Source organism: Herpailurus yagouaroundi, unplaced genomic scaffold (genome assembly GCF_014898765.1).
Source record: "Herpailurus yagouaroundi ecotype Mexico unplaced genomic scaffold, PumYag 29, whole genome shotgun sequence".
Lineage (NCBI taxonomy): Eukaryota > Metazoa > Chordata > Mammalia > Carnivora > Felidae > Herpailurus > Herpailurus yagouaroundi.
In genome coordinates, this window is record NW_024412377.1 from 114,514,680 (window position 1) to 114,578,188 (window position 63,509).

A 63,509-nucleotide genomic window follows, 5' to 3' on the forward strand; every position below is an offset into this window, starting at 1 on the left:
AAAAATATATGGAAACAAACGAAAATGAAAATACAACAATCCAAACGCTTTGGGACGCAGCGAAGGCAGTCCTGAGAGGAAAATACATTGCAATCCAGGCCTATCTCAAGAAACAAGAAAAATCCCAAATACAAAATCTAACAGCACACCTAAAGGAAATAGAAGCAGAACAGCAAAGGCAGCCTAAACCCAGCAGAAGAAGAGAAATAATAAAGATCAGAGCAGAAATAAACAATATAGAATCTAAAAAAACTGTAGAGCAGATCAACGAAACCAAGAGTTGGTTTTTTGAAAAAATAAACAAAATTGACAAACCTCTAGCCAGGCTTCTCAAAAAGAAACGGGAGATGACCCAAATAGATAAAATCATGAATGAAAATGGAATTATTACAACCAATCCCTCAGAGATACAAACAATTATCAGGGAATACTATGAAAAATTATATGCCAACAAATTGGACAACCTGGAAGAAATGGACAAATTCCTGAACACCCACACTCTTCCAAAACTCAATCAGGAGGAAATAGAAAGCTTGAACAGACCCATCAGCAGCGAAGAAATTGAATCGGTTATCAAAAATCTCCCAACAAATAAGAGTCCAGGACCAGATGGCTTCCCAGGGGAGTTCTACCAGACGTTTAAAGCAGAGATAATACCTATCCTTCTCAAGCTATTCCAAGAAATAGAAAGGGAAGGAAAACTTCCAGACTCATTCTATGAAGCCAGTATTACTTTGATTCCTAAACCAGACAGAGACCCAGTCAAAAAAGAGAACTACAGGCCAATATATCTGATGAATATGGATGCCAAAATTCTCAATAAGATACTAGCAAATCGAATTCAACGGCATATAAAAAGAATTGTTCACCATGATCAAGTGGGATTCATTCCTGGGATGCAGGGCTGGTTCAACATTCGCAAATCAATCAACGTGATACATCACATTAACAAAAAAAAAGAGAAAAACCATATGATCCTGTCAATCGATGCAGAAAAGGCCTTTGACAAAATCCAGCACCCTTTCTTAATAAAAACCCTTGAGAAAGTCGGGATAGAAGGAACATACTTAAAGATCATAAAAGCCATTTATGAAAAGCCCACAGCTAACATCATCCTCAATGGGGAAAAACTGAGAGCTTTTTCCCTGAGATCAGGAACACGACAGGGATGCCCACTCTCACCGCTGTTGTTTAACATAGTGCTGGAAGTTCTAGCATCAGCAATCAGACAACAAAAGGAAATTAAGGGCATCCAAATTGGCAAAGATGAAGTCAAGCTTTCGCTTTTTGCAGATGACATGATAGTATACATGGAAAATCCGACAGACTCCACCAAAAGTCTGCTAGAACTGATACATGAATTCAGCAAAGTTGCAGGATACAAAATCAATGTACAGAAATCAGTTGCATTCTTATACACTAACAATGAAGTAACAGAAAGACAAATAAGGAAACTGATCCCATTCACAATTGCACCAAGAAGCATAAAATACCTAGGAATAAATCTAACCAAAGATGTAAAGGATCTGTATGCTGAAAACTATAGAAAGCTTATGAAGGTAATTGAAGAAGATTTAAAGAAATGGAAAGACATTCCCTGCTCATGGATTGGAAGAATAAATATTGTCAAAATGTCAATACTACCCAAAGCTATCTACACATTCAATGCAATCCCAATCAAAATTGCACCAGCATTCTTCTCAAAACTAGAACAAGCAATCCTAAAATTCATATGGAACCACAAAAGGCCCCGAATAGCCAAAGGAATTTTGAAGAAGAAGACCAAAGCAGGAGGCATCACAATCCCAGACTTTAGCCTCTACTACAAAGCTGTCATCATCAAGACAGCATGGTATTGGCACAAAAACAGACACATAGACCAATGGAATAGAATAGAAACCCCAGAACTAGACCCACAAGAGTATGTCCAACTCATCTTTGACAAAGCAGGAAAGAACATCCAATGGAAAAAAAGACAGTCTCTTTAACAAATGGTGCTGGGAGAACTGGACAGCAACATGCAGAAGGTTGAAACTAGACCACTTTCTCACACCATTCACAAAAATAAACTCAAAATGGATCAAGGACCTGAATGTGAGACAGGAAACCATCAAAACCCTAGAGGAGAAAGCAGGAAAAGACCTCTCTGACCTCAGCCGTAGCAATCTCTTACTCGACACATCCCCAAAGGCAAGGGAATTAAAAGCAAAAGTGAATTACTGGGACCTTATGAAGATAAAAAGCTTCTGCACAGCAAAGGAAACAACCAACAAAACTAAAAGGCAACCAACGGAATGGGAAAAGATATTTGCAAATGACATATCGGACAAAGGGCTAGTATCCAAAATCTATAAAGAGCTCACCAAACTCCACACCCGAAAAGCAAATAACCCAGTGAAGAAATGGGCAGAAAACATGAATAGACACTTCTCTAAAGAAGACATCCGGATGGCCAACAGGCACATGAAAAGATGTTCAGCGTCGCTCCTTATCAGGGAAATACAAATCAAAACCACACTCAGGTATCACCTCACGCCAGTCAGAGTGGCCAAAATGAACAAATCAGGAGACTATAGATGCTGGAGAGGATGTGGAGAAACGGGAACCCTCTTGCACTGTTGGTGGGAATGCAAATTGGTGCAGCCGCTCTGGAAAGCAGTGTGGAGGTTCCTCAGAAAATTAAAAATAGACCTACCCTATGACCCAGCAATAGCACTGCTAGGAATTTATCCAAGGGACACAGGAGTACTGATGCATAGGGGCACTTGTACCCCAATGTTCATAGCAGCACTCTCAACAATAGCCAAATTATGGAAAGAGCCTAAATGTCCATCAACTGATGAATGGATAAAGAAATTGTGGTTTATATACACTATGGAATACTACGTGGCAATGAGAAAAAATGAAATATGGCCTTTTGTAGCAACGTGGATGGAACTGGAGAGTGTGATGCTAAGTGAAATAAGCCATACAGAGAAAGACAGATACCATATGGTTTCACTCTTATGTGGATCCTGAGAAACTTAACAGGAACCCATGGGGGAGGGGAAGGAAAAAAAAAAAAAAAAGAGGTTAGAGTGGGAGAGAGCCAAAGCATAAGAGACTGTTGAGAACTGAGAGCAAACTGAGGGTTGATGGGGGGTGGGAGGGAGGAGAGGGTGGGTGATGGGTATTGAGGAGGGCACCTTTTGGGATGAGCACTGGGTGTTGTATGGAAACCAATTTGACAATAAATTTCATATATAAATTAAAAAAAATAATAATAATGGTCAATGCCCAAGGAGTAACTGAGCACTTCATGTGCCCTCTCTTCATTGTCTCAACAATCCTGACGTAAGTACTATTATTTTGCCCCATTTTGCTGACGTTGAAGCACAGATTGGTTAATTTGCCCCAGATCACAGAGCTGTTATTGGTAGACCCAGGAATAACAAAATCCATGTGCTTAATCACCAGGTTCAAGTGTCCTCAAGAGACTTGAAGCATTATCAGCGTGAAGGCAAAAAGAGGGAAAGGCCAGTGTATAAGGTCAGGAAGGAAAGACAGCCCTTTATCCCCTTCCCAATTCTGCCTTTAATGTAAGGCTATCTTCTAATTCCAACTCTGCCTAATTTTCTATTCTGTTGGCTCCATTATCCCTGAATCTTTGATCCCTAATTTAAATTAGGGTCTTGTTTTTAGATGTTTGACCTTGGTCTCCTTTCCCAGATTTTCTATCTGTTTCTGACTCTCAACCCTTGCCTTTCCCAACTCACTGTTCTCAACTCATCTTCCCAGCTCCTGACTCTGATTCTGCTCTAGTTTAAGAGTCTGTGCACTGTCCCCCAGTTCACCTCCCCATTCTCGACCTTCATAACTTTCTGCAGTCCCTCTGCCTGGAACAGCCTTCCTCCTCCTCTCCACCTCCTGAAGTCTACATGCCCTTCAAGGTACAGATGAATCCCGCTCTTGAATGGAGACTCGCCTCCTGATCATTCCAGTGAGGAGAACCATTGTCTGAATCCTTTGTGATACACTTTGCAAATACTCAGTGTCCTGTATATTTTGAAATATACCATCTCACCTAACAGGATGCTTTGTATACCACAGAAGCCTGATAAGTGGTGGCTAATACTGATGCAGCTACACCAGATATTCTGCTCTGTCTCCTTTACATCAGCTAAAAGCCCATATAAAACTCACATTCATAACATTCATATCTACACATGATCGTTCTTGTTGCCAGCAAAAAGCAATACAACCACATTGTTCATGCAACTGGGGAAGAGAACAATTTCTCACACAGAGACAGAAAAGAAGGAAATACTCACTATAAGGGCAAGGAGGAGGAGGAGGAGGAGGAAGAAGAGGGAGAGGGAGAAGAGCAATGCAGTAACATTAAGGGGAAAAGTTGGAAGACTGAATTTGGGTCAGTCTTAAAGCAAACAATCCCCACCCCAAAGCCTATTCAAAAAGAGAAGAGGGTTTAAAAACAAATTCTTAGGATGCACCAAAAAAGCATGTCAATAAGTTTAATATTATTTAGATTCTGGCTGCATGCTGTAAGACAGTTATAAAATCACACCCGTTTTTCATCTGTTTTTATTTACTTCTGATTCCCAAATATGTATTTGTGCAGCTCTGATAAAAAAAAAAGAAGGGCTTCGTTTTCCTAAATTATTTTGTTTGTTTTTTTTAATCATATTTAATGAAGAGGCGTTTTCATTTTTGATTAAAAATAAGTCAAGACAATTGAATGTGAGGCCAACTGCTGCTTTCCAAATTCACCAGACCATTGCTAACTCACCAAAGTCAGGAAGCAATAATAATTCCTTCTCTTTATAGAATGCCTTTTCTCCCCAGGAAACTTCAAAGCTCTCTGCTGAAGCTTAGGCTTTGCAGCTGCCAGGAAAAAAATGTGGCTCCACTTACCTCAGAGGGAGTATCAGAAGCACATGGGAACTGACTGACCCACGGTGGTGACGCCACACCCAACACTGCCTCCACTTTATCAGAGACCACACCCAAAGCTCTGGTTTGGGGGCAAGAAAATAGAAAAGATGGCAATAGTAGCAGGGTGCTCACATCCTTCATCCACCCAGACAAGCCTTCTAAGGACAGCAGTGACCAGATGCAACATGGTGACTCAGTAAACCAAGTCATTTGTCAGAATGGATAGTAATGAAACAGCCAACATTACACAGTTCTTCAATGATAGGAAAATTGTGTTAGGCTAATCCTATCAATGTTCCTATAAGAACACAGTTCCTACATAAACAGGAAACACACACACACTCACAACCATGAACTCTGGTATCTCCCAGCATCCATTTCCTCTCATACTCAACCTTATCCCTTTAGATGAAACTATTATTTACTGAATACCTAATATGTGTGAGGCATTTAAGCTTTATTGTTGTGAATCCTCATAGCCATCCTGAGAGAGAGGCATTATTATCTATATTTTACAAATGATAACACTAGGTTCAGAAAGATTTCATTTTTAAGAAATTAGTGCTAGATATCTAAGGGAGAAATGTTTTTAATAGTTTTGCAACCATCAGCTTGCCCTGAGAGAAAAAACTTCATAGCCACTCAACATGGTGTTGCCACAGTGACCATCTCCACCTTGCAGACCTGCGTGGGCTTGATTTCAACTCAGCTATCAGCAATGCTTCCTCATCCAGCTTCCTAGGTCCTGTGAGTGTCCATTTGGGTACAGTGAGTGGAAACAGGCAGAGTATCATACAGACTCTGTTTCTCGTTTGAGTCCCTACATTTCTGGTTTTCCCTCAGCTAAAATTTCAAAAAGAATGAGGCACATTTGAAAATAGAAACCAGCCCTCAACTGATGAACCAGCTAAATGTAGTGATGTGAGTGTGCCCAGGCAAAGCCATGCAGAGAATAAATCTGCCACCATTTAACAGAGGCTCAGGTCACAGAGATCGATTCTCTTGCCCAAGAACACAGAGCTAGTTATTGAGTCAAGAGTCAAGTTTTGAATTTGAATCTATCTGCTCCCATTGCACATGCTCTTTGCACAGCAACCTACCACATCAGCTTTCACTATGGCTCCTCTGGGCTTCATCAACCTGGGGGTACAGGCACTGAGCAAAACTCCACACTCGCCAATATGGATTCATAATTCAGCTTTCATTTTAGGATTGCCTTCTAGGTTTACTAAATATCAGATTCATTGATTTACAGGAGAGCAGGAGATGTTTCTGAAATGACATATTCTTTCCAGTGAGACAAGCATAAAACCTTTCATCTAGGGGGACCCTAGACCTCACAGATTCCTCACTTCCATGGGACTAATTACAGCACTGCCATGAGCCATCCCCAAGCCATCACCCAACTCATGGAGCAGAGTGGCTCAGAGATATCCTTTGTCTATGCTGTTTTGTATCCATGATGCTGGATATATTTTGTGAACAAAAATAATACAGGCCCCTGTGTTTTATTTCTACCATTACGAAACCTAAGATGACCCATAAAGAGGCCTGCATGTTATAACTATAAATTTTAGAAGAATGGTCAGCCACAGGGGAATTTGTGGGCAGTGATTGTCTTTCTGTCAACTTGCATAGTTGTATCCTGTAAAATGAACAGTTACCCATTGTTCTGAGGAGGGAGAGCTCTCTTTTGTGTTGGGATTTCCAGAAAAATGTTGGAACACAGCTAACTTCTGAGGATGGATACATTACAGAGTGTCAAAGGGAGTGCAAAATGATTTCCAGCGGGTGGAGAGAGGAAGAGAGGGAAATTAAGGAAGTTACAGGCAAAAATATAGAGACGAGAATGCACAAAGTACATGATTTAAAAATATGTATAAGTAGTCTACACTGGCTGGAAGACAAGGGAATGATGACAGACTTCATGACCTTGACCAGATCATGTATCTGTTAAGAAAACATCCACTGATTCCTAAGTGCTGTGGAAAACCAGTAATTTTGGAACACAGTGACTGTTACACACTGATTCTTATTTGAATGTCCCAACACAAGCGAGCACTGATGCCCGTATTTCATGAGAACTTCTTGAAGAATAGGGAAGCCTCTTTCTGACTATCTTTAGAGTGCTCTCATGTCACAAACAGGCCCTGTGTGACAGTCCCAGTGACTGCAATTGCAGAGCCAAGACATAGGCAGCAAGATGCCTCTTTTCCTTCAGCTGCACACATGGCCATGATGTTCACTAGAGAAATTCAGTTTCTAAGGTGTGAGCAAAGTCAAAAACTATTGGAAAAAGAGGAAGTTTACAAATCAACTCAGAAGACCAGGACTCTGATCCTAGCCTTGCTCCTCTATCTTTAAGGCTTACAAAAAGGAGAATAAGGAACATGATGCAAATTCCTATTCGGTCTTAGGCATGCACTATGTGCTTTATATATGTTACCTTATTCAATCCTCTCCACCATATGAAATAAGTGCTATTTCTCTCCATTTGATAGAGTGGAAAACTGAGGCTCCACAAACTCATAGAAGAACAAAGAATAAATCATGGAGCTACATTCAGCAATGCCCTTTTTATTACATTAAATAGCTCTTCTGTTTCAAATAGTAAGACCCTTTTGTGCCTTTCACCCATTAGCTCTAAAATTTTAATATCATTCTGATTCTGAATAGAGTCATGATACGTGAGTTCCTTCATTTTGTGATTTTTTTGAAATAAAACATTACATTGGTTTCAGGTGTACAACATATAATTTGATATATGTATATATTGTGAAAATAGTTGAGTTCTACTAGAGAGAACAATTGTATCCACATTCCCTATGAACTTATCAAAGGAGATCAAAATAAATGAAAGAATATTCATTTCATCAGGTATTACAATAAAATTCTAATAAAAATGAGTACTTTCCCCAGTATGTCTTTGATGACTCACAAAATATGAGGTACCACATATCTCATGAATATGTGAATTTCTGAATTTTTCTGAAAGAGCTAATACATTGTCAATCCACAATTCAATAGGTTTTGTTTTAGTCTGCAAAAATACATTAAGGAGGTACTGTGATAATGTTACTCAATTTATGTGTGTGTGGATGTATGGGCATATGTATATGTGTATACATATATAGAGACAGAGAGACAGAAAGAGATCTCCATCCATCTGGCCAAATCTACTGATGCATCTCTACCACCACTTGCTCTTCCTCTCCACAGCATCTGACTGAGTTGATAGCTCCCTCATTCTTAAAACACTGTCTCCACCCATTTGCTGGGGCTCTGCACTTTGGATACTGGCAAGTGCTTCTCAGTCTCTTTTGCTCCTCCTGTTTCTGACTCCTAAATCTTGGAAGGCTCTAGGACCTTGTCCTCCGTCTCCATTATCCCCAAGTTTATCTCATAGAGACTTATGACTTTACATGACATTTATACACTTATGCCCCCAAAATGTACATCTCTAGTTCAGCCTCTCTCCTAAGTTCCTGGTTTGTGTATCTGTCCCTTTTTTGACATCACCAGTTGGCATCTATCAGGCATTTCAAACTTAACATATCTGAAACATCAGTCCCATACACATAATTGTTCAGTCCAGAAACCCAGGAATCATTCTGATTCCTCTAACATCTTATACAATCCATCAGCAAATCCTGTTGACAGTATCTTCAAAATATGCTTCAAGTACAAACCTTCTTAACTACCCCCATCAATCCTACTGTGATCCCAGCCCCCACCATTGCCCACTCACACAGCTGCAGCTGCCAAAGCTTAATGGGTCTCCTGACTTTGGCTCCTTTCTTCCTTCAGTCTAGTCTTGATGTAGCAGCCAGTCAGAACATCTAAAAGTGAATCAAATTACACCAACCCCCACCCCCGCACCCCACCCCATTCAGATCCTTCACTGGATTTACATACCACTCAGAATACAATCCAGGGAGGGGCCTACAGTGCCCTAACACAACCCAGACCTGCCTACTCCTTGGGCCTCATCAACTACTCCTCTTCCCACACTCACTCTGATCCATGCACCCAGGTCTTCTTGCTGCTTCCAGGTATGTCTCAAGCTTGTTCCTGCCTCAACTGTATAATAGCTGTTTTTCCTCCTGGGATGTTATTCCCCATAATGTTCACCAGGGCCTACCCCTTCATATAACTGAGGTCTTTCTGCTCAAATGGAGCTTCCTTAAAGCACATGTCCTCGAGTGTCTTAGCTGAATGTCTACAGCTAACCTCAATCACCCCAGGCTCCATTCCCTTATCTTACTTTAAATTCTTCAGAGCCCTTTTTATCATCTGGAGTTATATTATTTGAATTATTGTAACAATAATTCTTATCTGTCTGCATACATTTATCCATGAATGGATTTATTTACCCATTTACTTATTTATCCTCTGCCTCCCCATTAGCATGTAGTCTCCAAGGGACCTTGTCTGTCTTGTTGTTCACTGCTGTATTCCAGTGCTTGCCACAGTGCTTGAGTCACAGCAACCACTCAGTAAGTACATGTTAATTGAATAATTGAGTCTGCCGGCTGTTCTGTGCCATTCTGTGATGTTCTGTTGCTCTTGAACATGGCCTTTATCTTTGCTACTGCCTACAAATTTGCCTAATGTTCATTTTGTTTATAGTTCTTATCTGCTAAATGTTTATCCCTTCAATATCATCTATCTATTTCACTTATTATGGCTAAAATCAGTTCACTTTCTATTTTTTAAATGTTGCACCTCTGCCTTTTTTACCTAAACATTCTGTTTTCTGAGCAGGCCAAATACAGCCTCTGGAGATGGGTACAATCTTCTGACTAGGCTCTAGAGAGAAAACATTTTCTCTTCTTATCTCTCTCTCCAGCCTCCACCTCAGTCCTGGACACACACAAGCATTAAACAACAGTACTGGTATGACATCACTTCCCATGTCGTGCCACAGATCAGCCCATGTCGACTACTGTATATGCTGTATGACCACAGAATTCAGGAAGATGAGAAAGCCTCACGTGACTCCTCCTCTTGCCTGGGGCCAGGACAAAAGGTTATCACAGAGAGCATAAGAGTGTGTGTCTGTGTTTTGCTGGCACCAGTATGCAGAAACAGAACTGCAGTCAGATTGGTCCTACTCTGGAAATAGCCAATTAGCTGTGCTCACCACAAACTAAAAAAATTAAAGGCCATTCCAGAGCATCTTAAAAAATAAACAAACCTTTGAAAGGGGTATATTAGAAACTACTTTTAAAGATGTCTACAAATTTTACATAAAATACATTAAACAATTGAGAAAAACAATACAGTTTTCCTAGGCTAGAGACTCTATCACTAGAAGCCTTTCAAAAATGATTGACAGCAACATTACTTTCCTGTACTTTATAGGAACCATATTTGCATAATTGCATAAAGTGATTCAGAATTGACCTCGCACATGAAAACAGGCAATAGATGGCATTAAAACGTGATGGTAAAGGAAAACACATTATGGAAATTGTTTGAAAAATCTAAGAGATCAGCCTATTTTTCAGGGTTCATGGAATTTATAATCATTGGTTTGCTGCTACACTCATTATTTTTGAAAGATGTGACCCAGACTATTGTGAAGGCTCCTAGACATGGTCTCCAGTTTGATTTGTTGGTTTATTTATGATTGGCTAAGGAGAAAAAAGGAGTTTCCATAATCTTTGTGGTCTACACAATCAAATATTATTCTTTTTTTATATCCTACTTCCATTCTCATCGTTTCTGAATGTGAAGCCTCAGTTGTCCTCAGACATCCAACCCAAGTGGGACCAAAAGATTTTTCCTGTTGACCTGGAATTCATGTGGAGAAATACAAATATCAAACTGCTTTATTGAATGAATGCTGGATACAAATAAGAGGTTAATCCATGTAAAGTCAAGATAGGAACTTGGATTACTGGAGATAGAATAAGTATCAATGAAAGTGGTGTCTTCTTTATAAGAGACACAATTAACATTGAAATAAAGAAAACAGCTGTTTTCTAAATGGACATAGAGCTTTCTCGTAATGGGTTTTGTAGGTAATACAAATGTATGAAAATTTTTCTGGGGACTGCTACATTTCCCTCCAGAAGAATCACTTTCATGATCTTTGAGCTCTTCATGGAAAAATAATCAACAATGCTTGGTTCCCAATCAATTCTTACCAAGAATCTACTGTCAGGCATGTATCATGAGCTCTAAAAACAGAATGGACTTTCCTGCATTAGTAAGGAAAAGGACACATTGCAAGTTTGTGACTCATAAAGCAACCTATTGTCTAAAATGCACAGCTTCTATTGTAAGACAAAGCACACAGATCAGAGGCTCATATGGTTTCACTCATGCACAGAACACACTGATCACCCATCAAAGCAAATAACTTTCACTGGCCTCACCTACATGCTCTCAGATGACATGTGACTCATGAGTGTGAAACTGATGCTACTCTTCAGCCCATGCCTATAGTCTGCCCTGCTCCTGAATAAAACCCAGCTATGGCTCACCCCACCCCCAGGAGATGGCTCTAAGAAAGGCTGAGTTTTCCACACAGTACCTTAATGTCTGCTCTCCTGGTGCTTGCTGACAAAGGACCCCTGTCTTCCCCTTCTCAGTTAGACTCCCTTGCCCCAACCCAATTCATCATCAGGGTCAGTAAAAATCCATACATGATAGGACTCTCCTCATGTGTATACCTGCTGGCTTGGAAGGCTATGTGCCTTGCCTATATTTTCCTGGGCTAGAAGCAGTGAGATGGGACAGTTGGCAGAAAGGGAATACTGATCCTCTTACAATCCCAGTAAGGGTGAATGTCTTCTGAACTTTCCACTCTACTGCTTAAAACTTTTTCCCCCTACCTAAAGTAAAACATATTATAGGTTGAACCCATATATAATTGCCAATATTCAATAATTTTTGACATACAAAAATGTCAATTTCACATCTTCCAACCTAATAATAGTGACTCAATTCTTTGGCTCTGTTAATTCTAAAGTTCAGTTTTTTAAAGATTCAGGAGACTATGGTGACCTGCCACTTCCTTTTGTAACTTTGTTGCTATGGGAATTGAATTCTATAAACCTAACAACTGACCACAAACAAATTTTGGAACACAACCCATTCATAAGCTGAGGACTGCCTACAAAGGATGTTCTTTCTTATTCAAGACAAGGCTGATGGATTGCATTTATTAGAATTACAGGCTAAAGAAACCACAAAAGACTTACTTTGGGTCTCCAGATATCCCTCTCAGCCTTTTGGCTCCAAAACCTAATCATAATCTGAAGTTATCTGGTGGTGAGCCAGGCCATCCCAGGGAAAACTGCAGTATAACTCATGAGTCAGGGCAGAGGCCACAGTTCTGAACATGGAAGCACAGCAAAGGTTAACTAATCTAAGGATGAAAAAATGTAGTCTGAAACAGTGGTTTTCAACCCTATCTGCCTATTGGAACAACTGGTGGAGGTTTAAAAATCCTGGTGCCTATGCTTCTCAGAAATTCGGATTTCATTCATCTGGAGGGCACCCCACCAAGAGCAAACAGATTTTACAAAGCTCCTTAGGCAATTTTAACAGGCAGTTGCTTTAAGAACCACGGTTCAAAAGATTAGTACAAAACCAAGAGAAAGATTCATGGAGGAAACACATAAATACTATTTATTGGTTCAAAATGAGACCTTGATTGAGGATATAACCCAAACAGGTGAGGCCAGTGGTCATGATTCATGTAGCAGGTACCTGAAGGCATGTCAGCTGCCAGAAAATCAGGACGGTTTATGGTATCAGAAAAATATAGCATATGGTCACAGGCCCCCAATAGTAGGTTCAGGTTAAACTTCATGGGGTGGAGGTGACAAAGGAGTGGTAGCGAGGGGTGATGGGTAAAAAGCTGGAAACAAATCACGAAATTCTATCATTACAAAAACTATGAAGACACAGTAGAAATCAGAAAAACAGACATAAGATAGAACCACGAAGCTGAAAAGTGAGGACATTCATTCAATGCTAAGTTCTCAGGTCCTTCCTTTCTCTCTCCCTACAGTTGGTATTGTTCCTACAGCTGCAAGAAGTCTTTGTTAACCCAGCTGTAGAGGCAAAGACTTAAGGGGCGAGAACCTAGCAGATCTTTATAATTTTTCCCTCAGAATAAAGATACTGCCCCCTCCTGTCTGCCATGCCCAAAAGAAAGGGCCATCTCCTTTAAACTCTGCTCAAGACCTATTTATTCAGGAAACTCTCCAATCTAATGACATAATTGATTGCCCATGCTCTCATGTCAATGTATAGTCACGTACAGTTGTACAGTTTACACGCTGCACAAAGGTCACAAACTGAGAGGCGATGAAGACTGAAGTCATGTGACCTGGTGCAGGGCTTTTTCTGCCTAGAGGGCCCCCTTTCTTTAATTTGTGCAACTCACTGTAGGCTAGTAGCAGCAGTGATGATGGCAATTGATTTGTATCTATTCAAACATTCGTTGACTGAATTATTAATCTATTGACTCTCTCTTCCTGCCAAAACAGAGAGATACATGCTATATTTTAGACATTTCACATGGCATTCTGTACTTCCTGTGCACACATGCATTTTCTTACTGAAAATGCTCATGCAACTAAAAAAAAAAAATCTACCAAGTGTACCAAGAGAAAGCTTGCACTCTGTCCAGCCAATTTGATCCACTGACGACAGCAGACAAAAAGCATAAGGGCCCCTTGTTTTTGCCATCTTTTGTTGCCTATGTTCTGAGCAAAACTGCACAGGAATTATGAACAGTTAGCAAATGCTGTATAAGTGACTAAAAATCAATTGACAGCTCTATGAACAGAACCAGTCTGGCCCCAGTGAAGTCAGGCTGCTGGAGTTCTGGAACAAGAATTGGGGAATCAAATTCTATCCCCTGGCCCTGGCCCCAGTTCATTGCTGACCTTCACTTGCTCTCACTCTCAGCCTCCCAGAGCACCCATGTTGCTTTGTGACCCATATTTTGCAGAGCAAAGATCATTGCAATGCTACTCAAAACAATCTAAACATTTTGGACGAAGGCCACCAAGTCAAGTCACTGCTGGGAGACCTCCTCTGATGTGTCTCTCCCTGGGGTCCAGGCTTCCAAGGGACCTCTCTCTGGTGCTGTGCAGCTGCTGTTTGCATATCAGTCCTTGACTAACACAACTAATGAGGGAAGAAAAGGGTGGTATGACATGTCTCATTGCCAAATGGGATGGATGTTCTTCACAGAGCTTGACCCAACAGTGTACAAAAATTCAAGCAAAATGTGACTGTGTCTTCAAAGAACAGCCACATCCTGTAATTTGAACTGGCCTTTCTCTCTGCCCTGCCATACTATCCCTCCCCCAGGCTTCACTCAATATTAAACCCTTTAATATTTCTTCTCATGTATTTCTTCTCATGACTCCCTCACAACAATTTTATGCTCAGATGCAGATGACCCAGATGATTACATATGAACCTCATTTCTAGCCTTTATCTCTTTATTCACCAGGAAGAAAAATCCCTTCAGTTTTGGAAATCATGTCAGCTATTTTAAAGGTGGAACATGGTTCCCTCCCTGTTGATGGGGTTCTCTGGACACATGTCTAAGCCTGATTTGGATGTTTGCCTGAAGAATTGGCTCCCTTCTCTAAAACTGGAGACACTCCAAAGAGGGAGGGAGTGGGGAACCCACCTATTAAACTTGTTCATATTTGGGTTCTGGTCTCACATCCATTTCTTCATCCCACTCACTCACTGGAATGTTTTAGTAATGTGCTAAGTGTTTAGATCAAAAAGAAAAATGAAGTTCCCGCTTAATATAAGGTAGAGTTTTGTTATCATCCCTGGGTCCCATCACCCTCTCAGGTGGGCCTGATTCAGGGGATCCTGCTCTAACAGTGTCCACCTGTCCAAGAGCCACCTTCTTCTAGGAACTTATAGTACACACCTATGTGAGAGAGGGCTGGCTTTGTTTTGTGTGTTTTGCTTTGTTTTTTGTTTTGTTTTGTTTTGTTTTGTTCTGTTCTGTTCTGTTCTGTTTTGTTTTGTTTTGTTTTGCAAAGAACCAAATTTTTCTCTTTCGGAAGCTGGCCTTCACCTTACTCACCTAAGAGAGGCCAGAGGCCTGGGAATCTATGATAATACTGCCCTTTCCTTCCACCCAGTTAACATGCCAAACCCTGAACCCCACTCAGAATTTGGACCAAGTGACTCCTAAAGTCTTGAGATTCTTTTTTTTTTCGGGGGGAAAGAGACAGAGCGTATGCAGGGGACGGGCAGAGAGAGAAGGAGACACTGAATCCGAAGCAGGCTCCAGGCTGAGTGGTCAGCACAGAGCCTGACGCAGGGCTCGAATTCACAGACTGAAAGATCATGACCTGAGCCAAAGATCATGACCTTAACCGACTGAGCCACCAGGTGCCCCATTGCAACTTGAGATTCTATCACACTTTATACTTTTCAATATACTGAAAATTTTTTTGTAAGTATGGCCTCCTATGGTTTTTCTCCTTTTCATGATTCATATTCAGTGAGGCTAGTTAAAATAAAAAGGAATAAAAAGTAACAGAATCTTGGGTCTGTGGCTATTATTAATAGGGAACTATAATTTGATAAAATCAATCTTCTTTTGGAGGTAAGATTTATAACATCTATACTTACAGCTCTAACTGCCTTTCTTATTTTGTTTTTTTCTTCTTCGGAAAACTTTCTAAGCCAAGAAACAAGAAAGTACAATATATTTAAGTTATAAGCAGATACTTAATTTACCCACCCCTACAAAATGAAGTGAGTAGGAATGCAGGGTACAATCTTCAGAGAGACTTAAAACCACCTAGTTCAGTAGTTCTCAAACAGGAGTAATTATGCTCTCCCCGGGATTTTTGGCAATGTCTGGGGACATCTTTGGTTGTCACAAATGAGAATAGCACATAGAGAGGCTACTGATATCTGGTAGGTAAAGGCCAGAGATGGTGCTAAACATCTCTAACATACAGTACAGCCTCCACAACAAAGAAGTGTCTAGCCCAAAATGTCAATGCCTATGCTGAGAAACCCTGGTCTACAATGCAGCTGGAAATAAGAAACCATTATGTTTCCATACAAAAGAGAAAATCATTTATTCTCATTTATAAGTAGTAGACTCACTAAGTCAGGGAGCCACAGAAACAGCAGTAAATGTAAAGGGACTACATGAATTTGGGGGCAAAGACTAAAGGTGAGACTTGCAGCTCCTCCCTTTAATAGACATTTGCTGTACTAGATTTAGTCATCATCCACTGAAGAATGTTGCTGCCATCTAGGGGGTGAAAAATGAAACATGGAATTCTAAAAAACATCCTTCTCCTAGCCCCAATGACACAAGTTACCAGGTGAGCGGCATAAAATGCACTTGTTTCCCACGCTTCTAACATTGAAAAAATATATATATTTGGGGTTTGATGGCAAGAAACTGTTGGAAACTTTTTTGTTGTTGCTTACAACATTTTAAAAATATATATATGACTCATAGTCTACAGTGCCTTCAATTAATTTGTTTTCTCTATTTCATGTTTGTGGTATGAAATGGAAAGTCCAAGTTTCTGATAAGGATGACAGGTGCTTGGTAGCTGTTTTTATTCTAATAGTCAATTGGAGTGAAAAGCCAAGAGTCAATCAATGACCCAGAACACTCTGGTAGGACCAGTCTTTCTACTCACCCTTTCACTTTGGATCATAGCGAGATAATGACAAGTTCTCAGCATATTAGAAATCAAGGGAATTCCTTTGCTTTTAAAGAAAAAAATTCTGAAATTTAAAAATTAAATCAGCTCTAATTAAATGAAAATTAAGAACCAGAGTGTGAACAGAAGTCTTTTTCCAGCTAACCACATTGTTACCCCTACACACACACACACACACACACACACACACACACACACACACACGGTCCATAAAGATAACAGTACTGAAAGGACTTCTTAAGGAGCTTTGAGAAGAATGGAAAGAAAATTTGCACCACCTTCCCTGTAGTTTCTGGAGAAGGACCTAGGGCTGGAGGAGTACAGTATACTGAGAAGTATATGCTCCCCTCTCTTTCCTTCCTGTGGTCTGACACAAGATTTACCATGACTGGATGGGCTGAACCTTGTCTGATTTTCACGTGCCAGAGGTAGAAAGCTTCCAATTCTTTCACCATAAGGATTCCTAAACATCTTAAAACAATGAGAAAACCCATTGTGATCTTCACCACATGCCTTTTGAATAGGTTGTGAACTCTATTTCTGGGTTTTAGACAAAGTGATTAGCTTTTTTCTTTTTTTTCTGTATTTTTTTTAAGATTAGGACATTTTATCCTGACCCACCCTATCCTGTAAATCCCACACTAGCTCATAATTCAGAGTAGTTGCATGAAATTAGATGGCTCTTCCTTCTGATTGTTTCAGTATAACAGCCCTACCCACCTCCCCTTTCTAATTTTACTGGGGTCCAGCAAATACAACAGTTCTTTTTTTATACAAATATTTTTTAATGTTTATTTATTTTTGAGAGAGAGAGAGAACACAAGTGGGTAAGGGGAAGAGAGAAAGGGAGACAGAATCTGAACCCACAAACCGCGAGATGGTGACCTGAGCCTAAATCAGTCACTCAAATGACTGAGCCACCCAGGCATCCCACAAGTACAACAGTTCTGAGCTTATTCTAGTCAAAGGAAAAAGCCTTAAGGGAACCTACCATTAAGGCAAGAGGAGAGAAACTCATATTATAACCAAGGCATGATTGCATAATTGGCCAAAAGTAAGAATTATCTGCGATCTGTGTCACCTCTTTTTCAGCCCACAGACCACACATGGATGGGTGGAGGGATCGATACATGGATGGACAGAGATGGATAAGACACAAAATTTCCATTAGAGTTCCAGCATTTCCATGCATTTTCTACAGCCCAGTTCTCCTAAACAAACAACCTGATGCAATATAATTACATGAGAAACCCTTTCTTAAATAAATGCAAGGTGTTATTTAGGGTAGATACTGTTATTAATATTTATGTTACATTAAATATTAATATATTTGAGTTGCACACAGAATATCATCTATTTACTCATCTCAAAAACTTATTATGAAAATCAAGTGAAATAAGGCAAAGAAAACTCTTCAAGGATACTATGCATATGTTAAGATGTCATTGTTATTGTCAAGTACAATAAAACTGAATTGAAGCAACGTGTACATCAGAGTCAATTTTCCTGAAGGTGACGACATGTCTCCATGGACATGGATGCTTATTGCTTCAGAGATTAAATATTCTAAACTATCCTCCCTCCCAAAAAAAGGAAACATGATTTGATAAGTAGCATAATTTGAAACTGGAACATCCTCTGTGTGAGGAACATGACATACAAAATTGGATATATTTTGTATATTTATAGTAATAATGATTATCCCTGGATGGTGAGATTAGAAGGTTTTTCTGCTTTAATGAGGGTGCAATATATTTTAATCTTTTGATTTTTATCAAAGTTATATATGCATATTTTTAAAGCCACTTAGTTCTGAAAAGCTTATAATTTTAAAAAATAGATTTCCCAGCCTCACCTCATTCTACCACAAATTTCTTCTCCTTAGAGGCAACCAATATGAATTCTTTTAGCCGTGTGTTTGGTTTTTGTCTTTTTGCTTTTAAATAACACATTTATATAGCTATTTCTTGCTATGTCTTGATGTTCTAGATTTAGATACTATCTGTGTCCTCTTATTCCAGAGGAGGAATACTTAGCACTCTTTTTTTTTTTCAATATATGAAATTTATTGTCAAATTGGTTTCCATACAACACCCAGTGCTCATCCCAAAAGGTGCCCTCTTCAATACCCATCACCCACCCTCCCCTCCCTCCCACCCCCCATCAACCCTCAGTTTGTTCTCAGATTTTAAGATTCTCTTATGCTTTGGCTCTCTCCCACTCTAACCTCTTTTTTTTCCCTTCCCCTCCCCCATGGGCTTCAGTTAAGTTTCTCAGGATCCACATAACAGTGAAAACATATGGTATCTGTCTTTCTCTGTATGGTTTATTTCACTTAGCATAACACTCTCCAGTTCCATCCATGTTGCTACAAAGGGCCATATTTCATTCTTTCTCATTGCCACGTAGTACTCCACTGTGTATATAAACCACAATTTCTTTATCCATTCATCCGTTGATGGACATTTTGGCTCTTTCCACAATTTGGCTATTGTTGAGAGTGCTGCTATAAACAGTGGGGTACAAGTGCCCCTATGCATCGGTACTCCTATATCCCTTGGGTGAATTCCTAGCAGTGCTATTGCTGGGTCATAGGGTAGGTCTATTTTTAATTTTTTGAGGAACCTCCACACTGTTTTCCAGAGTGGCTGCACCAGTTTGCATTCCCACCAACAGTGCAAGAGGGTTCCCGGTTCTCCACATCCTCTCCAGCATCTATAGTCTCCTGATTTGTTCATTTTGGCCACTCTGACTGGCGTGAGGTGATATCTAGCACTCTTGATACCTCCATGCACTCATGTAATTTCCTTATTCCAATTCTCTTGTATAATTATATCATTAATTATTATGGAATCATTATTCAGTATTTACAGTACTATGACCATTTCACTATCATTCACATACATCCACAGATATACAACGTTAGGGTTAGTTACAGTTTCTTTTCTTTGTCCAATTAATAGTCTATGTATCCATTCCCAAAGTCACTATCAAAGGAATACATCTATTCTCAGTGCATTCAAGCATATCAGAAATCCTACCAGCTTCATCCTTCCCTTTGTAACATCTTTCTGGAATCTTGTTTGCTCTGGTTCTTTCTGGATGTGTTGCTCTCGAAGCTTATTTTACACCTACAGTAATTCAATCTCCCTTCGCCATCATCCTGAAGATTTCTTGGGCTTATCTCCTGAGTTGGGTTTCTTATTTTCTGGATTCCATGTTTTCTTCTCTCCTGGCCTATCTTCTGGTTTTCTTTGAACATATATGCTAGGATTAACTAAGAAGAGGTCACTCAGTGGGAGAAAAATTTGAGGTCTCACATATCTAAGAAGGCTTTTATTGCTCCTACTTATTAACTGTGGGAATTCTGGGTATAAAACTCTAGCTTGGATAGCATTTTCCCTCAGAATTCCCCACTTTGCCTTTGAGAAAACTAAGGACACTGATTGTCATTTCTTCACAATCTGTTGGGTTTTTTTTCCACTCAAGCTTTCGGGACTTTGCTCTATGCCAATTTTCTAAAATCTCACAATAACGTGGTTCTGACAGGGTTCTTCCATTTATTTGTAAGTATAACAGTTCAATCTAAAAGTTTGCATCTGGGGCGCCTGGGTGGCGCAGTCGTTAGCGTCCGACTTCAGCCAGGTCACGATCTCGCGGTCCGTGAGTTCGAGCCCCGCGTCAGGCTCTGGGCTGATGGCTCAGAGCCTGGAGCTTGTTTCCGATTCTGTGTCTCCCTCTCTCTCTGCCCCTCCCCCGTTCATGCTCTGTCTCTCTCTGTCCCAAAAATAAATAAACATTGAAAAAATAAATAAATAAAAAATAAAAATTTGCATCTTTCAGTTCTAGAAATCTCTCTTATTTCACTTCTTTTATAATATCCCTCTTTCTGTTTCCTTTTTTTTCTTTCTGTAATTTTTATTAGTTAGGTATTACACCTTCCAGAATAAATCCTTTCTGAAAAAAAATATTTTCTCTTATTTTTCTGCCTCTTTATAGTTTTGTTAGTCTTTCTGGGAGCTTTCCTCAACTTTATCTTCCAGCCATTTACTGACATCTTTATTTGTGTAATCTTGTTTGTAAGTTCTAAGAGCTCTTTTTGGTTCTCTGAATATTTCTTTTTATGTCATTCTGTTCTTGATTTATAGATGCAATGTCATCTTGTATCTCTCTGAGGATACTACTTATAGTTTTACTTTTTTAAGGCTTTTCTTTTCTTCTAATTGTTGCATTTTCTCAGCTTCCTTCATGTTCCTTTTGTTCCTATTGTCTCTTTGGGGTCCATCTTTCATATCAGAAGCTTTCATCAGAGGGCTGGTATTCTTGGACATCACTCACACTTTAAGAGTAAGGCAATAAAGAGCAGACTGAAAGCTCTATGTGCTTGAAGTAATAGACTTTATTGTGAGATGATTTCAAAGATCCCTAACTGACAATATCTCTAGATCTTTCCTACTGGGCTCATTTTGCCCTCCACTCTCTTGCCTAGGGGGCACAAGCCTGGCTGGAGGCTTGTTTTTGAAGTCACGTTGGGAAAGGAACCTGAGCATCTTTCTCTGCACTGTGTACTTTTACTCAATCCTTCAATGGAATCTGTTCCACACAAGGTGTGGTTTTACAACACAAATTAGCTCATATGTACTTGGTCAAAAGAAAATATGTGTCAGAATAATGTAGATATTACCTTAACTTACATGCAATATTTCCTAAGCAGAAGAGAACAGAATGTAGACTAGAATTACAAATTTCAGCAGAAAAAGTTTTCAATCACTTGTAGCACTTGCAACAAGAACCTTTTTCCTACATTTTGAAAATTTAAAAACAGACACCTGTTCCTTTTGAATTCTAGCAGGTTGGGCTGCCCCTATGGCACCTTAAGAGCAACCACACTGACTTAGAACACCACTTTTATCCACACTGTGTCCCTTCCTAGCAGCGCTGCTCTCATGTGTTACCAACAGTTCTACTCAACTATTTCTCTGACTTATTACCAGCCATCACAGGCCCCAGTCTCAGTGAGCTGCCTACCTCCACAGTTACTGTTTTATTAATGCTTTGTGTAAGCTTTGAGTTTTCTGCCCCAGTACTTTTTTTTTTTTGCATGTGACCTTTTATTTTTGAGGAAGCAAGTTTAAAGGCTGTGGGTTTTTTTCTTTCTTATGGCAGACTGTTTGCAAAGCTGGCCACAACTTTTCCTCTCTCTGAATCCACACACCCTTTGCAACAAATGTGACTTTGTAGCTACGTCCATCAAGAGGGAGGACCTGTCTCCCTTCCCCTTGAATGAGCTAGACTTGCAATTTGATTCGCCCTATTGAATGCATGGAAGAGACACTGTGTCATTTCCAAGTCTAGGCCTCAACAGTCCTTCCATGTTTCCACTCACTCTTGGAACCCTGCCCAGCCTCAGTAAAAAGCCTGGGCTTAGGGGTGCCTGGGTGGCTCAGTTGGTTGAGCGTCGGACTTCCGCTAATGTCATGATCTCACGGTTCGTGAGTTCAAGCCCCGCGTCGGGCTCTGTGCTGACAGCTGAGAGCCTGGAACATGCTTCGGATTCTGTGTCGCCCTCTCTCTCTGCCCCTCCCCCGCTCATGCTTTGTCTCCCCCCCCCCCCCTGTCAAAAATAAACAAACATTTTAAAAATTTAAAAAAAATAATCCTGGGCTTAGCCTGTTGGCAAATGAAAGACCATCTGGACCAGAAATGAGTCAGCTCAGCTTTCCTAGCTGAAGCCCCAGAGATATAGGAAAGGGCAGGAAGGGTATCTTTGATAAACCTGCTCTCAACCATATTTGTAGCCAATATTCCTATTTCTGCCCCTAATGCACGCCCAGTTTTAGAAGAACCTGAAGTCTCAGATTACTGAGCCTTTCAGGAGCTCTGCAGTAAGATCATTATTGCTTCTGGGCCTCCCCAGCTCCCAGTTGAGGTTTCTGTTTCCACAAATGAGCTTAGTTCCTACTCATTCACATTTTTCCTGCTTTCAAAATGTTATTGCTCTGATGTCCTCTCCTGCTCTCTTTGTCCTTGTTTTTATTGAATTTTTATTTCCTTACTACAAAGTTTAGTGGTGTTTGGAGACAAAGTGTAGACAAACATATATGTTTAATCTGCCAGAATTAACAAGAAATCTCCTCACTTCATTTTATAGAGGAGGAAACTTGGGGCACCTGGGTGTCTCAGTCAGTTAAGTTTCTGACTTTGGCTCAGGTCATGATCTCACATCTCGAAACTTCTAGCCCTGCATAGGGCTCCGTGCAGACAACTCAGAGCCTGAAGCCTGCTTCAGGTTCTGTCTCCTTCTCTCTCTCTATGCCTCCCCAACTCATTCGCTTGCTCTCTCTCTCTCAAAAATAAATAAACATTAAAAAAAATATTTATGGATGAGGAAACTGAAGTCCTAGCATCTAAGCGGCTTGCCCAAAGCCACCTGGGAGGTTAGTGAAATATCTGAAACTATTCAGAGCCCTGAGAGAGGTCCAGTGTTCCCTCCTCTTTTCCATGCTACTTCCATGATTATGGAAGCCCATTAACAGGACCAAATGTTACTCCTATTTGTTATTATTGCAGGTTTTTTCCGCATATCACACAAGATTCTGCAGTGCCATTGTACATTCTAGTCTTGACAAATAATAAGCCAATTCAATACAATATCTGAAGAATATAATGGAAGTACACTTTATATTTTTTAAATATGTGATCTCTGCTGATGTCCAAACCATCACTCCCACAGAACTGTGAACTTCTGTATTCTCATATATTATGTGTAAACTCTTAGACACAAATTAGAAAATACTCGGTAAGTGTTTAAAATGCTACCTACATAGACAAATGCTGGCGCTCTAACTGAAACAAAATTGTACAGTATATGAAGTGGCCTTGCTGGACAGGGAAATGACTCCAGAGTGAATAAGAAGTGGCTAGAATTTAGGGCTTCAAAACAATGCCAACAACCTTTTCTGATGTATAATGGCCCACAGATCAGTTATAGGTATCTACTTTCTGCCAATAATAATTACTGATTACGCAGAAGAACATAGTTCAGATGTCAGGGTCACTTATGTGAGGCCCACATGGGCTGCCATAATGCTCCCTACCCTCTTCAAGAGACCATGCTCAGCTCTGCCACACCACTCCACTGGGCATCAAGTCCATGTGGGGTCCAAAAGGACCTCCTGTATCTCCAAACCCCAGCAGGAAGAAAGCATTGCATAGCTCAGCAAGAGACACTCTTGCCTTATCTTTTCCATGCTTATACACTGTCTAAACCAGGGAATCTTGAAAAATAATTTAACTTCCATCTCCACTCAGAGAGTAGCCACTCCTGACACGAGGATGATCAACCCGTACCTAGCTTACCAAATTCAAACCATTCAATATTGGCTTCAGGGTCTTTCACCAATTGTCCACCTCCCTTTAGACATCTTTAACTTTCCTTTTCTTCATACTAAACTTAGACACCTACTCCATACATAGTGCTTGGTTAATCCCTATTAGGATCCTTGCCAGGGATACTGACCAGAGCTGAGCAGGCATCCTGGAAAGTCATGGCAAATGCAATGATTGTCACAAATATTAATTGACTCCTACACTTACCATGCAATCTGCTACATACTTTATAGGCATCATCTCATGCCAACCCCAGACAACTTTATGAGGTAGACACAATTATGTGCAGCTTAGACAGGAAGAATCTGAGGCTTTCAGAAGTTCTGAAAGTGGGGGTAAAAGCCTAACTCTGTCAGATTCTAGAACTGTGTTCTTAACTACTACATTTTATAGGATAGAGGAAGGCAGAGAGGCTTAGATTTTATGTGGTAGTAGATTTGTAGCCTAGAAGAAACTTCAGGGAACATGATTTAAGAGATTGCTGGCAATGGGCTTCAGAAGGGTTTACAACTGGAAGAGGTGGTCAGCAAAGTACTTGTGGAATTTGGCTAATCATGAGTGACCAAGGCCTGAACTTAGGTTTCTCACAACACATTAAACAGTCATGCCTAGGGGCGCCTGGGTGGCGCAGTCGGTTAAGCGTCCGACTTCAGCCAGGTCAAGATCTCACGGTCCGTGAGTTCGAGCCCCGCGTAGGGCTCTGGGCTGATGGCTCAGAGCCTGGAGCCTGTTTCCGATTCTGTGTCTCCCTCTCTCTCTGCCCCTCCCCCCTTCATGCTCTGTCTCTCTCTGTCCCAAAAATAAATAAACGTTGAAAAAAAAATTAAAAAACAAAAAAAAAACGGTCATGCCTACAAGAAGCACCAATGGTGTAGGGTAGAAGCAGGGTTACAGGGCTGTGGGGGACCAACAAGGAATGGAGAACTCACACCCCTTCCAAGAGAAGGAGCTGCTACTCAGTTGTTGTTTGGGAATGAGATGCAGTGTTGCATGATCTTCCTACTTTTTCAAGAAAATGGGGGCAGAAATGAGAAAAAAGAAATAACCTAAAAATATATTCAATTGATACCATACCATATTGTCTATTAAAAAAATAATAATGGGGCGCCTGGGTGGCTCAGTCGGTTAAGCGTCCGACTTCGGCTCAGGTCACGATCTTGCGTCCGCAAGTTCGAGCCCGGCGTCAGGCTCTGGGCTGACGGCTCAGAGCCTGGAGCTTGCTTCCGATTCTGTGTCTCCCTCTCTCTCTGCCCCTCCCCCGTTCATGCTGTGTCTCTCTCTGTCTCAAAAATAAATAAACATTAAAAAAAATTAAAAAAAAATAATAATAAAATGGCTAAGTCAAAAATAACAAATTAGAAAACTGAATGATTTTGAAAATGTTGAGGCCACTGATATTAAAACAAAGCACTTTGGAGAGGCTGGCAAATTTAGTTAGTATTGGATCTGTTAGAACTTGTTGAAATGTTAACATAGCCCGATCAGTCAAGTATTTGTTTAAAAATAAACATTGGATGTATAGCTCAATAGTCAATGATTAAACAACTAAAGTTGCAAGACCCTGTTATAGGCACTATTAGAAATAAAATGCAAATAAGATTTAGAGAGTATAGTAAGGGAGACAATCACATACAAAAATAAGACAAAACAGAAAGGGATAAGAACTACAAAAGAGATATAAGCTAAATGCTATGGCACTTGAGAAACTGAAGAAATCAATTACTTCTGGGGAAAGTGGTGAGCATCTGGATGGAAGAGAATAAGACAGAGAAACTGGGGAGGACATTCCCAGTAGAGTCAGCAATGCCAGCAGGTCCAAGGAAAGGGAATAGCAATTAGTCCAGGAGACTGGAGCATAAGGTTCATGGATGGGGGAGGAGAGGATGGTAAATATCAGGCTAGGGAATTAGGTCAGAGCCAGATAATAGAGGGCCTTAAAGTCTATATTAAGCAGTTTGGACTTTGTTCTATAGCAAATGCGAGTCCTCAAAAGCTTTAGAGCGAAGAGTGACTAGCTCATATGTGAGTCATATGCTAATCTTCTATTTCCATAAATGAAGGTTTGATTTTTCATAAAATGAACGAAATTCTGCTTTGTATCTCTCCTCTGTCACTCTACTTTCTTTGGCAAATCTTGCCCTTGGGTTAATATTCCTGAATTCTTTTGCATTGTTTATGCTCTATACAATACTTCTAATTAAACTTTTATCTAAACTAAAGCCTTATTTTCTTCTTTCCTTTTGGGTCAGAACTATAAATATCATCAGTTTTAACCAGTGATAGAAACAGAAGAATTTTTCCTTTTTTGTTTTAATCTCCAAGTATGATATTCCACTAATTTGACCCAGATTCCATTTTTAGCTTCATGTAACAAAAAGAGGCCTTGAACTGAATACTTGAGCTAGTGCTTTTCTTGGGCAAATTCTTATAGCATTTTTGGGTGTCCTTTTTCAAAGAACCCATAGTTTCAGAGCAAAGTGATACCAAGAAATCAAAATGCATCCATCTCTCTCATAAAGCTAGCCTTCCTGCTTTAAAGAAAAAGAAAAAGTGCGCCTGGGTAGTGCAGTTGGTTAAGCATCCAACTGTTGATCTTGGCTCAGTTCATGATCTCATGGTTCGTGGATTCAAGTCCTACCTTGGGCTCTGTGGACAATGCAGAGTCTGCTGGGTACTCTGTCTCTCCTTCTTACTCCCCCTCCCCCACTTGTGCTCTCTCTGTCTCAAAATAAATAAATAATTAAGAAATAATAAAAGAAAAAAGAAAAAGAAAAAGGCCCAGAATGTGATATCATTTAAAACCCCAGCTCAGGGGCACCTGGATGTCTCAGTTGGTTAAGTGTCCCACTCTTGATTTTGGCTCAGGTCCTGCTCTTACAGTTTGTGAGTTCAAGCCTCAAGTGGGGCTCTGTGCTGACAATGGGGAGCCTGCTTGGGATTCTCTCTCTCCCTCTCTCTCTCTGCCCCTCCCCTGTTCACGCTCTCTCTCTCTCTCTCTCTCTCTCTCTCAAAATAAATAAATAATCAGTTAATCAATAATACCCAATTCAGGGGCTCCTCAGCAGCTCAGTCAGTTGGGCAGCTGACTTTTGATTTTGGCTCAGGTCCTGATCTCACAGTTTGTGAGTTCAAACCCCAAGTGGGGCTCTGATTAACAGTGTGGAGCCCTGCTTGGGATTCTCCCTCTCTCCCTTTCTCTCTGCCTCTTTAAATAAATAAGTAAATAAATAAATAAATAAATAAATAAATAAATAAATAAACAAACTAACTAGCTAACTAACTAGCTTTAAAATAAAAAATAAATAAAAAACCAATTCAGTCTCTTTCAACCTGTCCAAACAGAACAGGAGAAAATTCCAGGAGCCAGACCTCTGAATATCCTCTTCAAGGTGGCAACAGAGATACTTTGCCAAAAATAGACTTGTAACTCATCACATTCTCACCAATATTCTTCTAATTATTTAGTATAAATCCTCCCTTCTGTAATGTAAACCCATTCCACCATATCCCATCATCAATGAAACAATGAAAACCAGAACCTGTCTTCCTATCCTACCATCTTTTGAACTGAATTCCTTAAGACTAAGTGTTACATTTGGGCATTTGTCATATAGTTAAGAAACTCAGCCACATACTATTGCTCCTCTCTTGTAGCAAGAGAGGAAATCACCTCCTGTCTTGTAGCAAACCACCTCCTATACAAGAAAGAACCATACAACATGTGCTTCCACTTGCCCTTTTCTTACCCCACCTCACCCAACCCCCTCCAAAATGCATGTTCCTCTTTAGTTTCTCACAACACATTAAACTCTTAAGCCTACAAGGAGCATGAATGGAGTAGGTTGGGAGCAGTGCTATAGGGCTGTGGGGGGTCAAGGAGAATGGAGAACTCACACTCCTTCTAAGGGAGGGAGCTGCTAGACAGCTGTAATTTGGGAATGGGATCCAGTGTTGCTTGATCTATTTTTTTAAGAGAAGCAGGAATTCAGAAATCTACTTATTTTCCAAATATTCAAAACTAAAAATTCTAAACCATTTGTAGAACACTGTATGGACCAAAGTAATGCCTGGGTCCTAAGCTACATGCTCTGTATTACATCAAGGTCTGGCCCCAGTGAACAATCCAGAATCTGCACCAAATGCTAGTACCATCTTTTCTGTAGCTTCTTCCAGGTCATTACTAGCAACATGATAGATAAAGGAAGAGAAACCAGCAATATCCAGGTATTAAGTTCTGATACTCTACCGCCCCTGTTTTCATTTGGATTTCCTACCTTCATCTCCTCTCCTGAATTCTATCCCAAAGAGTCATTCTGCCCATTTACCTTTTTTCTGCCACAGATAACATGCAGCCTGGCTGTCAGCAAAGGGATAACTAAGAAAACCCTCAGGAGGCCCTACTAGTCCAAGAGATAGGAAATAATTTCCTAGCTATGACTCCTGACATCTCCAGAAAGAGTGCTTCTCCTAACTTAAAAAACAAAAACTACATTGAGTTATATCCCACCAATCATAATCCTACCATAATCCTACCTGGAAGTGAATTATGCAGCTTCCCAAACTGCATAATTAGCCCAAATTAGACATGTGTGCCAAAGCTACAAAGGATGAAAGAGAGTGTGGGGCACAAGTAGGGAATCAAGTAAAAACCAAGGAAGAAGGTAGCTGACCTCAATATTCTAAATTGAATCTCCAGGGGGGTGGCACAAAGGGATCTGATTAACACTCTCAATTTTAGCAGTATGGTTAAGAGATGAGAGTCCAGAGACAGGAGATTATCACTAACACATGGCCTTGTGTGGGCCCCTAGTCACATCTTCTGTGCCCAGAAGGAAAGTCACATCCAATTCTGGAGTTCTCCTCCCTTCCTCATGCCTGTTAAGATTCAGACTCTTACTGGGGCACCTGGATGCCTGGATGGCTCATTTGGTTGAGCATCCGACTTCGGCTCAGGTCATGATCTTACACAAGTTCAAGCCCAAAGAGCTCACTTCTGATCCCTACCTCTGTCTCTCTCTGTCTCTCTCTCTCTCTCTCTCTCTCTCTCTCTGTCTCTCTCTGTCTAAAAGGTAAACACTAAAAAAAAATTCAGATTCCTATTCCAAAACCTTGCTGACCCTTGTGTAGATACCTAGTTCCAAATATATCCTGGATTTCCTAATTTTATTCAAGTCGGTGGTACTCATGCTTCAATATTCCCTCCACCAGCCACTGGCAACATCCTGCCCATCCTCTGAAACTCAGCCCAGGGGTCCTCTTCCCTGATCTCTCCCTTCCCCAGGTTCAAGGGCTCCTCCCTTAGCCTTCATATACTCTGTGCTCTTTCCCTGTATACGTCAACCACATCGTACTCTGTTACCTGTGAATTTGGCAATGATATTCAAAACATTTAACTACTGACGCAACACAGGCAGTGTCCCATCAGAACACAAGCTTGCTGTTCTGTATCAATGCACAGTGACCAATGTTAGCCTGCTCAGATGTGACTTTCACCCACAAGACACTAGACTATTTAAAAATAAGGGCAAGCATTTATTCACCAATATAGCACCAGTGCCCAGCATGTTGAGTAAATGTTGGTGGATTGAATAAGTCTAAGACTGGGGCACCTGGGTCACGCAGTCAGATAAGTGTCTGACTTTGGCTCAGGTCATGATCTGGTGGTTTGTGAGTTCAAGCCCCACGTCGGGCTCTGTGCTGACAGCTCGGAGCCTGGAACCTGCTTCAGATTCTGTGTCTTCCTCTCTCTCTGTCCCACACCTGTCTCTCTCTGTCTCTCAAAAATAAATAAATGTAAAATTTTTTTAATCAAAAAAAATAATTCTAAGATTGCTTGGAAAAGGAAAGATCATGAGAACCTTGTGATGAGCAGTAGGGCACTTCTTTAAACCCTCCCAGCTTGTTATCCTTACATGTAATGCTAATACTCCTGCTTTACTCAGGGTTTATATACCTGCAGAATAGCCAAACTAGGCAAAAGTAAAAGAAAATGATATTCTAGGCTTCCAAAAGTTAATCATAAAAGCCCCCACAGGTTTTAGGTATAGGTAACTAGCTAAGCATTTATAAATTCCAGTCAGTTATAAAACCTATTACCTTTGGGAACAGTCCCTCACAGCCCAATATTTGTAAATCCATCTCGTATATTTCACTCACACAAATCCTTACTACTTTTTAAACGTTTAAGCAGTTATTTTTAGATGGTGGACGAATTATCACATGTCCCTCTTGTATTACGGGGAGTTCAGTAAAAGAACTTAGGCTTATTTAAGAATATATAATTGATGAAGATTTCTCCTGGTACACCAAAATTAAAACAGAGGTTAGAAGGTCTTCTATAAAAATCACACATCAGCCTCACTCTTAAGGCATCAACTATGCTGTGTGGTCTCATTGCCAAACAACTCTCCATCCAAAGACAATTCTAAGGAGAACACCACAGTAAACCTAGAATCTAAAGGCTGCACTTGGTGCCATATGGGCTCCTCTACTGATGCAGCTTTGTTTTGTATTCCAGCCTGGAAATTCATAAATGGTGACTGGCTTTAAATGCAATGTGTTTTCTTTACAGTTTTGTAGCATGTGCATTTAGTTTGCTATTGTTGTTAAAAAGACATTTCCAGTAGTACCATCCTGTAGCAATAAAATATTATTTTAATCAAAAGCTTGGTTGTGCTACATGAAAAGGAAGTACACAAAACCATTCAGTGTGAAGGTTTGAGGGTGAGTTCTTTAATTTTGTTGAAGGAGGAATTGATTTTGCAGTTACAGAAAAAAACTAGAACAATCTTGGTCAGAAGAAAAGCAAAACTATGGATTTTGTAGTGAAATACATTCTACCATAACTGATTATCAGCAGGAAGGTTTGGAAAGCACATTTTAGGAAAACACTGAGAAAACTCAGAGAAAAGTAATTGTATAATTCTGTGTCAAGCTGTGCACAAAGAAGAGGACTGGACGCTCCTAACCTGGTGTTACCATGATTCTCCCAGAGGCTCATGAGCAAAGACACCAGCTATTTCTCCTGGCCTTGAACTGGAAGTTGCACTTTTGTCAAGTACTGTCCACTACTGCAAGACTGCTGCTACCTCTTACAAAGTGGCAATTAATTAATTAACCAAAAATGAAGGTGATTTTGGAGAACCCCAATGTGAGCAATGAAAAATTGCTTTGCTTTTCAAGAGCTGACAGGGAGCTTCTGTTTACATAGCATAGTGGGAGCAAAGAAATGAACTTTGAGAATTGCTGTTTCTTTGAAACACATTACTAGAGTCCTACATTATATCATGGCACACAGTCTACTAAATTGTCTATATTTCTATATTGAAAATAAAATCCAAACAAACTATACCTATAAAATGACCAAGGTGTAATATTGTATATGCTAAAATCAAAGGAAAACTAATACTATTCCAAGTGTGTACTAGAGAGAAGCTTGAAGTTATAACACATTATACGAATCTTGAAGATCAAAATGTTTTCAAGATCGGCTCAAACATATCACTTTAAAACTCATTATCAATTATGTTCCTTGTTGTACAACTAAAGAGTTATTATAAATAGATACAATTTTTATAATCCGCATTTTACTTAATAAATCATGCAAGAGGGACATTGAGCCTCTGTACAGTCAACATGGACCCAATAATCTAGTTCCTGAACAATGTCTGGGCATAGTAAGTTCCTAATTTAATTTGGTTGTTAGAAATTTATATCAAGAAAGAAAATATACAATGGTTTACTTTATTGATCACTTTATTGCTTTTAGCTGTCTTCCGATGGGTTAGAAGTCTATTAAATATCCCTAAATTGTGCACAATGCAAATGCATTAAAATTACAGCTGTCAGGCCACACTTGGCCATTCATTATTTTCATCCATTAAAAGAATTTCCATCATGATGAACATCCTATGGGATTAGGACCAAAATGGGAAAGAAAATCTTGAAAAAGTGAAGTTTTCAGAGTTCGGCTACTCATAAGAACAATATATTAAGAATGAAAAGTTAAAGCTACTGTGGAGAAAATGTACCCAAAGAGTAAAGTGAGGAGTGGTCCTTCCAGCCATGGTACCCATACCTCACACTAGCTTTCTTTCATCTTGATTTTATATCCCCCATTGCATCATCATAGTTATCTAGAGACTGAGCCAAAGCACGCTGACAACCGTGTGTGGGTTGCCTAATTACAGTAACCTCAGATTTGGCCACTTGATAGTCAATTTTCTCTGTATGAAATAAGGTCTCCTAATGATTTATATAATCACCATCATCATTATTAATACCTCAAAGGCAACCCCACGCAGAAATGCTGGGAACTGGTGGGATAAGACATGGGTGGGGCCAGCGTGCACCTTTAAATACCTGTCATCACAGCACAGGATCCCCTCTCTAGAGTGTTTCAGCCTGTTCATCCTCTCCCTTGCACACCATAATCTGCTATCTACTCTATATTTAACTTCTGCTCACTTCTCTGGAAGATTCCAGCCAGCACCATGACTGATGATGAGGTGTCTGCCTTGGTGGTAGATAATGGGTCAGGGATGTGCAAGGCAGGTTTTGGTGGTGACGATGCCCCCCGGGCTGTCTTCCCCTCCATGGTAGGGCGCCCCCGGCACCAGGGGGTCATGGTAGGCATGGGTCAGAAGGACTGCTATGTGGGGGATGAGGCTCAGAGCAAGAGAGGCATCCTGACCCTGAAGTATCCCATTGAGCATGGAGTAGTCACCAACTGGGACGATATGGAGAAGATCTGGCACCACACTTTCTACAACGAGCTCCGTGTGGCACCGGATGAGCATCCCATCCTCCTCACCGAGGCACCCCTCAACCCCAAGATCAACCGGGAAAAGATGACTCAGATCATGTTTGAAGCCTTCAATACACCAGCCATGTATGTAGCTATCCAGGCTGTGCTGTCTCTCTATGCCTCAGGGAGAACCACAGGCATCGTGATGGATTCTGGTGATGGAGTTACTCACACCGTGCCCATCTATGAAGGTTATGCCCTACCTCATGCCATTCTACGTCTAGATCTGGCTGGCAGAGACCTGACTGACTACCTCATGAAGATTCTGACAGAACGAGGCTACAACTTCACCACCACAGCCGAGCGGGAGATTGTCCGTGATGTCAAAGAGAAACTGTGCTATGTAGCCCTGGACTTTGAGCAAGAGATGGTCAGTGCTTCTGCATCCTCCTCACTGGAAAGAAGCTATGAGCTTCCTGATGGGCAAGTGATCACCATTGGGAATGAACGTTTTCGATGCCCTGAATCCATTTTCCAGCCTTCCTTTTTGGGCATTGAGTCCAGTGGGATCCATGAGACAACCTTCAATTCTATCATGAAGTGTGATGTGGATATTCGCAAGGATCTATATGCCAACACTGTCTTGTCTGGAGGCAGCACAATGTACCCTGGCATTGCTGACCGAATGCAGAAGGAAATCGTAACTCTGGCACCTAGCACAATGAAAATCAAGATCATAGCTCCCCCAGAGAGGAAGTATTCCGTTTGGATTGGGGGTTCCATTCTGGCCAGCCTGTCTACATTCCAGCAAATGTGGATCAGTAAGCAGGAATATGATGAGGCTGGTCCTCCCATAGTTCATAGAAAATGTTTCTGAATGGTCTTCCATGCTAGTAGGTTTACATTTTTCCCTTCTCTGAGTCACAGTGATGGTACTGCTTTTATCCACTTTCCTTTGAGTAAAGTTAACACTCTGCTCTTGCTAGTGTAGAGCCAGCAAACTCATCTCCATCAAAGTATTGTGGGCTCCTGCCCAGCTAACCACATCTTGGCCTTTATGAACTGAAGGAGAATTCTAATACTGTATTCTATTCTCTTTACCTATAGGGTTCGAAGAAATATTGACATGCTTAGGTGAAAATGAGCGACAAGGAGTAAAACTATGAGAAATTTCCTTTCAGAATGGATAACTAGCATTACCAAGCCTTAGAAACTAGTTTATGCTTTAAATATTCAACAACAGGCTGGCCATGTAACGCTATAAAAATGTGCATGTTAGCAAACATGTCTTATTAGTATTTTTGTTTTGCTTTTCTACTTTGTATAGAGATAATGAATTATATGGATCAATATTGTCCATATGTACATAAGCACCAGGGAAATATTATATCTTAAAAGACACTAAATCTGGCTGTCTAAATGGGAATTTCTTAACTCCCCAATAGCCACTGTTCTAGTAGCTACATATTTTAATTGTTTCCCTTATTAAATAAGCATAATGAAACAGCCAATATTCCATTAATGTTGTTTATAAATCAACTAAACTTTCAGCTCAGAGTGGAGTTCTGCTTGTTAAATACATATTTTAATGTCTAACTTATTGAATTTCATTCTACTTGCCTAACTTTTAAAATAGAAATATAGTATCAAATTAATGTCATCCTGCTATGGTTTGACAAGGATAATGTTATTTTTATTCCTTAGCATAATAACATATTTTGAATAATTTCCATAGGCCATAATTTTGGATATTTCTCTAATCAAGTATTTTACTGTCAGGAAACCATAGCTGCAGCTTCTTAGTAAATTATAAATTCTAGTACAAACAGAGTAATTCCAATTTTATTCTAGGAAATAATTAGAATAATTCTGCTTTATTATGTCCAGTAACTAGCAATACTTCTTCATTCTTAGACTGTCTCTAAGATACTAACATCTTAGAAAATACTACTGTATCTTCCTACAATTTCTGAAAAATTTTAATGAACCCAATGATGATTGTCAATCAATTTTAAGGACTAGCATATTTATTTCAATCAAGTCTGTGATGTCTGATTATCTGAATATCAGAGTTATTTGTATCTCTCAGGGTTTTTTTTCTGAAAAAAAAAATATTTTTGGGCAATGCTTACTAAGGCATCATCACATTCTCAGGGAAGATTAATATCTTCTTTTTTCCTTTTAGTTGAGAAGCTTATACTTGTGTTTTAAAAGTCTACTCTGGAGTGTTTAAGCATTTTTTTCTTGAGACAAAACTTTTCAAAGAATTTGCTTGTTCCTTATTTTCTTTATCTGACAACTTAATTTTTAAAAATGCATTTAACCAAAATTAATCTTCAAAGGCACCTTATTAAAAAACTTGGAGTGTCCTTTCTCTTTTAATTAATTTTCAATAAATTAAAATGGCTTCATATTTGCATGTCCTGATTTTTCCCCTAATCCTTCCTAAAGAAATGTAGAACAGGGGGAACCTGGGTAGCTCAGTCATTTAAGCATCTGACTCTTGATTTTAGCTCAGGTCATGATCTCATGGTTCGTGAGTTAGAGCCCTGTGTCAGGCTCTGCCCTGACAATGTAGAGCCTGCTTGGGATTCTCTCTCTCTCTCCCTCTCTCTCAAAAAAACAAATTAAAAAAAACTTTTAAGAAATGTTAAACAATCCAGAAAGGATCACTTTTTATATGTGTGACCTATTCATCATTATGTTATAATTTTGCACCTGGTACTTTTGACCATGTAAACATTTAAAAGGAAGTTTAAAAAAAAAAAAGATGGCTTATCAGGTAAGGTATAAATTCCTTATAATCTCAATTAAAAAGTTGGGTTTTTGTGGATTAACTGGTCTTTAGGTAATTAGTAGGTGGAGACAATGGCAATAATAATATCTTGGATTTATATGCTACAACATTTTCCATTTGCAGTGTAGTTCTCACAAATACTCTGACCTACATTCCCTGTTACCAGAAAAAAAAAAAAAAAAACATACCTTCCCATCCACAGAAAATTTATGGGACAGGTAAGGTGAACTTCCGAGAGAGAACTATTGAGCCCTGGATCATTAGATGAAAATATGAATTCTGTAATTCACACAAAAATTTAAACTTAGGGTCTGTGGATATTCTCCTATTCATCAACATTGACTGGCTAACATATGAATTTAATGAGGAAACACTCCATCCCACAACTTCACATTAGAGACTCAATGCCATCTCTTTAGGTAATACAACGGACTTGTTATTCACCAGTAGTTCACCAGATGGGACAACACGGAGGTAACCTTTCCAAATGAATTTCATACCACTGTGATTCCCACTCCCCCTCCATGACCCACTCTGAGCAGCAGTTAGGGCTGGAGCTGTACCACAATCCCCCCATGCCCAACAAAAAGCCATTACTTCCTAGTCACAGGTAACATTTTCCTGAAAGCATAAATGACCCAAAGTCAGTATCTATACTACTGTTTCCTAAATTTCACAAGCGCTTATTTTTCAGTAGTGAGACAAAGTAGTGCTAGGATGCAGGCTGAGTCTTAATTTACTAGAAACATGTTTCAAGAACCTTGGGGAATTAACAATTCAGTAGTGGGGGAAACTATGTTCAGTGGAAAGCAGTATGATCTCTGGGTGGTTCAGAGACTAAACACAGTCCAAGATACCATGATAATCCAAATAAGAACGGTTCAAGCCAGGGTAATCAAAGAAGCCTTCATCAAGCAGATGGAATCACTGAGTTGAGTCTTAAAGCACACATAAGTTGTAATGAACATAAAAACTCATCTTAGATAGCTCTGGCACTATTATGATCACTGGTTGATAGGGTGATTAATTCTTATTTTGATATTTTTCACTGGACTATGCCAGAAACTGTAAAGAAGTACATAACTTTTCATAACCTTTAAGGCTCAGTTCAAGTGTCACCTCTTCTACAGAGCTTTTTCTAGCCTACCCTCCATCTTTTGCAAAAAAAAAAAAAAAAAAAAAAAAAAAAAAGGGACATACTCCTCCTTTGTGTTCCCATTGTATCATTTTCATGCATTTGGCATTGTACTTGTAACATGTGGCCATACTCTCCCACTCTTACCCATCAATGAGCACCTGGAAGACAGAGACATAAACAGTATTTATCTACCCTTGAAGCTCCCAGGATTCAACACATACTACTAACTCAATAAATATGGTTTGAATGAATAAACTAGTGAATTCATGCATTCCAATGTGCATCATTAACATCACAGTTCTACCTTAATTTTTTATCACACTATTCTCAGCTCTTTGTCTCTTTGTCTGCTAGCGTATGCTACTTTTGTTGGTGTTGTTTCTTCTATGATTCATATTTTTCTCTTTTTCCTTTCTTCCTCTCTTCTTTTTCCTTTCCCATACACTTCTTCCATGCTTCTCAATATAAAGAACAGGAGTATTAAAGTTTTTGCTTGTCAATAAAGGTTTCCCATTCTTCAGGTTGGTCAAAGGATCAGTCAGCTTCATCTGTCAGAGTGTGTGCTAGCTATATAGCTGCTGCAATTTTAGCCCAGAAAAAAGAGAGAGAGAAGGAAGGAAAGAAAGAGGGAGGGAGGGAAGGAGGAAAGGAGGGAGGGAGGGAGGGAGGAAAGGAGGGAGGGAGGGAGAGAGGAAAGGAGGGAGGGAAGGAGGAAGGGAAGGAGGGAGGGAGGAAAGGAAGGAGGAAGGAAGGAAGGAAGGAAGGAAGGAAGGAAGGAAGGAAAGAAGGAAGGAATCCCTTCAGTGAGCATGGTAGTATATTCAGCTCTTCTAATCTACTTGCATTCTTGCTGATATTTTTCTTTTTTTTTTTTTCTAAACTCCAAATTGCTCCAGAGTTGAGTTTTAGGCATATGACTCCCTAATAACTCAAACACTGTAATATATTGAAATGCTTTTCTGGTAACTATTCACAGCCTCCTTCCCGAATTTACAAAAGATTCCTTTCAAAAAATGCTTTTTGAAGTTAGGAACTAAGCATGTGGTTTGCCTAATACTGCTTCCAGATGTTGATAAGTACAGTTAGAATGTCTTTAGGGATATATATGTATATATCAGTAGAGAGACTGCTCATTAAAATTAATTGATACTTTAAGACTTCCTTTTTAAATATGAAAGGACCTGTCTGAACTATAGCTGTCATTTTTTTTTTTCTTGGCTAACACCATAAGTAATAAAGAATATAGAGCCTCCATGAGTGGCCCGCTTTGTTTTTCATCCCATTCCAAATATGCTGTCCTAACCACCTTATAATTTTTGGGTTCAGTTAAATTCAGTCAAGAGATGTGCCAGTAAGAGATGATGACAGATATTTTATCTAGACAACACCCTAACACCACTTGAAAAATAAAAATCTTATTTAATTGGCTATTTGACAACATGTAAGTCAAAAGCCAAGTTGTTCTCTCTGGAATTGAGAAGGAGGCATTTCTAACCATACTCATACCACATGACACAGTGCCTGGTGAATAAAGGAGAAGATACGCAGGCCGAGCAAGAGGGATTAAAGTTCCTGCTCAGTTCCCCTTCATGAGTGTATTAAAGTAAGAGAAGTTTTCCTAGTTATTTTATAGGTTGGGGTGAACAGAAAAAGCCAGACACTAATTTGGTATTTTAACTTCATGGCTTCTACATGTTTTCTGTGACTCACTCAGAATATCCCCAGTATCATCCTCTCTTCTTTTAATTGAGAAATAGTAGCAACTCAATGTCATTTATTTTTCCCATTTCTAAATAATGAAGGAAAAGCTGGCCTCAGCAATGAAGACAAAGTTATGTTCACCAGTGGGAAAGCTGGAAACTTCTACAGCAATCCACAGTGTTTATGGTTCATAAATAGGAAGATTTCCACAGAAATAACAGCTTTTGGTAAGTCTTCAGTTACCAGAGTGATTTAGTAGTGCATTATATGTGAAATCTATAATTTCTAGATAATGAGTTGGTAAAAAGCCAGAATAAATACAGAACATGCCTCTATTTATTATATAAATGGTATTAAGTCACTAATGAGAATCAAAATATTACATCCTTGGCTGAATAGTCAAGTTTATCAAAATGCAACAAATTATCTGCAGCAAACAGATACAAAATGTACAATTTTAAAATTTTTATGGATTCAGGGAAACAAAATTTGAAGCAGAGAAAATTATACCAATTTAATTATACCAATGAAAAAGATGGAAATAACAAAATAACAAAAGACCATTCTTCCCCTTAACCTGGTCTTGGTACTACTTTTTTTAAATTTTTTTAACATTTGTTTATTTTTGAGAGACAGAGAGAGGTAGAATGGGGGGAGGAGCAGAGAGAGAGGGAGACACAGAATCTGAAGCACGCTCCAGGCTCTGAGCTGTCAGCACAGAGCCTGACAGAGCATCTGCACAGGGTTCAAACTTACAGCGAGATAATGATCTGAGTCAAAGTCAGACACTTGGCCAACTGAGCCACCCAGGTACCCCAAACTTTATTAAGGTTTGATACTAGGTATGCCTCTTAGTGATTTTACTAATCAGTCAAAAATACACATAATAAAAAACAAAATTATAAATCACTATGGTAGTGTAAAATATGAGTCAACAAAGCTCTGTGACCAATTGGTGTAATAGGGAAAGGGAAGAAGGGAAGAGAAGGAGTTGACACTATAAATGACAACCATCACAATGTTTAAGTCCTTCACTCCCCAGAATCCTCTACCTCCCATTGATCTAAACCAATAAAAAAGCCAGAGGTCAAGGGTGGCTAGGTGATTTAGTCCTTAGAGTTCAACCTATGAAAGCACACAGCAAGACAAAGAAGATAAAGAATAGATGGAAAGGTACAAACACAACAACAAGGGCACCAATTCTCATGCCCCATACTATAGTCACTTTTATTATTTCTAGACCTTGAATCAGAGGCCAACATGATTGAGGGTGCTCACTTCTGAAGTCAAAATCTAGAGGTCAAGGCTTACATGTAAGAAAAAGGAACTGTAGGACTTTGCTAGTCTCTTTAGAGAAAAATCTTGGAAATCTTTACACAAAGGGTGCCCTACTCTTTGCAAAGAGAAAAATCTGATAGAAACAGTGCCCTACAGAAGGAAAGGAAAGCATAGTTTTACATCAGGCTGAAGTTATGCTTATGAATTTTCTTAGTGAGGGTAGTGGATTTAATATGATAGCATTAATAGTTGGTAGTGGCTCTGTGTGACACAGTAATTGATAGAAATGTGGACTAAGTTGTAGATGCTGCTAGATGAAGCTGAGATACTAGAAATCCCCATATTGTAATACAGAGGAAGGAATCAAAAGATTTTGCAAGATAGGAATAATGGATTAGACTAATCATATGCTCTCTATTATATTCCACTAGAAAACCTAGAGTGTGCACCCTTCCCCCAAACCCCTGAGAAATACACTGGAATAGAACCTACAGCTTCACTGAGCAATTCCTATCTGGTGTGTAATTCAGTGGGGCACATTTCCTGGGTGTTTAGGTAAGGACCATACCAAAGGGAGAATGACTGTGAAGTGAAGGTAACATGCTTCACAGGGATTCACTGGGCAGATGGACTAGAATTTCAGTTAAAACTGAACATTTGCTTGGAACTTTTAAAGCATCAACCACTCACATCAGTAAAGTCTGTTCTCTTTGAAAATACAGTGTGAGAAATTTTTGACATTTGAAATTTTTATTTCCAGCCACAGCAATATTAAGGTTTACAGCTTTAGAAAGGAAACACATGCTTTAAAATGTGATGAAATATCAGGCCATTCCAGGGAATATGTTTAAGTTACTTAATATAACTCTAACAAGACTTAAGAGTAGATATAACCCAAATGATCCATCTTCTTCCAAAGGAAAACCTGACGTATTTCCAATATTCTTTGCTTAATTCTTTTATACTCACTGATTATACATTGCCAACATTAATATAATGAGGTACAACATATTTAGCTATATTTATTTCAAGAAATAAAGAACAAGTAACATAAAGGAGCATTATTATGTAGAATGTTTCTAGAAAGGCTAATATGACTACCCACTAAAAAAACCCAAATCTAAAAATACTAAGAATAATAATTCAACCCTTCATCATTAGGCTTGAATTTAAATGACAAAACAGATTGAGCACTTCAAATTGAAAAGGAAAACTAATTCCAAGAAAATTACATAAAATAGGTTGACATTATATAAAATTCATGAATTTTCAGTAAAAACCCAGATCAACATGATCATTTCAATTCATTAAGTACAGACAATTCCAAAAATAATTTAGTCTTTGCTCGTGGATTTATGATGGAACTTCTCACTTCTTATACTTAGTAAGTGCTTTGAATAATCTCATCATGATACTTTCTTAGAAATCTCAGAAAGGGGGGTGCCTGGGTGGCGCAGTCGGTTGAGCGTCCGACTTCAGCCAGGTCACGATCTCGCGGTCCGGGAGTTCGAGCCCCGCGTCGGGCTCTGGGCTGATGGCTCAGAGCCTGGAGCCAGTTTCCGATTCTGTGTCTCCCTCTATCTCTGCCCCTCCCCCGTTCATGCTCTGTCTCTCTCTGTCCCAAAAATAAATAAAAAACGTTGAAAAAAAAAAAAGAAATCTCAGAAAGGGACACATTGTGTCTCTCAGTTCTGAGTCAGTATATACATCAGTCCAATCCACAAAGACATTCCATGTCCATGGCTAGAATAATAAAATGAGAAATAGAAAGGTGAATAATGAAATTGGCTTTTGGTGGCTTCTCGAGTCTCCCATATGGAGTACATACAAATGTGCTTTGATTCATTCATCTGGCTTCCTAAGAGAGTCTTATAATTTCAATAAATCCCTAATCATACAAAACACACATTTCAGAAAAGTAAAGAGACCTGTTTCTGAAGCCTCTGAGTTTGCTCTAAATCATAATGCAAGTAAACAACTAGGCAGCTCCCTTAACAATATGTGCCAAATGTGTCTCTAGCATTTAATGACTTCTTTTTCATAAGAGCTCCTACCCCTTTTAGAATGACTGCACATTATATTGAAACATCTAAGGTTAACTCCTGATTTTTTTATTCCAAAACCAGAATACTACCAGGAAAGACAAAGTAAACTCAAACAGGTAGTAACCTGCAAAGAGGTATTAATCCAAAGAAGTCATACAGGTAACTCAAAAGACTAAACACTGAAAGATGTACTACTCAGTGACTAGGTTATAGATTAACTTGTCATCAAGAAGTCATGCTGGAACCAACTCTTCCTCATGCCTTGAGGAAATGAAGGAAGGTCCCATGGCTGTCTGTCTATCTAGCCATCAATAGAGACCTCCTCAAAGGATCTGGAGTGACTGAATGATAAGCATTATGACATGAGGAACACACACTGGGCATCTGTGAACTTACAGATAGAACTCTGAAAGTTTCTTCACAAACCTGATTTGACTGCTTGTTTATATAAAACCTACTTCCTGAGTTAAAAAAAAAATCATTTATCAATTATTTTGAATCACTCTGTATTTTCCAACCAGCTACTGAGGTAATGGGTTATGATAAAAGCAAAAGGGAGGGCAAATGGGAGAAAATGAATATGGTAGTTCTTCTTTCTTCTTGCCACACTGTGCCCAGGATATCAGCACTTCTCTAAAACATGGGCCCAACGGACAGCATTACCTGCTGGGTGGACTGTCCATTTTCTACCTTCTTTTCCCATCTCTGTTCTCTTTCCTCGGACATTTTCTCCATCTCAAATATCATCTTCAGTCTTTCATCACATTTTCGCAACCACCACCAATTTGAAAGCAACCACCTATTCCATAATCTCTACCCTCATGTAAATCTTTTCCAATCTGTCTTTTGAAAGATGAAACACTATTTGGTAGGTAGTTGCTGAATTATAAAGTCCTACCTACTGGACTACCCACAGAAACCTATTTGATTTTAGCACAAACACTGAAATTCCAAACTATGACTATGAAGTAAAAAAAAAACAAAAACAAAAACAAAAAACTATTCTCTAGGCTTAAGCCACCTTTGTGATTATGTTGAAAAAAATGGTTCTTCTTTTTGCTTAATAGACATTATAGTTGGTGAGGTTTGGGTGTGTAGCATATAATCACCAGATGTACTCTACTCTCTCTAGTCCTAACATTTCTTTAATCTTAAAAGAGGGCAACTGTCACATTGTGAAGGAGGTCATGGTATTTCGTAAGAATTTTAAGATCATTTTAAAAAATAAAATCTGCTATTTTATAGCTGATCAAAAGGATTATGCATATTCTTCAGCATACAGGTATTTTGCAATTATTGAACACCTAATGGTTATGATGAGAAATCGCAAAAGACACATGTACTGTTTAACTGCTACAGTACCTTGTGCTAAAGGCAACTGAACCCCTGACTAGGTACAAAGAGAGCAATGACCCACCTGTTAAGAAGCTAACTTCACTGAGCCTGCCTCTGCTCATTCCTGGGGTTGACAGTCCTGAGTTTCACCAAGCTCCTAAATTCCAGCTTCTTTTATTGAGTATCTCCACACCCAGGATTAGAAAATAGTGATTGGTATAGTAAAGTACATTCATATCACAAAGGAATTTCATTTTGAAACTCTTATGGCCAAGACATGCTTTCCACAGGAAAAGTAACTTGGATTCTTCCCTGCAGATGAGCAACCCTGGGAAAGTTTATAATCTCTACTACCTCCCCTACTCTAGCTTCACAGGAGCCATTTCCCCTTTCTCACCCTGGCCCAAGTTTAGTCATTTAATGCCCCTCAAAACCCTGTACCATTGTTGCAGCACACATGAAATGCTTTAATAGAGACTTCACTCAAAGCTTAGGGTGGCAAGAAGTAATTCACCATAGAGTCTTGCATATAGTCAACAAACCAGGTTTCCCGGTTAAGGGAAATTCCTCAGAAGCCAAAGTCCTGGCCTATCACCTCAGGCCACCCTGTACAGTTGCCTGTCTGTCTGGCTCACTGACACATCCACAGGACAGAGGCTCTCTTTTTTGCTAAAACTCTGGATGACATATTGGGACTCCTCAAAATCCAAGTCCAAAAAAGTGAGGCCACAGTGTTTTAGTGGGACCCAGAAAATGGTGTGAACTTATCAGAAAGAAAAGTAAAGGATTCCAAAGGCAGTGGGATTGAGGCTATGATTTGAAGGTGATAATGGCAAATTAGTAAGGGATTGTACTAGTTTCCTATTGCTGGTGTCACCACTTACCAATTTAGTGACTTAAACCAACTCACATTTATTTTCTGACAGTTCTGGAGTGCAGGAGTCTAAAATGTTTGGCAGAGCTGTGTTCCTTCTAGAGACTCTATGGGAGAATCCATTTCCTTGCCTTTCCAGCTTCTAGAGTGTGCCCGTACTCATTGGTCCTCTTGTGCCTTCAAAGCCAACAATCACATCACTCCTACCTCTGCTTTGTCCTCATATTGCCTCCTCTGTCTCTTCTGCTCCCCCTTTCACTTTGAGAAACCTTGAGATTACAACAATGGGTCCACCTGAATAATCCATGATAATCCCCCTCAATATGCATAACATCTGACAAACGTATGGCAACATATTCAAATGGTTTGGGGATTAGGACATGGATATCATGAGGGGAGGCATTATTCTGTTTACCACATGTTTCTTTCATTGGATTCTCATGGATAAGCCTCAAACACTGTGAGAAGCATGTAAAGACAGAAACACAAGCATGAACGGCAGATCACTTTATTGGTCCTACCTTCAACCACTTGCTGAGTGAGGAAGGGTAGTGAGTAGACTTCTACTCAGAGTAAGAGTCAGATTTACTACTCACTGTGTGGACTGGGACATGTAAATTAACCTCCCTGTAACTTAGGTTCCTCATCTGTAAACTACATCTAATAGTAGAACCTATCTCAGAGGATTACTGATTCAATGAAATTGTGTGCCTACAAGTCTGAGGCACTCTTCTGGGCACATAGTAAGCAGGAAATAAATATTATTTATTAATGATGGTCACAAATACGCCCAGAGTAAACAGAAACCAGAGAGAAAAAATAAAATAAACATCATCAGTATCTTTCTGTACCCACAATGGCTGTATATTTTAGGAAGATCCATAACTCTTTTAGTAATTGGGCACAAATGGAAAAACAGAAGGGAACTGGACCAGGGCCCTCACAGTGACTAAGAGCTGCAGACTACGGTGAGGTGATGGGACCAAAGCAGCTAACACCTCTCTTAGAACCAGGCAGAGGTCTCTGGTCAGGGCCTTATGTTTTAGAACACCCCATACACATATGCAAAACACAGAGACTGATTTTCTTTTTAGCATTACAAGAAAGTTTTTTGAAAGTTTAGTAATTGGTTGAGTGAAGGAAAGTTAAAGGAAGAGGAGGAATGAGTGTAATGAGCCACCCATCAGATGGCTCTCATTAGGGACTGAGAGCCCAGTGGTATGGTTGTGATAGATGGTGGGAGAGCAGCAAAGAGGATCATGGCCTCTGCCTTTGCTTTTAAGTTGAAACAACAAATTATGTATCAGATGTGTCTGGGCAGATGGATTTCCCCAAATAACTGCACACCCTCCCTCTCTTGTCTTCTGCTCCAGAATTTTCAGAAATGCCAAAACTACATGAAAACCCCAAGAAAAAAATGAGGCAACTTAGTGGAGAACAACACATCCATCCCAGCTCTGTAGGAGCTTCACTTGGTCCACAGTTCCCATCCTGAGTCCAGACAGTCCCAGTGATCAGCCAGGAGTACTGGGCAGGGACCCAGCTTTCACCTGACCTCAGCAGAACTGTACTATTGCTCGGGCTCATGGGAAACGGGGGTGGACGCCAGTGGAGCATTCTCCCTTAACTTCCAGAGCACCAGCTTTTCATCCCAGGTACAGCCCGCGGGGTCCTAAGCAGGAAGCTGGCCAGGCTTTGGGCATAGTGTGGTTTATAGTTTTCAAATATTTGGACATATGGTATGTTCACCTCCAGTTGTACTCTTGCCCTGGGTGCTGTTAAATGCTAGGGGCCAATCAAAAGGCATTATTTTCCCTCATCATCACTAAATCTATCACTCAAGGGATGTTAATGAACCAGACAGGCAGGAGGAGCCATCTTCAATAAGCTCACAGACAAAGACCTAGCCAGGGAGGTATAAAGAATAGGAGAGCTGAACTTAGAGGACTCTGCTGGAGGAAAAAATATCTTCCAAATAAATTCAGTTCCAGAATGTAAAATACAGTTTCTCTACATATCAACTTAATGAATTCTATCTGAAGGCAAGAGAAAACAGATTCAGAATTCCAACCACAGCCTCTATGGTAAAGGAAATTGGATTTACATTAACAGAATGTCCATAAAACTCTCCAAATCCAATGCTCTTTCATGTCACATGGTCTTCATCTCAGAAAGGATGTGGTGGTCTGGCTTGTTTCATACGATACTTCAGGAGAACCATGTCTGACAAAGCCCTGGGAGGCCAACAGCTTGGCTTCCTCAGGAACTCTCATCTGCCACTGTCTCAAATCCTTGCCAATTTCTATGTCTTGAGACCCAACCTTCAACAGGGAGAGTGACCACCCACGATCCATTGTCTCAACCCATCCTGCCTGACATTTCCAGTATGGAGTCTCATTTAAGAAAACCTGCTGCAACAGATATAATAAAATGTCTTTCTAGGGAAATACTCCAAGAAGGGAAAATAATCAAGGGTAGGAAAGCTGATCAGAAAGAATCCTGTTAGCAGGAAAACCCCAACTCTTCAGCCAAGAAAATAAATGAGCACATGTGGTGGAGAAAAGGCGGGGGGGGGGGGGGGGCAAAGAGGGAAATCACCCTGAGCAGCCCTGGGTGCAAATTCAAATGGCAGCTGCAAGCCAGGGGACAGTACATGGTCTGAACTTCCCCACCTCAACCATGCTGGGGGCTGAGGGACACACCTCTTTCTTCTTCCCATCCTCATCTTCTTTGCCCTGAATACCCACCTCTATTTCCTCTATTTCCTCTTTTTTATCCATTCCCAGCTTCATTCCCAAACCTGACAAAGCAAACACTTGGACACTTCTGCTATTGCCAAATGTCTAAATGATGCCCTTGGCATATCACAGCAAAGGAATCTATCACAGGAACAAAGAAGTAAAGAGAGAGCTCAAGTCCAGAGCTTAAAAAAAAAAAAAAAAATCAATCTCCGCATACAGGAACTAGTTTTAGAACAATCAGCGCACAACATTCCACACTGCCCCCACAAAGCCCTCAGGCTCTTCTGAAAGGTCAAGAGAACACAGACAAGGTGGGATAAAGTCTTTTCTTTTCCTAAACAACATGATTTTTGTCAGCTTAATATTGGGTTTCTGAAGTGCTCTGTAAAATCCGCTCTCCCATCCCTCAACTTCAAGAGTGCAATATAGCTCCCTGGCACAGGCTCCTTTTTTTCATTCAAGAGCACATTTTTAGAGAGAAAGGAAGAGCCCAGACCCTTCTTTAGCAGGAAGGAGACTGGAGGAAGGCAGGATCCATTGGCTAAAACCACTTAACTTTTGTGGTGGGGTTGTCTCTTTCTCCTCTTGGAGGTCTCCCTGATGCTACAGAGACTATCCGCCCCACACACCCCCTCCTACGTCTACTGCCTTGGATTATAAATGGAAAGTTTCGTGATTTTCTCAGAACAATTTCCATTTCTCCGGCTAGATTAAAAAGCTGTTCAAAATAAAAACCATTCACCTCCATCTCACCCCACCCATCCCCCTATATTCCCTAGTACAGAGTTTTTTCTGGGTCCAGTAGATTTTGAGGTTTTTTGTTTGCCACCTGACACAATGGCTGAGAGTTTGCTCCTTCCTGGGAAATGAGGAGGTTTCACATACAGAGACTGGCAGGAGCAGAGATGACTGCTACAGAGCACTTCCATATGCCGAAAATGGCACAGGCTTCAGAGTTGGACCAACATGAATTCAAATCCTGACTCTGCCACTCTCTGTAATTTAGGAAGTTGCTTTCTCTTTGTGCACTTGTTCTCTGTCTGGAAAATGAGGATAATAACACCTACTTTAGAGCATAGATACATAGAGAGTACATTGGGTGATATATTTAGCTGGATGACAAAAAAAAATCACTCACTAGGTGTCATGTAGTTGTTTCATTACTTTTTAAGAAATAAAAAGCTTAAGAAAATCAGAGGTTAGAGTGAGATCCCAAAGGGTATGCTCAAGTCATTTAAAGTATTTGCTAAACTGATTTCAATAGAGGGTGACAGCTGATAGGTAGAGACCTTCGGTGTAGACAAGACAAAGTTTAACTATTCTGCATAAAAAAAGAATAAGGAGTTTACACTTAAGGGCTGGAGAAAGGAATTGGGAAAGGGAGAAGCATGCACATTCAGGATGGATGCAACTAAAGGAAAAGAGAAATCAGACCCATTGTAGTGCTTGAGAAAGGGCTTTGGGGAAGAAGGAATGTACCCAATGAGCATTAGTAAGCTCTTTGCTGTAGGTGAGCAATATAAATCTCCTTTCCCATCTCTCCTGTGAAATTTTCCAAAATGTCTATATTGCTGGCCCACATGGATTCTTGGGGGGGCTCAAAGAAGTGTTTGGTTTTACCTCTAGGTGGACTTGAGAGAAGCCAGGGGATGGTGCAACTAAGCTTCACATTTCATTCCCAGATTCCTTTACCAAAATCAAAATGGATCTTACACTTGATGTATTTATGAAACATGCAGTAATTTTTAATTTTTTCCCCAAAATACAGTTCTAAAATCAAAACCATCTTACAATCAAGAAAATCTTGTAATTAAATTTCTGGGGTCACCTGGGTGGCGCAGTTGGTTAAGCGTGCAATTCTTGCTTTCAGCTTAGGTCATGATCTCACAGTTCATGGGATCAAGCCCCACATCAGATTCCATGCTGACAGATGCTCCATGCTCTTTCTCTCTAAAAAAAAATAAATAAATTCTTTTAAAAAAAGAAGTTTCTGGCTTAAGTACTTAATGAGTGAGATTTTTTTTTCCCCTTCTTCTCCCTCATACCCCCTATGGGTACAAAAGAGAATAAGCAGTACTATCCCACTAGGCTTAGAAGGGCTCTAGGAGGGATGGAAAAGGAATATTTGAGGCCAAAAATAAACTCAAATGTCTACAGTCATGGTAGAGCCAGTACATTCGTCTTCTCTGACAAGAACTATGGCCTTTGGTTCACATTATCACCACTTCCCTATTACTCAACCCACTGCTTCTTCTATTAGGTTCCAAAAACTTTATTTGTACCATTCCCTAGGTGTCATTGCCCTGAAGGAGATTACTAGTTAGATGGACATGGCATGTACAAAAATAACAGGGAAATGAAGCTGAATGTGCTAAGTCCCTGAAGGATTAGAGAAGCAATGGGTATCAGAGAAATGAGCCAAGGCACCACTTTGGTGGAATCCAGAAAGTCTCCATGGAAAAGGTGATACTCAAGATGGGTGCTGAGGCTAGGTCCAAGTTTGATAAGCAGATTTGGGAGTAGAAAGGACACTCTAACCATCATCACATGTTATTACCACCTGCCCTCAAAGCACCACCACTAACCTCTCAGCCGGCCAGATAAAATCTCATGTTTTGTTGGATTCTAAGGTACCTCCACCTTCAGAGCCTTCAGCTCTGGCTCTCTTATCACCTACAGATGAGAAGCTAGGCTACAAAACCACACATCTCAAAATACCCAAGACACCCTCAAACTATACCACTTCGCTGGGATCACTCAACTCTCCTGGTTGTGTCTTTCTCTTCTTCCTTTCCAACATGTTTTATTCTTATGTCTCAACTTATCCTCCCAAAGCCTAGTGATACATAGCATAGTGAGAATATGAACTTTAGAGTCAGAAACACCCAATTTAGAACCTAGATCTACCATGTACCAGCTACATAATATCTAAAACAACCTTTCTGAGCTTCCAGATCCTCATTCATAAGGTGGGTTTAGGACTAAATAAAGCAGCACATGTGAGGTTGCCTAGCATAGACATGTCTTATAGGAGTCAGCATGCTACCAGATCTTCTTTTCTTCATATATAGGATGTTTGTCCATTAGTGCCTCACCCACAAATACCCTATATTCAAACTTGCCCATGACCTCCAAGAAAATCTACCACCTACCAAAAGAGGATGGATGGTTTTTCCCATTGGGACACACTCTAACCAAAGCACCCCCTTTTCTCTCAGGACTTGGCAGGATAATTTTACTCCTTTCACTATGAGAACATTTTGTTTCTAACCGGTTTGTTTATGTTCTTTATCTGTTTGTATTTTTATAATCACTGACATGTTTCTTTTTCCTACTTATTTATTCTCTAAAGTGAATCTAGCTGAGGTGGCTATCATGTGTGTCTAGAGGACTGAGACCAGACTTGTTTTATTTGGTTTGCACAGTGCCTAGGTCTGGGCAATGGAAAGAAAAGCACTCAATTGGGGTGCCTGGGTGGCTCAGTCAGTTAGGAGTCTGACTTCAGCTCAGGTCGTGATCTCGAAGTTTGTGGGTTAGAGCCCCATGTCAGGCTCTGTGCTGATAGCTCAGAGCCTGGAGCCTGCTTTGGATTCTGTGTCTTCTCTCTCTGCCCCTTCCCTGCTCATGCTCGGTCTCCCTCTCTCTTAGAAACAAATAAATATTTTTAATTTTTTTTCCAAGAAAAGCACTCTATCAATACTGTCTAATGTTTACACACTTACAATGAACATTAATTTAATTTTCTAAAGCTTTCATTCCCCATAACAAACTCTAGTCCTGGCAGGATCTTCATGAGGTAGGTTAGACTTATCCCCATATTTCAACCAGGAAACCAAGCACAAAAAGGTGGGAAGATTCACGTAAAGCTGCAGAGACCAGTGTCAGAATACTCTGGTAGCTAAAGTTTCTGCCTGCTAGCCCAAACAGCAAAGAGGGGAGGGCAGCACAGTGACACAGAGAAATGCCAAATCTGAATTCTAACCTGGGATCTACTTCTTAAAACTTTTATGAACACGGACAAGTGAGTCAACTTGTCCAAGTCCCAGTTTTACCATCTTTAAAATATATAGTGGAGGCACCTGGGTGGCTCACTTGGTCAAATGTACGACTTCAGCTCAGGTCATGATCTCACAGTTCATGAGTTTAAACCCCACATTGGGCTCCATGCTTACAGCTCTGCTCTGTTCTGCCCTTCTCTCTCTTTCTCTCTCTCTCTCTCTCTCTCTCTCTCTCTCTCTCTCTCTCAAAATAAATAAATAAAATTTAAAATATATATATAATGGATATCTACACCTAGTTGGGACATGCCTAGGATTAAAGAAGACAACAAAAGCTTCTAGAAGAATTCTTGCTAAATAGTAGGTTTCAACAAATATCACTTCTCTTTAATTTTCTTTCCTTCTTGGCTGTGTGAGAAATTCTAGGGACCAAAAGACATTCCATTTAGGAGAAGAGATATCAAAATTGGAATAAGTTCCCATTTGGGATCCCTTGGGATCCCATGATCAGAACAAAAGCTGTGGTGTGATTATTTACAGGAAACCTGGAGCTATGAGCTAGAACCAAAATAGTTGTTCTTTGTCTTAGGCTGTGACCACTGCTCATGATTTACCCACAGAATCACTTTTCTTTCCTCTCCTCTGGACCTTTGATCAATGGTAGACACAAAGGGACAGTGAACACTGACAATAAACTAGAGGAACAATGCTTTTTAAAATTTTTTTTCAATGTTTTTATTTATTTTTGGGACAGAGACAGACAGAGCACGAACGGGGGAGGGGCAGAGAGAGAGGGAGACACAGAATCGGAAACAGGCTCCAGGCTTCGAGCCATCAGCCCAGAGCCTGACGCGGGGCTCGAACTCACGGACCGCGAGATCGTGACCTGGCTGAAGTCGGACGCTTAACCGACTGCGCCACCCAGGCGCCCCATACAATGCTTTTTAAATAGGAAAAATCTCCTAAAGATCAGTCTTCTCTCTCTGCATCCCATCCCCATCAGCTGCCCCCATGATCCTCATGCTGTGAAATTTGTGAGCATTAGGCCAGCATTGGCCATGATGGGCAGACTCTTCTCTAATCAACTTTTATCATTCAGCCTAACTAGAAATGGCTCCATCAATGCAATAAAGAACAACGGAGATAGTGAACTCAGCTTCTAAAAGAGCAATACCCCTAGGGCACCTGGGTGGTTCAGTCAGTTGAGCATTCGACTTCAGCTCAGGTCATGATCTCATGGTTCGTGGTTGGGTTCAAACCCCGGCATGGGGCTCGGTGCTGAACACTTGCTCAGAGCCTGGAGCCTGCTTCAGATTCTGTGCCTCATTCTCTCTCTCCCCTTCCCCCACTCATGCTCTGTCTCACTCTGTCTCTCAAAAATCAATAAATGTAAAATTTTTTAAAAAATTTTAAGGGCAACGCTCCCAAGCACAGCACACCAATTAGTATGGTTGGCACATCTTGAGGCTCTACAATTTAATCTGTCACAAAACTGCCAAATGCAAAGTTATTATGGTTGCCCCATGCCTAAGACCAGAAGTCAGCCACATGCCATACCCCGTCTTCTTCAACAGAAGCATAACACTTACTTCCTTTCTTCACCAGTGACTGATAACAAAAGACAGGATGCTTCAGAGGTAACCCATTACATGAAAAGCATCTAAGCCCTAAGTACATGCTTCCAACCCCCATTTTCTTTGCTTATGCCCCAATGTTGATTTTTCTCTGGCAGAGTCAATAAAGTCAGTAAACTTGGAAGAATTTCCCAGGCTGTAAGAATGGATATCAGCAACATGTATGTTACCTTTTTCACTGTGTTAAAGTCCTTGTGAATCAGACTCACCCTCTCTCTGAAAACATGGCAAAGATAGTGTTCAACTAGTCACAGGAAAGACAATGGAATTCAGACATCAGAATAAGGAGTCCTTTGGTGATGTATCTTGGAGAATTCCCAACTCTAATTCAAAGTTTTGCTTATGTTGACCAGAGATGGGAATCAGCAATTGTCACTTAATCCATTGTACCCTGCATGGATTCCAAAGAAAATAAAGCAAAAATTTAGTACAATGGAAGTTATATTTTCATCTGGTCTTCTGTGAAAAATAAATAACATGGTATCACAATACAAATGAGTGTTCCTAGAGATTTTGATTATTTTGGATCCATGCTCTGAAGTCTTTACATTCCACAGAAAGGCTTTCTTAGACTGTGAAATCTTCTAATTTGGTGTGACATAACCATACACAGAGAAACCTATCAAGGCACGTTATCTGGCTTCTTGGTTTACTCTGAATATTCAGATCATTCATTCCTTTTCCCCAGTTCTCCTCACTCCTTGAATTCATCTCTCTTGACTGCCTCAAAATCCCTCCAGCAGTTACCCAATAACTTGTTCAGGAAAGATTTGTCTTAGCTGAAATGCCTCAAACACCTAATGTTTCTACATGTTCTAAACATTCTCTCTAGTGAGGCTCATAAACTGAATAAAACTCAGATTTCTTTCACTTTAGAATAAGCCCAGCTCTAGGAAGAAATGACCCTTTCACATGGTCCCTCTCCTGGGCCACCCAAGTTCAAGCCCTCTTCATTTCTCACCTATCTCTCTTTGTAAGAGTCTTCTATTTGAAAGCTCCACATTTCACTTTTCCCTATACCAGTCTAAACTCCACCACTTGTTGGGGCACCTGGGTGGCGCAGTCGGTTAAGCGTCCGACTTCAACCAGGTCACGCGGTCCGTGAGTTCGAGCCCCGTGTCAGGCTCTGGGCTGATGGCCCAGAGCCTGGAGCCTGTTTCCGATTCTGTGTCTCCCTCTCTCTCTGCCCCTCCCCCGTTCATGCTCTGTCTCTCTCTGTCCCAAAAATAAATAAACGTTGAAAAAAAAATTAAAAAAAAAAAATAAACTCCCCCACTTGTTGATCAAACTTTTTAAACTCAACTCTGATTTGAACTGCATCATTGAACTACACAGAACCCTTCCTGGACCTACTCCATATTGAACTGAAGTATGGACTCCTTAACAGTTGTTCAAGGCCCTGCATGACCCAACCCAATCCACCTTTCTATCCCTATCTTCAGCATCCTAAGAACTATCTCCAGCCAATATGGACTGCCCACTATTTCTTGACACACCCAGTAAATTCTCATTTCCACGTTTTTGTGACTACTTATTTGTCCAGAGTCCCATCTCAAATCATGCCAAATCAAGAAAAGCTAAGTATGACCCTAAGAATAACTTTATTCAATTGCTTATTTTCTGTGGCTCATTCCCTCCTTTAAAATTGTCCTAACAATCCATTCTTCTGGTGTAGTTGTTCATTTGCCTTTGACAATTCTGCTACACAATGTAATCTAATCTTTGACTTTCCATCTTGGATCTAATAGGTTGTTATGAGTTGAATTGTATCTCCCCAAAGAAAGATATATTAAAGTCCTAACCCTTAGTACCTCAGAAAACAATCTTATTTGGAAATAGGGTCTTTACATAAGTAATCAAGTTGAAATGAGGTCATTAAAGTGGGTCCTAATCCAATACAACTGGTGTCTATAAGTTATAAAAAGGAGAAATCTAGGCTCAAGACAGAAAAAGACAAAGCAAAGATGACAAGAAGAAAACAAGGAAAGGATGACCATGTAACTGAAGTGATGCATCAGCGAGCCAAGAAACACCAACTAGTGCCAGAAAACACCAGATGTTAGCAAAGACAAGGGTGGATTCTGTCCCAGAGGCATCAGAGAGGGCACCCTGGCCCTGCCAACACCTTGATTTCAGACTTCCAGCCTCCAGAACTGTGAAACAATAAACCTATGTTGTTCTAAGCCACCTAATTTTTGGTACTTTGGTACAAAATCTGTAGAAAACTACAGCGTAGACCCCCTTTGTTCTCTTGTTAGGTCTTTTGACTACTTTCTGTCTCTTCTTCATTTCTCTTGTAGTTTTGCTCTCCTTAATTTCTCATATAAGTCACTCCTCCTACCTGCAAGCTTTATATTCTCCACATCAGCTTTCCCATAATTTTATAATATACAGTTCATTTATATTTTAAAAGCAACTCTGAAAGATTTCTCCCATGTTTCTGAAACACATAAGTTACTACCTTTATATTCTAATTTATACAACTCTGGTCCTCTCTTGGTGACTGGGTTTCCTCTCACCTTTTAAGAGAGAGAGGGCAGTCCATCACACCCCATCACCTGCAGCAACATTGTTAATACGACTAATCAGGAGGACATTCTGGAAGATCGGTAATTTCAGAACCAGCTCTGAAGAAACCCACAGAGAATCCTAGTTATGTCTAAACCACCCACACTTAGAATCCTCTGCTTTTTCCAGGGTTTCCCCTCAAAAGGGCATCTGGGTTGCTCATTTGGTTGGGCGTCCAACTTTGGCTCAGGTCATGATCTCGTGATTTCTGAGTCTGAGTCCTGCATCAGGCTCTGTGCTGACAGCTCAGAGCCTGGAGCCTGCCTCGGATTCTGTGACTCCCTTTCTCTCTCTGCCCCTGCTCTGCTTTTATTCTCTCTCAAAAATAAATAAATAAACATTAAAAAAAAAAAAAACTAGTAATAGCCCAGGATTACTCAAACATAAACCAAAGTATTTCTTTATTTGTTTGACAAATAAATGCACTTAATAACTACCATGAACAAAGCACTATACTAGACCCTAAAAGGAAAAGGATAAGAAGTTGATGAACAAGACACAATTACTGCTCATAAAGCTGCTTAGGATGAGTGGGAGAAACACACACAAAAGCTATGAGGATTGCAGAGGCAGTGCTAGTGAAGAAGCAGTCCTTCCCCAGATCCAAAACTGGACACCAGAGTAGAGAGTTGCGTGCAAGTCCCACCCTAGAGGCATATGTGGTAGACAGAACAATTACCTCCCAAAAACATCTACATCATAATCCCAAAACCTGAATGTGTTACTTTTCATGGTAAAGGGACTTTGCCTATAGGTATAGGATTATACCTGTAATCAAGTGTAGGGTCCTGAGTTGGGAGGATTATCCTGGATTATCTGGGTGGCCCCCAAGGAATCACAAGGGTCCTTGCAAAGCAAGAGGAAGGCAAAAATCTAAATTCAGAAGGAGGAGCTATGGTGACAGAAGAAGAGTCAGAGAGAAAGAAGTTGGAAGATGCCATGCATTGGCTCTGAGGATGGAGGAAGGGGTCACAAGCCATGGAATGAATGCAGGTGACCTCTAGAAGTTGAAAAAGGCAAAGAAACATATTCTTCCTTAAAAACTCCAAAGAAACAGAACCCTGATGACCCAATTTGGCTTTCTGACTTTCAAAACTGTAAAATGATTGTTTGTGTTGCTTTAAGCCACCAAGTTTGTGGTAGTTTGTTACAAAAGCAATAGGAAACTGATATACATGGTTGTCCTGGAAACAGGAGAATAAGCTGAATGACAGGTACACTCTTCCAATATGCCCAAGTGTGGACCCATTCGAGTCCTTCAGCCTAAATTCCAGTAATCTCTAAGAGCTCTCCAAATGCCCCAGGTTCTGAGGTGTGGAAGAAGGTCCCCCTGTGACCAGACCATGACAGTCAGCATTTCCTACAATCTCTTCAGTGCCACCATCAGAATACATGGCCTGCCTGCAGGATGTTAACAATAAAGACAGCTGTAATTTACTGACCATCCATCCCATGGTGGGTATTCTGCTATGCCCACCCTATATGCTACCTCTAATTTTCCCAATTACTCTATAGAGTAAATGGTAATATTCCCAATTTAAAGATGAAGACATTGGGAATTAAAGGGACAATATGAGCTACTCAAAGCTGCACAGCATTGAACCCTACTTTATCTGAGTAAAGTCTGTTCTTTTGTGCCTCTAATGTTTTAGAGGTGCTGAAAACGATGAGCCTCTATGTTTGCATTATTCCAGTACCTCAGGTTTCACTATCTTGTGCACAGATGAGTAATAACACAATTTCACCAACTTCTGCTCCCATGTGAATAGTATAAGCCCTCCAGCCTCTAGTCAGTCTGACCAATTATTTCTGATGGAACCCATGGGATGTCTCTTAAGAGCTCACAAATAGCTGTCACTGTCTGCCTCTCGAATGCCCATCATATCCAGTCATGGAAGGCCTCAGGAAGACAGTGACTCGAGTCCAATGCACTTGCTGGTGCCTATGCCCTCTGACAGCATGGTGCCTGAGGCAGGGCCACCTCCTACACTCCCAGAAGAACACAGCCTTCCTGCAGCCCTTACCAAGCTGAATCCATGCTAAGTCCTATGCAGAGGCTTAGAGAAGAGCTTTCTCCCTGTGAAAGCAATACTGTTTGAACCTTTGTGTCTCAAGAAGTCCCCCTCAAAACAAACCCCACCATTTGCCTACAGCCTTCTGTCTATAAAATTCCATTTTCTTTGCTCATAACGCTCCTCACCACACTCCTTCCTGCCCTCCTTTTTGCATACCTACCCTCCCATATCCATCAACTGACCCAAATCACTGCCAGTGGGCTGCCAGAGCCACCACATCATAAGAAACCCTGAGACATATGGATCATGTGAATCCTAAATCAGAGCAAACTGGAATGGACCCAAACTTTACATGGTGAGTGCAATTTACATGCCTTTCCCTCCATTGTCACGCTTGGTCTTCATAGTAATCCTCTGAGGAAGTGATCTCATGCCTCTGTTACAGAAGAAAAACCTAAGACTTGAAAAGTGAAGCAGCTTGTCCAACGATGCTAATAAATAGAGGAGTCAGGATTGAATCCAGGGCTTTACCTCCTGTGTTCAGCACTTGTTCTCCTCAACCACCCGCACGGAGGTTAGGGGCCCTGGTAAGGCAGGCATGCTAGAAAGCCTTAAGAACTGAAACCGCCCTTGGGCTTGAGCAGACCAGACCATTGGAGGATTCAGAGACAGTGTGACCCTTTGGAGATTGAAGCTGTAACTCAACACTTCCCTCCTCCAAGAACAATAAGTGTTCCTTTCTCTCCAGGACAAGCAGGCATTCAAGGAGAGAGACAGAGGAGGCCTGGTCAAGGAAAACCTGCTGTGATGTTCAAGGAATATGAGGAAACAGGCTTTTCCCTCTTTGTAGGAGACCAGCCTCAAGGGCTATCTATCTCTTCCAAAGTGAAAACCAGACAAGCCACAAAATGCCTGAAACCCAACTGAGTTACAGAAACTTAAGGAAAAACAGAAAAGGAAAAAAAAAAAAAAAACAATGAATACTAAGACTGGGGCTTTTGTAAGTTAAAAAAATTTTTTTGTTGGCTCTCCATTCAGGCTAAAAGGCTTGTTTTCCATGTTCACTAAAACAGAACATGGCAAAGATAATAAATATATAAAGAATAAAATGCTTTATCTTAAGTCTGCAAGCTTCCCCCAAATTAAACTCAGTGTGGTGAGATATAAAGAGCAATTTATATAAACTCTTGTGGTTTAAGCTTCTCAAAAAAAAAATCATTTCCCAAGTGTGATTGATACTCTGGTCTTGCAATCACAAAAACAAGACTAAGGTCCTAGTAATGTCAAATAGAAGATGGTAAAGAAAAGGGCTTTTCAGCCTCCAATGGGAGCAAGAATCCAGGACAACCCAGTCTTGCAAACTCTCCTCTGAAAATACCAAGGGGTGTGTGAACATCACATTCTGAACACGTTGCTAAGTGACTGAGTTTGACTTTCAGGCCAAAATGTGCAGTTCGCATCTGTGGGATTACACGGGATGTATGCTCACACCCAGAACACCCCACACTATAATCCTTCTCTTGGCTGAGGGACTTGGTCTGGATTGGATATTCCATACAATTTTGTTCACTGAAATGTGCCCAGGATTTAGGAAAGCTCATGGCAGATAGCAGGTGCTCAATTAATAGACATTGAATGAATGGATGAATAAGTATATGAGCAAATGTGTGTCATGCCCCTATGGCCCCCTACCCCCCATTTTCCCATACTTGAAGTAGCACTTAAAGACAAATGAGGATTCTATACAGATAATGGTTAAAATAAACTTCAAAAGGATGGTTTGATTCATGAAATGTGACTTAGTTGAAATGCTTTAAGGTGACCAATTCCACCTGGAAAAACCACTCAACCACTAGAGAACCAAATATCTTGACCAGTAAGTATCTCCATTGTTCTAGGGGTATTATTTGATTTTTGATTCAGCAAAGCTGATACAATCTGCTTCCATCAATGTATTCCAAGTGTTATTGGTTGTTGATACTCCTAGAGCAGCCCAGCAAATGAGGTAATGTTCTTTAAAAACAAAACAAAAAAAGACGCCTCTTTAAATTTACCAGTATCTCTCCTTTATCATCCCCCCAGTCACTGGTGCTTAAAATCTTGACACCCATATTAACAGCCACTGATTTTTCTTAGGACAAATGTAATCAATTCAGGCTGGCTGGCATTTCCTTTGTATCACCTCAGATTTGTTGCTGGATATTTTTCACACTGGCCTAAGTGATCTGACCACTTTCCAGACTCACCTCTTCCACTCATCTAACACATCTCTATTGAATTTATGTTGAAAAAAGAAAATCTGAGCCCTGATACCTGACTATTCGCACACAGAAAGCCTGCTGTGGCCATAATAGACTTTGGGTTATTTCCCATACATACTAGCTACATTTCTGCACATATCAGGTATATTTCTGCCTATGCCATTCCCCCTGCCATGACTGTCCCTTCACTCCTCTTCACTTTCCAATATCATTTTCAAGTGGTTAAAGTGGAAAATGATTAGGACTTGAAGTCAAGGACCAGCTGCATGGGCTTGGGAAGGTTATTCAACTGTGCTAAGCATCAGCTTCCTTGGCTGTAAAATTAGAATAGCAAAAATCGTGATGATAATAATGATAACGTATCACAGGCTTGTAGTGGGAATTGAAAGGAGACTTGTAAATTCTGATTATAGTGCCTGGCACTTAGAAGGATATATAAATTGTCCATCTCATTTTCTTTCTTTGAGACTTTGCTTCCTTATTCATAAAATGAGAATACTGTATTAATAACATCCTCATTGAACTATTTTGTTGTGATCAGATGAGTTGTTGTCCCCACCTTTTCCTCTCAGTCTGACTCACAGAAGCCATTATTCAGACAGCTTCCCCAAGGGCCTTGGTTTGTGGTCATACCTACTGCCTGGGCCACTCCACAGGAATTTACCATAAACTGTCTTGATATTTTGGGTTGTTGTTATGCTGAGGTTTGTTTTGGCTTTCTCATCTATTCTGACCCATCTTATCTGATTGCAAGCCCCTGAGAGCAGGAATTATGTCTCCACGGAGACTTGCACACTGTAAGGAGTCAATCATCATTGCCCATGACTGCTGAGGATAGGGAAGGGGATGGAAACAGGAGTGGAAATTCCTGGTTCTAGCTCTGGCCTTCTATCTCAGAAGCCCAACAAACTGAGATTGCCTCTCCTTCTTCCCTGTGCAATGGGAACCATTTTTCCAGAAATTGCTGAAAAAGAAGATCAGCAGAAGAAAAAAGGAATAACCTGTTTATTGCTTTGCTCTCTCTTCAGTACATCCCAAACATGTGTGATAAGCCATTTCTTCTTCCCTGAAGCAGGAAGGTGCAGGAAGAGATGCAGGTACTGACTCCACAGAGCTGCCTCTTGTTCCCCGGTAGTACATCTCCCCAAGGGGTACCCCTGCCCCAAAGCTAAATGGGGCCTTTAAGACACCCTTGGGGCTCAAACATTCAGAGCAGTAAATATGCAGTTCCCACAGAGCTATCATTTCAGTGATCACACAGAATTGAGCTATCTCCTTTGCACTATTTTTACATCTTCCCAGAACAATTTTTTGCTCACCGGGGTCCACAAGCCGGCCAGGATTTTCTTGTCTGGAGCTGTGGCCAGTGTCTCAAACACTCCAGATTTAAATTAAGCAACAGTCCCCCTAAACTCCACCTCGCATTTCTTCAAAACCAGCTCTTCTCAGACATTGATGAGAACCAGTTGAGAGTCAGGATAGGAAACTCTAATGTCCACATCCATGTCTCCCCATCCCTCATTGTCACCTCCCCCCACAGAGCAGAATGAACAAGCAACCGATAGCTCTCAGACAACATAAGTTCCAATAGCAAAAACACCCACATGTATACATTATAAGTCAATTAAGTCATTCTCAGCATTTTCTCCTTTCTCAAATAAGAAGGGTTAGAGAAGTCTTGCCAATGACAGTTACTGTGTGAATAGATTTTATCTACTGATGAGCTGGGATGAAGAAGCATAGAGGAGAGGAAAAGTTCCAGAAAGCAAGAAACCCGAGTTCTACTCCCACAAGAAAATATGGAGGGGCAAACCTGAACAAGTTTCATTTGCTTCCTTCTCTTCATCATCTAAACTTGTTTCTTGAGTGCAAAAAGCAACATCTTCCTTGCCTGACAGAAAGAGGCTAGACCAGTTGATCTCCTGATCTGCCTTCCAACTTTGGAGTCTATGGATGGCTTGGGAATACCAGGAAGAAGAGCATGTTATGGAAGCCCTACAGTGATGATTCTCAGCAGGCTGGGGGGAGGGATGGATTTTTGGTTGCCATAAATGGGGGGTGAGTCATGGGTGACCAGGATGCTACTGCTATCTAGTGAGTTGAGGGTTCTGCCAAACAGAATACAATGCACAAGAGAGCCCCTCAACAAAGAACTATCTGGCCTAAATGTCAATAGTGCTGAGGTTGAGAAATCTAAATTAATCAAACCATAACCTTGGGCAAAGGTGATGAAGTAAGTGGAGGAGACATAACATCCCTCTACCCTGAAATGAGGTGAACTTAATCCTAGCTTTTGCTTTGAACCAGAGAAGGGCATTATCTACATACATAAAAGTAGAGGGGTTTTTGCTACCAGGTAGAGATTCCTGAATGAAGGAAAACACTGACTGCTGAATCACAGTTCTTCTTCCCTAGGAGGTGATACAACCTCCCTTCATGTAAGCGAAGATAACTGTCAGGTTAGTTCCTCATGTGAAGAGCTTAGAGCTGAAGACAAAAGCAGGCTGAGACAACCAGGAAGGCCTGCCTCCACTCAGTGTCCATTTTGCCCCAGCTGATGGACAGCACTGCAATTAGCTAAGCCATGGGGTCCAAGAGCAAACACAGCCACACCAAACCAAAAGCCTGTAAGTGCAAACAGGAAGGGTTCTGTACATGAGGATCCTTCACAATCCAGTGGTACTTGGTATGTCCATTCTCCCTCCATGGGGACCTTCTTAGACACACTAACTAGTTGCTCCAGAAGTGATACCCATGGGTGCCAGGCTATGACCTTAGGTAAAATCTGGTTGCTGAAAGCCAGCAACATATAGCAACCTCCACATCACAGGGAATAAACTTTGCAGAGATGAATTTGCTCATTGTGACTCTTTAAACAGTCAGGTCCTTCCCAATATCTTCCCAGCCCATAAGGATCTATCTACAAGCATGATTGAAAAGCACCAGTCTCCAAGCTTAACACAGGCAGGATGAATCTAACTGCCACCAAGTGAACATGAGAAGACACAAACAAACACAGCCACGCTTTTTATGATGATTACCATGCTGAAATAGTTCTCTTCTCATTCTAGGATGAGCAAACAGAAAACAAGACAAAAAAAAAAACTTTAGGGACCCCTATGTTTACTGCAGCATTATTCACAATAGCCAAGATACAGAAGCAACCCAAGTGGCCATTAATAAACAATTGGGTAAGGAATATAGAATATATATACATAATGGAGTAATATGCAATCATAAAAAAGGATGAGATCATGCCATTTGTGACAACATGGATAGACCTGAAGGTATTATGCTAAGTGAAATAAATCAGACTGAGAAATCACCATATGATTTCACTCATACATGGAATCTACAAAACAAATGAATAAACAAACAAAGAGCAGAGTCAGATCTATAAATATATAGAACAAATTGATGATTGTCAGAGGGAAGGGGGTAGAGGGATCGGCAAAGTGGGAGAAAAGGAGAGGGAGATACAGCCTCCCAGTTATGGAATGAATAATTCATGGGAATTAAAGGAACAGCATAGGGGCATATGGTCAATAATGTTGTAATAGCATTGTATGGTGGCAGATGGTAGCTACACTTGTGGTGAACGCAGCATAATATATAAAGAAGTTGAATCGTGTTGTACATCTGAAACTAATGTAACATTGTGTGTCAACTATACTTTAAAAAAAGAATTTTTTTTTGAAATGTAGAGATCATGAAAATATTCTGCAGCATGCAAGAGGCAGATGCAGTAAAAAAGAGATAGAAGAAAGCAATTTGGGAGAAAGATTTACCACTAAAAAAAGTTAGGCATCAACTGCTTTGTTAAAATTAATACAAAATCTTGACTTTAAGAAATAAGAGATGAAAGGATTAGACATAAGAATAAGTAAAAAAGAAGGCTGCAGAGATAAAGAACAGATGTAGTAAAAGCGCTATAGTGGAATTTAATCTTTGGCAGAGCAGTATTAAGAATGCAGAAAATTAAATCATAGAGCATAAGCCCAAGAATTTCACCCAGAAGCAGAGGAAAATGACAAAGGGAGGAAAAATACTAAAAGGGGAAATTATTTATATGAATGACAAAAGCACTTCAATACAGGGATGATTAGTGTTCTTTCACAGGAGATCAGAAAAAGTGAATCAGAAGTAATATCATAAAAAGAATGTCAAAGAAGAAAAGTTCCAGGAATTGAATAAGGATCACCTTGACCTAAAGAGTATGGTGGCAAGAGACATTCAAGGCCTTCATGTAGCAATGCAATGTGTTTTCTGCCTTGTTCCATGGGACACCCCCTCTCTCTCTCCCTGTCCCTCCCTCTCTCTCTCTCTCTCTCTCTCTCTCTCTCTCTCTCTCTCTCTCTCTC

At 40.3% G+C, this 63,509-nt stretch overlaps 1 protein-coding gene across 1 annotated transcript; it reads left to right on the top strand.

Moving 5' to 3' along the window:
- Positions 1-32,415: 32,415 nt before the first annotated feature.
- On the top strand, positions 32,416-35,176 carry ACTBL2 (actin beta like 2). The gene has a single exon (XM_040452741.1). The coding sequence runs from the start codon at positions 32,510-32,512 to the stop codon at positions 33,638-33,640; it is 1,131 nt and encodes a 376-aa protein (XP_040308675.1). The 5' UTR covers positions 32,416-32,509; the 3' UTR covers positions 33,641-35,176.
- Positions 35,177-63,509: the final 28,333 nt, after the last annotated feature.

Coding starts and splice junctions, on each gene's coding strand:
- ACTBL2 (XM_040452741.1), top strand. CDS start 32,510: ATGACTGATGATGAGGTGTCTGCCTTGGTGGTAGATAATGGGTCAGGG.